This window comes from Myxine glutinosa, chromosome 5 (genome assembly GCF_964187855.1).
Source record: "Myxine glutinosa chromosome 5, kmMyxGlut1.1, whole genome shotgun sequence".
In the NCBI taxonomy this organism is placed as follows: domain Eukaryota; kingdom Metazoa; phylum Chordata; class Myxini; order Myxiniformes; family Myxinidae; genus Myxine; species Myxine glutinosa.
This window is the reverse complement of record NC_136265.1, coordinates 96,678,049-96,750,137: the sequence shown is the minus strand read 5'-3', so window position 1 is coordinate 96,750,137 and position 72,089 is coordinate 96,678,049. Positions and strand designations below refer to the sequence as shown.

The following is a 72,089-nucleotide window of genomic DNA, read 5'->3' as shown; positions in this document are numbered from 1 at the left end:
TACGAGATAAAAATAGGTCCAAACCCAAAATTCTCTAAAACTCTAAAAAGGTACATGTGGTCAATACAGTCAAAGGCTTTTCCTTGGTCAATAAAAAACAGACCAACATTCATATTAAAATTGTTACAAAACCGAATGGTATCACGGATAAGAAAGATATTATTAAAAATAGTACGTCCAGGAATACAAAAGGATTGATGTTCTCCTATTAGTACATTCATAAAAGGTTTCATTCGATTAGACAAGGCTTTGGCTAAAATTTTATAATCCGTACATAAAACAGAAATAGGACGCCAGTTCTCTATAAGTTGAGTGTCCGCTTTCTTAGGAATTAAGGTGGTGACTGCTCTCCGGCAACTCCACGGCAGTTGTCCATCCTCTAAACACTCATTCAATACCCGCAGTAGGTGAGGTCCAATGGTGTCCCAAAAAAACTGGAAAAATTCACTTGTCAGCCCATCCAGTCCAGGGGCTTTATCAGGTTCCAAGGCCTTCAAGGCAGCGGTGAGCTCAGGTAACCTAAGAGGATCCTCCAACTGCTGCTTCTGATCCTCCGCCAATGTTGGAAGGTTAGAAACAAGTTCCGATATCGCATCCTGGTTAATGTCATGCCGCATAAACCGTTGTTTAAAATGTTTCCGGGCACATTCCCTGATTCTGCCATCTTCATAAAGGAGTTCCCCATCATGGAGCAAGCGTGTAATCATTGACGAAGAGGCCCCCCTTTTAAGGCTGAAGAAGATTTTTGGTTGGGGCATCAAGGTCGTGTATGTACCTCATCTTCAGGCGCAATAAAGCATTTTGTGCTCGCCTTTCGGATATGGAATTCAGTAAGGCCGTTTTTCCATGGATTTGTTGCCTCATTCCCTGGTAGCTCACACTTGCGGTTCCCTGAAGCTGTTCCTGTAATTCCAGGATTTCATCTTCAAGTAAGGTTGTGGTTTTTCTTTCCTCTTGAACACCATACGCACGATATTGTTGGCAGAACAGTCTGATGTGCGTTTTGGCATTATCCCACCATTGTCTGAGGTTTGAGAAATTCCCTTGGGAGGCAACCAGAATATTCCAAATTTCCGGAAAAATGTCCTTAAAGGTACTATCATCAAGTAAGTTGTTATTAAATTTCCAAAAAGCACTCTTGTGTTTCGGGCAGGGGGCAGAAATTTTGAGAAATGTTGCGCTGTGGTCCGAGAATCCTGATGGGCAAATTTTGGATGACAGAACGAGGCGTTCAAGTGGAGGATTAATATAAAACTTGTCCAAGCGAGCAAGTACAATATTACCCTGAATACATCGACACCATGTGTATTGCCTGATTGATGGGTACTGTACCCGCCATATATCTGTCAAATTCATTTGTTTTAAAAATTTGGTGAGAGGGATTGTGGAGGCAGGATGGGGCTCTGCACTGTTCCTGTCGAGTTGGGGTTGGAGGGTGCAGTTAAAATCTCCACCAATACAAACATGATTGTCTTGGTTTTTTAGGGCGTTTTGACTGTCGAGGGACGTTAGGTGTGTCCCAAGGTCGTTAAAAAAAACTCGCCGAGCTACAGGCGTACTTGGGGCATAGATATTAAAAATAGTATAGAATTTTCCATAGTAGTGGAATTCTAGGGATGCTAGGGATCCCTTGTGTATTTCGTCGAATTTAAGCGATGAAGGCGAAAAGGAGGGGCTAAGAATTATTGCGACACCGCCTTTGCGGGAGTCACCGTTACTAAAGAAGGACAGGCCGGGGAAGAGCCTACACCACTCTGCGACACAGCAGTCGTTGGCATGGGTCTCTTGTAAGAGGGCAATGTCAACTTTCTTCTGCAATAAAAAATCCCTTACTTGAACTTTACGGACAGAGCTACATCCTCCGTTAATATTCAGGCTACAAATGGAAAAACTCATTACAGCTATAAGGAGGAGTGACCACCACTCAATTTTTTGATAGCAGTTCATTCTTAGCTTTTTGCAACCACTTCTTCAAACGGTGACGTTGGGAGGAATTGAAATTAAAAACGTGGGGCCGTTTTACCATCAGTTTAGCGGAATGTATAAAATCAGGTAGCTCCGGAAAAAAGGTTTCTATTACAACATTCCTTTTTCGGAATGTGTCCTTAAGAAACCTTTTTATCTCGGAGGGAGGGATTGGAGGGATTTCTTCTTCCTTAAGGCTACCACATTCACCAACAGAGTCATCTATATCAGATGGCTCAGATGGTGTGTCACACTGGTTTTCATCATTTATCTCCTCACCGTCATCACATCCCTCCACGTTATCGGATGGGGCATAGTCCATAGAGGGGGGGGACGGGGAGGGAGAGAAATGAGCCATCTTCAGGGGAGGGGGGGGAGGGGGGGTACTAATTTTTGTGGTTCAACCATATCAGTTTCTAGGTCAGTAGACAAGGGCGAGGATTCATCCACATCTATGTCCTCCAATACCGAGAAACGATTTTCTGTGACGAGGGACAAATCTAGGCCAGAGAGGGCCTGTCGGTTTTCAGTTGTAGGTTTTTTAAAGAGGTGACCGTTTTCATCTGTTGTTTGCAGATGTCTTTTTCCTTTTGGGCAGATTAATTGAAACTCGTCCTGGTTAGTGGGAAGAGATTGCAAGGGTTTGGGGGGAGGACGTGATCATCGGGAGGGGGGTCCCATCGGCTACCACGGCGGGAGAGGTAGGATCAGTTATAGCAGGCAACAAGCTGTGATTGGACGATGTCGCCTGGGGGGTGAGATCTATAGTTAACAGGAGATGGCTGCAATTAGATCCTTCAGTAGAGGGAGGGGCCCCTGTTTCAAGGGGAGGGGAGGGGGGTACGGCGGGGGGGTTTGGATTGGTGGTAAGAGGGCTTGGGTCGGTGGTGGACAGATTGGGATCAGTGGTGGTAAGGCTTGGGTCGATGGTGGGAAGGTTCGGGTCGGTGGTGGGAGGGCTTGGTTCGGCGGCGGGAGGGCTTGGTTCGGTGGTGGGAAGGTTTGGTTCGGTGGTGGGAAGGCTTGGGTCGGTGGTGGGAGGGCTTGGGTCAGTGGTGGGAGGGTTTGGACCGGTGGTGGGAAGGTGGGGGGGTTGCTTATTCCCGGTTCGGAGGGGAGGTTGCACTTGTGGAGAATTCTCTTTTCGGGGGCAGTCATGCTTAACATGCCCAAATTGTCCACAGCCAAAACATTTTAGAACGTTGGTGGACACGTACACTGTATATTCGTTCTGTTGATGTTTTAATTTTATTATAAGGTTTAAATCCTTCTGGGAATTTTTTAAAATCATAAACACTTGCCGCCGGAATGAAACCACGTGCCTTAAATCGTTGTTTCGTGACCCGAAGGGAATCATGGAGATACGAGACACGATGGTACCGTATCGGGACAACTCTTTAATTAGTACATCGTCGGATACAAATGGGGGGCAATTTGATATCACGACTTTTATCGCTGGGCTATCTAGTGGGGAAATCATTACAAATAAATCTGGATCGATTGTCAAGCCCTGTTCGACAATTTGTGGGACACAATCCACGTCGGACAAAAAAATAACGATCCGCTTGTTCATCCGCGAAGCGGCAACAACCTTGTCGATCCCGACAACACGACCGGTTGCGAGGACAACGTCCTCGACACTAACCTCACGTTCCGGAGGTACACAAAAGAACCCGTGCTTACGGGTCAGGCTCTGAAAGGCCGTAAATCGAGATAGTGCAGCTGCCATGCTGGAACAGCTGCACTTACAACCCCTCCCCAACTCGGGGAGGGTGAATATATAATACAATCTTCCCTACCCGAACTCCGGGAATGGGAAGCAATCAGACCTCTCCGATTTCCCTAACTTCGGAAAAGGGAGGCAACAAAACAAACTGAAGGAAAGATAAACGAAAGGAAAAAAAGGAAATAGAGGTTTAAGATGAAGGAGCAAACACCGATCGGGCGACGCCCAAAAACGGCGAACCCTTACCAGCGATCACCCTGTGCTCTCCGGCTCTCTCTCCCGTCTCAACGTATATGGGAATCACCAGGAAGACTCCACGAACAGGTACAAGGACACAGAGGGGGGAAAACGGGGGGGGGGGGGGGGATGGAGCAACAACACAGAGCACTCACAGGCCTCCACAAGCAGACGCCATGACAGTACAACCAGCATGCAAACGACCAGCAGGGGGCGCGAGAGAGAGAGAGAGAGAATTTGAATTTGCAACACCATTTATTTCACAAAAAAACACACCAGGTCAAGTTACATTTTTACAGGAGAGAAAAAAATAGAAAAAAACAACAGTTCTTAATGTTAAAAAGAAAAGTACAAATTCGATTCATTCACAAAACATAAGGCTTCATTAATACACCATTTGCATTCAAAGAGTTTGACATTTTCATTCGCCACATAATAATCAAACTCTAACCTTATTCTTGCAGACACCAGCCCTTTAAACATAGGTACAACATCGAACCCATGCCCATTATCAATTTTAATTTTCCTCGATTTATATATTGAGTATTTTGCTACAGCAGCTAAGAAGTTTAGGAGGACACCAGAGTCCTTGCAGGAGGGTCCGAAAGATACACCAAAAATAAAAGAATGTGAAGTAAAAGGAAAAGACAACTGATCAAACAGGTGTGTGAGAATCAAGAAAAGAGGTATTAGTCTTTCGCATTTCACATAGGCATGAAAGAGATCCTCCTTCTGTACACAGAAGGGGCATGCTACTGGCACTGAGCTGTCAAGGTGATGAACAAAGGTGTTCGTAGGGAGAGCCCAATGTGCTAGTCTCCACTGGATATCTGCAAGGAACCCGTAAATAGGTAATTTGTACATATTAGGCCACAGTGGCGTGGCAGGAGACCCTGGCCCTAACCTTTCGGACCACAAGGCCACTCTTGTTACTCCGGAGAAGGGTGATGCTTGGTTTTCTCGAAGGAGCTTGTGAATACCAGCCTTTGTTGCCAAATGAAAAGGAGAGACAAGTTCACCATTCGACTGGAGAGCTGGGAGCACCTTAATTTCAGGGAAAGACAGCCGAACATCCTCGACATTGTTTATACCTTCCCAGCCAATATTTAACTCCTTAAACTTCCTCTTGACGATGCGTATAATTTGGCTGACAATACGCACGGATCTTAAACCAAGAATGGCCGCCACCCTGCCAGCAGACATCCATTTTGTCCCAGATGTATCCCTCAGGTCACAAACTTTGCCAATTCCTCCTTGAGTAAATTTCCTAATCAAAGTCGGACTATGAGGAATGCATGGAAAAAACCCGTTATAGAAAATAGGCTCTTGGATAAACATCCAGCAATTATAAGCCTCAAGGCAACGATGAACCCCAAAACCTTTCCAAACTCTCAGCAAACCCTGATAAAAAGTTGGGATTGAAACTAAGCTGACACGGTCAAGGTTCACCAGGAACAAGTGCCTATCATAACACAGGCCTCCCGCTTGTTGCAACAAGAAAAACGCAAATGAGCGCCAGGGCAGCTCTTCAGCATACAACAGACGTTGCACAGACTGTAGGCGAAAAGCCATAAGCCGGGTGGACACCTCCACAATTCCATGTCCACCTTCCTTCCGAGGATGGTACAGTATTTGCGGCCGAAGCCAGTGGTATCCATTCCAAAAGAAATTAACCAAGACCCGCTGGATGGCTGGTATCAACTCCTTGGGTGGCTGCAAGGCAATTAGTTTATGCCATAATCTTGCTGCTATCAAGTTATTTATAACAAGAGAGCGGCCTTTATAAGAAAGAGATCGCAGCAGTCCTTCCCATCGTTTCAACCGGTGTGTAATTTGTTCACTCATTCCTTCCCAGTTCTTCGTTTCTACTTCCTGGTTGCCGAGATAGACACCAAGATATTTGACTCCATCTGTTTTCCACTCTAGATTATGTGGGAGTGACGGTGGCAGTGTTAAAGAAAGGTTATCTGAACCGCACCATAAGGCTACACTCTTGCCCCAATTTACTTCGGCGGAAGAGGCCGCAGAGTAGTCTTTAAAGCAACGCTGCACCGCAGCAACACTACTTGGGCCCTTAATCAGAACACATACATCATCAGCATAAGCTGTGACCACAAATCTTGAACCAAAAACGGCTCCCACATCCTGAGTTATTCGCTGCCTGATGGATGCTAAGAGTGGTTCAAGGGCAATTATATACAGAAGTCCAGAAAGGGGACACCCTTGACGGATACCCCGACGGAAAGGAAAAGGGGGACATAAACTGTTGTTTACTTTCATCATGCAGAAGGTGTTAGTGTATAACAGCTTGACATAGGAAATGAAAGTTTCGCCAAAACCCATCCGCTCCAGAACAGAAAACAAATATGTATGATCAACACGATCAAAAGCCTTTGTTTGGTCAAGAAACAACAACCCAAAACTGGCACGCAAGTACTTATTACAAGAAATAATATCCCTTATCAGAAAAATATTGTCATAAATTGACCTTCCTGGTACACAGTAGGTCTGGTCAGGGTGCACAATAGAGCTGATCACAGTTCCCAAACGGTTTGCTAAGGCCTTCGACAAAAGCTTGTAATCCGCACACAGCAATGAGACAGGCCGCCAGTTCTCGACTAGTTGAGTGTCCCCAGCCTTTGGCAACAGGCAAATGACTGCTCTTCTGCAGGACAGGGGAAGCTCTCCAACATGAAGGCATTCATCAAATACCTCAAGCAGGTCAGGTCCCACAAGTTTCCAAAAAGTCTTATAGAACTCTCCGGGCAAACCATCAATCCCAGAGGCTTTACCATCCTTCAAGCTCCGCATAGCAGTTTCAAGTTCAGCAGCCGAAACTGACATGTTCAATGTGCGTTGCTGGTCTTCCTCAAGTCTTGGAAGCCCGGTAGTCAGCTCCTGCAAGGTCTCATTACTTATGCTCTGGGGGGAGTACAAGTTTGTATAAAAAACCTTCAAAACAGACTTAATCTCCTGTTGGGAGGTCACTATTGGCCCATTAGCAGCACGTAGCCCATGAATCTGTTGTGATTTTTTAACAGAGTTCTCCAAACCAAACAAGGCCTTATTTGGCATATCCAACGTTAAATAACTCATTCTCATGCGTACCAGGGTGCCCATTGCTCGCTGCCGTACCAGTTCAGTCAACATTGCCTTTTTAGTCCATAGCAGCCGGTCACCTGTAGTGTCTTTCCCAGCCGTATTAATGTTTTCCTCCAGGGCTGCAATTTCAGCCTTTAATGAATCAATCGAGAGATTTTTCAATTTAGTGGCATAAAGACTATATTGTTGACAGAACGATTTGACCTGACCCTTTGCGAGGTCCCACCACAGTCGAAGGTTAGCATGTTCAAATTTGGAGGACCGAATTCTTTCCCACACGGCTCGAAAAGCCTCTTTGAATCTCATATCATTCAGCAGGTGGGTATTAAGTGACCAATACGCACTACCCCCTGAGGTCAGAGGCAAATTAAAACCCATTGAAACCAGGTAATGGTCTGTGAAACCAGTTGGGAGTATCTGGGTTGTGGCCATCACATTTAGCATTGGCTTATTCACGTAGAATCTGTCTAGCCTTGCCATTGATATCCTCCCATCATGGCATCTGCACCACGTATAGCACCGTGAAGTTGGGTGTTGCAACCTCCAAACATCTTTCAAATGCTGATTTTTGATGATGTTCTCCAAAATCCTCATAGAAGCTGGATGGGGTTCATGACCGGTCCTGTCTACGGAAGGATTGATAGTGCAATTGAAATCACCAGCAACACAGATGAAAGCGGTTGTATCCAGTCCTTTTACAAAGTCATGCAGAGTGGAAAAAAACACTCTTCTTTCCATGGGCTCACTCGGTGCATATACGTTCACAATGATGATCCTTTGCGTGTTGCAATAGAAATCCACCGCTATCAGATGTCCCTTATAAATTTCCTTAAAGACAATCTTCCGAGCAGGGATTCTATCACTCAAGGCGATGGCAACACCAGCTTTGGGTGTGGTAAACCCACTCAGCCACCACTGCCCTCGATAAAGTTTTCCCCATTCAGCAACCAGGGTGTTCGTAGCATGAGTCTCCTGTATCAGGATGATGTCGGCTTTCACCCTCTCCATCACCTGAATTGTCTGAATTTTTCGTAAGGGGGTACAACCCCCATTGATATTCAGGGATGCGATACATATCTTTCGCAAAGCCATTTACAAAGGTAACTCACCCTCCGCCTGCAATTCCTTATTCGCCTTTGTGACCGCTTTCCGAAGACGCTGAAATTGGGCCTCCGAGATTTCCATTGGGTCATTTCTTTGCAGGAGGGGTCTTGCAGCCCTGATGAAAGTTTTCACATCGGGAAAATGGTCTTTGATCACAACGTAGCGTTGCCTAAACGTCTCGTTTAGGAAACTGATGACGTTTTCCTTTGTTGCTTCCATCTGTTCTTCTCCCTGATGATCATTCACAGACACAAGGCTTTGAGCTTCCTCATCCAGCTCCCTAACCACATCAACGTTGAAACTCCTTTGTTGTGTGTCAGGAGCAGGCACACCTTCTGTGTCATCACCACTGCAGTCTTCTTGTTGCATCACAAGGGGCACATCTGTGCCACCACTGCTGCCTATTATAGGTCTGCTTGGACCATCATCCTTGGTCGTTTCAACCGGATGTGAGCAACAACCGTTGTCACTCAGGCCCTGGGACTGCTCGTTGTCACAAGGGACAATGGTGCCATCATCACAACCAATACTGCTGCATTGATTTTCTTCAACAAGAGCAAGGGGTGAAGTCCTACTCTCCTCTGTTTCGTCACCACCCTGCCCAGCTTGCTGAGAATCATCAGGATAGTCTGAGATACTGTTTGTTTGTACGAGTATCACTTTGCTACCTTTGTCTTCCACCTCGGCGCTCAAAAAGGTACGTTTTAGGTTCCTCTTAGCCTCGGTGCCTTTCATCAATACCTCCTCAAAGACCATATTCTCTTGAGGTTGCAACCTCTTGTCCTCATCGACTGGGTGCACCCCTGCTGCACTAACCTCAGCAACACCGCCACCACTTTCCACACCCTGGTCTTCTGGTGTGGGCGTCTGTACTCCACCAGGCTCATGAACGGGGGGCACTGCATCAGTTACAGGGGGGGCCGACCCAGCTGCTGTAGCGTACGTCTTCTTGGCGTCTGGGCAATACTGCTTAGTGTGTCCGTGTGCTCCACATCCGTAGCAGATCAAGGTCTCGGTCGCCATGAAGATTCTATATTCATGCTCGCCTACTTTAAAGGTGTGGGAGGTGTTCAACTGCTTCGCTGCGTCTTTTAGAACAACAAAACAAAAACGTCTAAACGATTGTACGTGCTTCAACCTGCCGTTTCTCGTACGTAGAGGAACCCTAATGATTCGAGAGACGACAGTGCCAAACTCACCTAGCTTGTGTAGGATTTCCTCGTTACCTAGGAAAGGCGGAACATTGCTCAGAATGACTTTAACTGCCGGCGTGTCCATCGACGACACAGGAACAAACAGATCGTTTCCCAAGGTCAAACCATTCTGCACAACAATATCGGCCAGACTTATTTGCGAAACAAAAACCACAATTTTGTGATTCATACGAGACGCGGCACGAATGTTACTCACGTCGATCAAATCCCCAATCGCAAGCAAAATGTCATCCATTTCAACTCCCTCCGGTGGGACAAGGCACAGCCCGTGCTTACGCGATAAACCCTCATCGGTAACACGATCGGCAGGCCTTTGGCTACTCCTATTAGCCATATCGTCAAAGGAGAAACGAAGTGAAAACAAATAGATTTGTATAATCCCAAAAAAAAAAAAGAATAGAAAAAAATATATATATATTAAGTAACTAGAAACGAAAGCACGGTTTAAACCACGTTAGGAAAAAACGTGGTTCAAACAAACCCTTACCGTGCTGGCTCTCCCTCTCTCTGTCTCGAAGGAGGAGAAAAAAACGAGGGACAGGTGGTAACGAAGCAGGAAGGGAGGAAAAAGGTCAACATACACGACAAGAGTACAAAAGGAAAAAAACAAAGGAAAGGGAAGGTAAAAAGGTTGGTGGGGAGAGGATGAAAAACAACACGAGCCAGGAGCTACAACACACAAGCACGAGCACGCGCCATCTTGCCACGCCCAACACACGAAACGGCCAGGAGAGAGAGAGAGAGAGAGACAGAGACAGAGACAGAGACAGAGACAGAGACAGAGACAGAGACAGAGACAGAGAGAGAGAGAGAGAGAGAGAGAGAGAGAGAGAGACTGACTGTTTGTTCCTTTTATTACAAGAGTACAAAAAATCAGTTATGTTCAGTCATAAAGAAACAAAACAATAAAAATGGTCTCAAGGAAAAGTTATTATCAAATCATCATCATCAAGTGTGCATATGACATCATTAAAAACCCACTTTTCTTTAAAACATGTTAAATTCTTGTTCATTTTTAAAAACCGGTATTCTAGCTTTAGTCTTGCATTTACAAGAGCCTTAAAGGTGAGCAGTACATCATATGACGAGTCAGAAGCGTTTCCCATTTTTTTTCTTCCTGGATTTATAAATTGCAAACTTGGCCTGGCCAATTAAAAAATTCATTAAAACCACATTTCTAAGGGAAGACGGTCCTAAAACACCATAAATAAAAACATTGTGATTGAAGAGGGAACCAAGCTTCACAAAGTGTTCCTGAAGGAATGTAAAAAGAGGTTGCAATCGTTCACACTCAAGGTATATATGCGGTAGGGTTTCAATGGATGCACAGAAAGGGCATAGATTAGAGTTAGCAGTAGAAAACCGGTTCAGTAAAACATTATAAGGTAAAATCCAGTGTACAAGTTTCCATTCAATATCTCCAACATACTGTTACAGACGCGGCTTTTAGATGTTATATTGACCGAGCGGTGGTGTATTTAACCGCGTCCGAACAGTTACTCCCCGATTAAAACCCGATTTCACCCGACGTTGACCAGATCGCCCCACGGATATTCAATCGGGAAATCTCTAAAGCGATCGCAAGAGAATGAAAAAGAAGAAGAAGAATACGGAGGAAGAACAGATTTATTATACGCACACAAGCAAAGGATGGAAGAAACAGTGACACAGCGAATCCTTAACTTACACTATTCATTTTTACTTAGCCCCAAGACAAACGAACAGGACAGGACGTTCACACTTACACAGGGGATAATTGCAGGCAGGTAAGCTTGAGATCGATCGCTTGGTCGGGAGCGCGCAGTTCGCAATCCCTCGCGGTTTTGGCGGGAAACCCTCGTCATGTATCCACCGCGGCAGACGTCCCGCGCTGGTTCGGCACACCTGCTCCCCTTCTTGGGGCGGGGCCGTCTCCCTCCTTTCAGCGCGTCTCTCCAAAGCTGGTCTTCCTTGTCGAGTACCTCTCCTCTTTGGCTTGGAGCGTTTCGCATCTCACCGCCTCTCTTTGGTGCAGCCTCGTTGCTCCTCTCCAGTCATCTCTCCAGTCATCTGGCAAAGCAGTCCCTTACAGTCGCTTTTATCACCTTGGCCGAAATCAAGCCGCCGGCTCCGAGGGCACGCCTACCGGGTCGATCACCGCGGTGTTGATTGGCTGTTAGGGCCGGTTCACTCCTTCCCTCTTCTGACGAGGTGGAGACATGCCTTTCTTCTCCAACCTTACCTCGTGGCCAATGGTGGTCGAAGAGAAAAACCGACCAAAATGCGGAAGGCAAATGGAAGGGAGGTTTTGGGGAAATTGGAAGGGCCTACGCTTATTTTGTTTGATACAATGCAAAGTCAATCTAGTGGGAAAACACATACTTAGCCTACATGGAATAAGGAAATACACTATTTAAAAGATATATCGTGACCTGCGTGTATATTCCATGCAATTAACTAGGACGCTGACTGCGACCATTATTTACATTAACAGGGTGGTACCGTACGTTTGTAACGTTCACATTGTAACGTTTTCACATTCGTTACACTTCCTCCAAAATTGTTACACTTCTCAAAAACCGTTACACTTCTCAAATTCGTTACACACTTCTCAAAATCGTTACACTGCACCCCCCTTTCTTCAGGTCCGTTCTCGGACCTATTAAACTTTAACTTAGTGTGACACGTAGGTGTAATTCCCTCTACAATTAACCTGACCCTGAGTGTGACAATTTTAAAACACAAATAAGTATGTCCCCCTATTGCATTGCATCCTGTCTAACAGACTCAAGCCCACAGCTAACCGAATTACGGAATTATTCTCAACCTATACATTTACGGTGGGGAGCATTATTTACAATGACGTGATTTCTTATTTACAACGCAACCCAGGACCTGTGTTTTTTTTTTTTGTTTTTTTTTCCTTTTTAGGGAACAAGAGAAAGAAATTCCTGTTGGGAGGGAGGAGACAGCACGCATTGCATCGATGCACCAGTACCAGTACCACCAAAGCACCAAACACCACAAAGCACCCAAAAGCACCAACCAGTGCGCAGTCACCATGGCTCATAATAAACACAACAAAAGAACTGGTGGTGGTCTTCTCTTTCTCTGCTGGGCCGATGTTCTTCCCGACGTCTTCAGGCTTCATGCGGCCTAGTTGGAAATAATAAAAAGCACAACTTGTGTCCATTTTTATTTAGGGCCTCAGGGGCCAACTAAGGGTGGTCCACCTGTTTGGCATAGGTGCCACCCTACCGAGGTCCGCAAGCAAGATTCCCTGGCCACTATGGCCGGTCTCCAACAGAGGTGCCCTGCCCCAGAACCTGGGGTCCATCAAGTGGTACTTGGCCGCAGAACAGCGGTCCATAAAGTGGTACATCAACGCAATGCATGCTGGTTCTGGGAATCTCGGGCGCACAATGGCCACCTCACGCACGCTCCCCTCGGCACCCAATGGCGCACAGGTCATGTGGGAGACAAAAGAAAGACAATTGAGCGAGGGGTAAGGTCACAAGGGTACACGTCAATAAGGCAATGCAAGGTGAAATGCGTACGGAGGGCGAAGTGAGAAAGCTCGTCCCTACCGTACGTCACCCCCCTGTTACCTAGCCCACCCTTGCCCTTACCCCATATGTACAAAACCTACACATTACCAATTCGTCACTACCGTCACGTCTTCCCCATATTTCCCCTATACCAAATTCGTCTCCACAATCCCTCTATCCAAAATTTGCCATCACCAAATTCATCATCAGTCCTCATAAGGAGGCAGAGATGGAACATCAAAGCACAATGTCACACCCACGTCATGATGCGTCTCACAATCCAAAACATTTGCATCAAAAATAATTAAACATGGCATGGTGCGGAGTACCTGTCACCTCAGGTGAGTGGATGCAGATGGTGCGAGGAGATCCTTCATCCTAACTATCCTCTAAATGACTTTAACACACTTTACACTACCCGGGGTCTTTCCCTGCCAATCCATTGGCCAACTTACACTATGGGTTCTAATAACCAATTCCCATTGGCCAAACTGTGGTGCTTCTCAATTTGGGGTCTCACTCCCCCGATTCATCTCCCGGTGCCCTCGCACAATTTCTGGGCCGCGACGTGTAGCTCTCCCAACAGGTCTACCCACCTGCACACCTCCACCACTGTAGTTGCCACCCGAGCTTACCTAGCTCCTCACCCTAACCTATCTAACTGGGGGCAGCCCCTCTCCTGGCTCTGTCACCCCATGGTGCCCTCTGGCACTGGGCTACCCGGGTCCGTCCTCCGGATCCTCGGGCCCCATCCACAACAACTACTACCGGCTCCCAGAGCCCACCTGCGGCCTCACCTGGCCGACATCCTCACAGTGGTGGAGTGCCCAAACCAACTACACACACTAACAGGCTACACGCCCAGCCATTTCCACAACACCAACGCACCCATCCACATACCATTCTGTCACCCGCACCACAGATGCCAATATCCAACCACAATTTACCTGTACCCTCTACCTAACACTTACACTACCCGCCCCGGGTATCCGTGATGGGGGTCCACTCTTCCCCCATTCACACCTTCGCACCATCCACTCCACTCCACAATTTCCACCATTCTCACTCCACGACCATCCATTCCACTACTCCAGATATTCCACACTACCATTTATTCCACACAGCCACATACACCTGTTCTTCATTCACCTGTCGTTGCACACCTGTGCAATCATACCTGGTGCCACCTGCACCCTCCTTTCTTCCTGGACCATTTGGTCAACACAACACGCAATCACCACTACTTCCTCATACACTGCTCCATTCACCTGTCAGTTGCACACCTGTGCAATCACACCTTTCCATTCTCACCTGTCCAATCCTCACACACACGGCATCATCTCAGCTAACTACTCCCCTCTGAAACTTGCGCTTCCCAGTCGTCCCTTTAAACTATTGCGCTCCCACGTCATTATAATCCACACTAATCTACCTGCGTCCCCACTACAGGTATCAGTCACTAACTAAACTTAACGTTACCTAATGTCAATCTCTTCTAGATCCCTATCATTATCCAAGCCCTCCCTGGCTCGGTTGTCATAGCCACCCCATAAACTATTGCGCATTTGCCCCCACTGTGAGGGATGGTGGATTTGCCATCCCACCACCTCGGGGGTCTCTCACTACCAATTTCGCTCGTCCAAATTCCAACCAATTCAAAAATTTTCCATTTACTGCCAATTCTATTCACTTTTCTAAATTTCGTTTCAAATCACTACCATCATCATCCGTCTACTTATTACATCCTCTCGGTGCGCCAATTCACATCTACAGCCCGGCTTCGTACAGCCGAGCAATGAACGCGGGTTCTTTTGTGCCAGCGGCTGGATACGTCCCGCATTCGGGGCAGGGACGGGGGCTTACCCGGGCCGAGATCCCACGCCCCACCTCGGCGTGGAGCCATCCAATGTCCCGATCTCGACCTGCCGGCACGTCTCAACAAAACGTGGTCGCCATAACGACCCTTCCTATCCAGCCGCCCGCTCCGCCTAGTGGAGCCCGGCCGCGGCCGTTCCAAGCGAGGCACAGCGTGGATCGCGTACGGCGGTTCTTTCGAAACCGCCGTGGTTCGGATCCCCGCTGATCCTCGCGGCACGCGAAGCTGCCCGACGCGCACCGAGGGCCCGAGTCGGCTATAAGTCGTTCTAACCTCTAGCCTGGTTACCGTCGACGCTTCACCTGGATTCTTACAAGCATACGCTACCCCTTTCTTGCTCATACATGCAGCTGTTTCCATGCTCCTCGTCGTACCGTTCCTTACACACCTCGGTACACTCATTCCTCTCCCAGCCTTGGTCACACACCCGACCACCGAACACTTTGGCACACATTCGTTGGTCGCACACCTCACCAATACACCTCTTCGCGCCCCCTCCTCGGTCACTTCCGCCGTGACTATCACAGGTGTGCTCTCATTCGCACACCCAACCACGTGCCTCACCACCAACTCAAATGTGCCTTCCCACACACGCTCTACCATACCAGGTGTGCATCCTTCCATTCCAGGTGTACATCCTCGCTCACCTGTCATAACCAACTCACGCTCCGTTTCACTCTCACTACTCTCACCTCCACTCTTGACAGCGCACTCACCCTTACTCTCGACGGCACACTCTTTCCTCATGCACCCGTCCGTTACACACCTTTCTCGCGCACACTCTCCCGTTACACCCTCTGTAACACTCACCACAGGCATGCACTTCCTCGTTACATCCTCTGTAACACTCACCACAGGTCTACACTCTCTCGTTACATCCTCTGTAACACTCACCACAGGTGTACACTCTCTCGTTACTTCCTCCGTAACACTCACCACAGGCGTACACATCCTCGTTACATCCTCTGTAACACTCACCACAGGTGTACACTCTCTCGTTACTTCCTCCGTAACACTCACCACAGGCGTACACATCCTCGTTACATCCTCTGTAACACTCACCACAGGTGTACACTCTCTCGTTACTTCCTCCGTAACACTCACCACAGGCGTACACATCCTCGTTACATCCTCTGTAACACTCACCACAGGTGTACACTCTCTCGTTACTTCCTCCGTAACACTCACCACACCGCGCTTCCCTGTACCCCCTCGCACACGCGCTTCGACCGGCTCACTCCTGACGGCACACTCACTCCTCGGCGTGCACTTTTTTCTCACACACCCCATGGTCGGACATTCTCGCACACCTCTTTTTTCGCACACCTGTCCTGTCACACACTTCACCAACGGCCTTTCACGAACACACGGATCCAAACCAATCCCCAAGCCGACTGAATCTCCCCTCACATCATGTACATTGCCACTCACCTCCGTACCTCGTCGCACCTCCTCTGCCACCTGCAAACTTTTTATTTGGTTAGTGAGCACTTCATCATGATTTGAACACAGACCTTGTACATATTCCATTTCTCCCTGCAATTCCCGGGCTACCTCCGTCATCTCTTCAAATTTAATTCCCAGCACTGCTTTTTCTTTATTCTCCTCGACGACCGCTGGCTTTAATAAAACACCCTCCTCTTCTTCCTCAGCGGTCGCCGGCTTTTCCAAACCCCGGGTCGCCATTTCTACCCCCGTCATTGTACCCGTGCTTTCCTCCGCTTCGTCCAACCGGCGCTTCTCGCCTCGCGTTACCTCCTTGTGCACCCCTGGGACCCTTTCGCCCAACTTGCGGTCTCTGTCCCTCTGCTCCCTTGCCTCTCTATCGGCCCTCATTCCGTTCGTTGTTGCTTCAATTTGGTTTACCCATTCGTTCGTTATTCGCTCATTATTAGCGTTTTCTTTCTGTATTTCCACCATGATTTGGACCATGAAGGCTTGCATTTGGAGCACCGTTGGTAGCACAAAGGGTGCGGCCGCAGCTGCCCCAACCTCGTGCGCAAGAGCGCCATTTTGTGCGTCTGAAACCTCCGCAACCACATTGCTATTTTTCTCCTCCTCCCTATCCTCCAAATACATTTCCCCGAGGTCCTGGGTCGATTCCACCCTGTCTATTTCTCCCACCGACATCCGATCGCCTTGATTGTCCATGGCGCGATCTCAAAATTCGGGTTTTGCTTTATAAAACAAAATAAATTTCGGCAGCTCGTAATTTTGACCAAAATTTTTTTTTTCTAGATGTTTTAAAAATTTGGTTCGGGACCCGAATTCCACTCCCAGACACCAATTGTTACTCTAATAGTACAATTGGTGTTCCAAAATTTGGGCCTAACAAATTTAGTCCCAGGTCCGAATCCAACTCCTCGACACCAATTGTTACAGACGCGGCTTTTAGATGTTATATTGACCGAGCGGTGGTGTATTTAACCGCGTCCGAACAGTTACTCCCCGATTAAAACCCGATTTCACCCGACGTTGACCAGATCGCCCCACGGATATTCAATCGGGAAATCTCTAAAGCGATCGCAAGAGAATGAAAAAGAAGAAGAAGAATACGGAGGAAGAACAGATTTATTATACGCACACAAGCAAAGGATGGAAGAAACAGTGACACAGCGAATCCTTAACTTACACTATTCATTTTTACTTAGCCCCAAGACAAACGAACAGGACAGGACGTTCACACTTACACAGGGGATAATTGCAGGCAGGTAAGCTTGAGATCGATCGCTTGGTCGGGAGCGCGCAGTTCGCAATCCCTCGCGGTTTTGGCGGGAAACCCTCGTCGTGTATCCACCGCGGCAGACGTCCCGCGCTGGTTCGGCACACCTGCTCCCCTTCTTGGGGCGGGGCCGTCTCCCTCCTTTCAGCGCGTCTCTCCAAAGCTGGTCTCCTTGTCGAGTACCTCTCCTCTTTGGCTTGGAGCGTTTCGCATCTCACCGCCTCTCTTTGGTGCAGCCTCGTTGCTCCTCTCCAGCTCATCTCCAGTCATCTCTCCAGTCATCTGGCAAAGCAGTCCCTTACAGTCGCTTTTATCACCTTGGCCGAAATCAAGCCGCCGGCTCCGAGGGCACGCCTACCGGGTCGATCACCGCGGTGTTGATTGGCTGTTAGGGCCGGTTCACTCCTTCCCTCTTCTGACGAGGTGGAGACACGCCTTTCTTCTCCAACCTTACCTCGTGGCCAATGGTGGTCGAAGAGAAAAACCGACCAAAATGCGGAAGGCAAATGGAAGGGAGGTTTTGGGGAAATTGGAAGGGCCTACGCTTATTTTGTTTGATACAATGCAAAGTCAATCTAGTGGGAAAACACATACTTAGCCTACATGGAATAAGGAAATACACTATTTAAAAGATATATCGTGACCTGCGTGTATATTCCATGCAATTAACTAGGACGCTGACTGCGACCATTATTTACATTAACAGGGTGGTACCGTACGTTTGTAACGTTCACATTGTAACGTTTTCACATTCGTTACACTTCCTCCAAAATTGTTACACTTCTCAAAAACCGTTACACTTCTCAAATTCGTTACACACTTCTCAAAATCGTTACAATACTTTTGAGTAGGCAAGAGATAAAAACTTCGCCAATTGGGGCAATTGGGTGGTATTGGGGTAAAACATCCCGCCATCGAAGCCTCGGGTGCTCAGAAAATGTTTTTGCGTATAAAATTTTAACGTACTCGTTGTACAAAGTTTTCTTTGGAAAGGCGGGAAGGGATAATGCAGTATCATCAGGGCTGTTCAGGCCAGGGGACAGATTAAGTGGCGGGCTGAAGACCCTGAGTTTGGGGAAGTCACCCGCTGTTTCCTCGGGGGAAGGGCCAAGTTCCTCGCAGGTATTACGATACGTTGTGGATATCCCTTGAAGGAACCGAGAGATGATCCTGACAGATTTTATTCTGGTTTTTTGTGCCACAGCGGCAGCACTCAGCCGGCATCTCCCAGACTCTGTCATGAGGTCTTTCACTCGCAGCAGCTTGGCATCAACAAAACGTTGAACGAGTCCCCTATTATTCAAGCTGTTTTCCAGGAAGGGGTTGTAGCATAGGGGCTCATTCAACAACATTTCCATGTTGTATGTTGCCATTTCACGGGAAAAGGACAGGGCTTGCCAGGCGTTCATCACCCCTTGGTAAAAGGTGGGCAGCAAGGATGAATCGATTTGATGAGGGTTCATCAAGAAAGGTTCTCGGTCGTAACCCAGCTTGCATGTAAGCTGCAATATGCAGTTAGCCAGAGGCCTCCAGAGTAGGGCTTCATCTCCATATACAAGTTGGCGCACGATATGAAGCCGGAAGACCATAATCCGGCTGCGGATATCAATAAGACCTTGGCCACCTTCAGAGAGTGGTAAGTATGCCACGGGGGGATGGAGCCAGTGTTTCCCGCTCCAGAAAAAGTCGACAATGCTCTTTTGCAGTGTAATAAGAAGGCTCCCGGGCGGTTGTAGGCATATCATCTTATGCCATAGCATAGAGGCGACAAGATTGTTAATGACGAGAGTTCTTCCGCGGTACGAAAGTTGAAAAAGAAGTCCTTTCCAGCGGGCCAGTTTTGCCATTACCTTGTCCGGTAATCCCACCCAGTTCTGCTGCTCAAAGGTGTCGTCTCCGAGGAAAATACCGAGGTATTTAATGCCACTTTTCTGCCAGTTAACTCCTCCTGGTAGGACAATTGGCGGGCAATCTCCAGGTCCTATCCAAAGGGCTTCACTCTTCTTCCAGTTTACCTGGCCTGAACAAGCCTGACAATATGTTTTTAGTGCCTGAGCCACCGCAGTGACGTCAGCACTATTTTTTATATAAATACAGACATCATCTGCATAGGCAGAGACTTTTAGCGGTGTGGTAAGAATTGATCCAGTGAAGCCAGAAATGTGCGTACGTAATTGGAGCAGAAGAGGTTCGATGGCAAGAGAGTATAAAAGTCCAGATAGCGGGCAACCTTGCCGTACTCCCCGTTGTACAGCAATGGGGCTACACAATACTTGATTAATTTTAAGAACACTGGATATATTACAATACAAAAGTTTAACGTACGAGATAAAAATAGGTCCAAACCCAAAATTATCTAAAACTCTAAAAAGGTACATGTGGTCAATACAGTCAAAGGCTTGTCCTTGGTCAATAAAAAACAGACCAACATTCATATTAAAATTGTTACAAAACCGAATGGTATCACGGATAAGAAAGATATTATTAAAAATAGTACGTCCAGGAATACAAAAGGATTGATGTTCTCCTATTAGTACATTCATAAAAGGTTTCATTCGATTAGACAAGGCTTTGGCTAAAATTTTATAATCCGTACATAAAACAGAAATAGGACGCCAGTTCTCTATAAGTTGAGTGTCCGCTTTCTTAGGAATTAAGGTGGTGACTGCTCTCCGGCAACTCCACGGCAGTTGTCCATCCTCTAAACATTCATTCAATACCCGCAGTAGGTGAGGTCCAATGGTGTCCCAAAAAAACTGGAAAAATTCACTTGTCAGCCCATCCAGTCCAGGGGCTTTATCAGGTTCCAAGGCCTTCAAGGCAGCGGTGAGCTCAGGTAACCTAAGAGGATCCTCCAACTGCTGCTTCTGATCCTCCGTCAATGTTGGAAGGTTAGAAACAAGTTCCGATATTGCATCCTGGTTAATGTCATGCCGCATAAACCGTTGTTTAAAATGTTTCCGGGCACATTCCCTGATTCTGCCATCTTCATAAAGGAGTTCCCCATCATGGAGCAAGCGTGTAATCATTGACGAAGAGGCCCCCCTTTTAAGGCTGAAGAAGAATTTGGTTGGAGCATCAAGGTCGTGTATGTACCTCATCTTCAGGCGCAATAAAGCATTTTGTGCTCGCCTTTCGGATATGGAATTCAGTAAGGCCGTTTTTCCATGGATTTGTTGCCTCATTCCCTGGTAGCTCACACTTGCGGTTCCCTGAAGCTGTTCCTGTAATTCCAGGATTTCATCTTCAAGTAAGGTTGTGGTTTTTCTTTCCTCTTGAACACCATACGCACGATATTGTTGGCAGAACAGTCTGATGTGCGTTTTGGCATTATCCCACCATTGTCTGAGGTTTGAGAAATTCCCTTGGGAGGCAACCAGAATATTCCAAATTTCCGGAAAAATGTCCTTAAAGGTACTATCATCAAGTAAGTTGTTATTAAATTTCCAAAAAGCACTCTTGTGTTTCGGGCAGGGGGCAGAAATTTTGAGAAATGTTGCGCTGTGGTCCGAGAATCCTGATGGGCAAATTTTGGATGACAGAACGAGGCGTTCAAGTGGAGGATTAATATAAAACTTGTCCAAGCGAGCAAGTACAATATTACCCTGAATGCATCGACACCATGTGTATTGCCTGATTGATGGGTGCTGTACCCGCCATATATCTGTCAAATTCATTTGTTTTAAAAATTTGGTGAGAGGGATTGTGGAGGCAGGATGGGGCTCTGCACTGTTCCTGTCGAGTTGAGGTTGGAGGGTGCAGTTAAAATCGCCACCAATACAAACATGATTGTCTTGGTTTTTTAGGGCGTTTTGACTGTCGAGGGACGTTAGGTGTGTCCCAAGGTCATTAAAAAAAACTCGCCGAGCTACAGGCGTACTTGGGGCATAGATATTAAAAATAGTATAGAATTTTCCATAGTAGTGGAATTCTAGGGATGCTCGGGATCCCTTGTGTATTTCGTCGAATTTAAGCGATGAAGGCGAAAAGGAGGGGCTAATAATTATTGCGACACCGCCTTTGCGGGAGTCACCGTTACTAAAGAAGGACAGGCCGGGGAAGAGCCTACACCACTCTGCGACACAGCAGTCGTTGGCATGGGTCTCTTGTAAGAGGGCAATGTCAACTTTCTTCTGTAATAAAAAATCCCTTACTTGAACTTTACGGACAGAGCTACATCCTCCGTTAATATTCAAGCTACAAATGGAAAAACTCATTACAGCTATAAGGAGGAGTGACCACCACTCAATTTTTTGATAGCAGTTCATTCTTAGCTTTTTGCAACCACTTCTTTAAACGGTGACGTTGGGAGGAATTGAAATTAAAAACGTGGGGCCGTTTTACCATCAGTTTAGCGGAATGTATAAAATCAGGTAGCTCCGGAAAAAAGGTTTCTATTACAACATTCCTTTTTCGGAATGTGTCCTTAAGAAACCTTTTTATCTCGGAGGGAGGGATTGGAGGGATTTCTTCTTCCTTAAGGCTACCACATTCACTAACAGAGTCATCTATATCAGATGGCTCAGATGGTGTGTCACACTGGTTTTCATCATTTATCTCCTCACCGTCATCACATCCCTCCACGTTATCGGATGGGGCATAGTCCATAGAGGGGGGGGACGGGGAGGGAGAGAAATGAGCCATCTTCAGGGGAGGGGGGGGGAGGGGGGGGGTACTAATTTTTGTGGTTCAACCATATCAGTTTCTAGGTCAGTAGACAAGGGCGAGGATTCATCCACATCTATGTCCTCCAATACCGAGAAACGATTTTCTGTGACGAGGGACAAATCTAGGCCAGAGAGGAGGGGCTGTCGGTTTTCAGTTGTAGGTTTTTTAAAGAGGTGACCGTTTTCATCTGTTGTTTGCAGATGTCTTTTTCCTTTTGGGCAGACTAATTGAAACTCGTCCTGGTTAGTGGGAAGAGATTGCAAGGGTTTGGGGGGTGGGGGGGGGAGGGAGGACGTGATCATCGGGAGGGGGATCCCATCGGCTACCACGGCGGGAGAGGTAGGATCAGTTATAGCAGGCAACAAGCTGTGATTGGACGATGTCGCCTGGGGGGTGAGATCTATAGTTAACAGGAGATGGCTGCAATTAGATCCTTCAGTAGAGGGAGGGGCCCCTGTTTCAAGGGGAGGGGAGGGGGGTACGGCGGGGGGGTTTGGATTGGTGGTAAGAGGGCTTGGGTCGGTGGTGGACAGATTGGGATCAGTGGTGGTAAGGCTTGGGTCGATGGTGGGAAGGTTCGGGTCGGTGGTGGGAGGGCTTGGTTCGGCGGCGGGAGGGCTGGTTCGGTGGTGGGAAGGTTTGGTTCGGTGGTGGGAAGGCTTGGGTCAGTGGTGGGAGGGCTTGGGTCAGTGGTGGGAGGGTTTGGACCGGTGGTGGGAAGGTGGGGGGGGGGTTGCTTATTCCCGGTTCGGAGGGGAGGTTGCACTTGTGGAGAATTCTCTTTTCGGGGCAGTCATGCTTAACATGCCCAAATTGTCCGCAGCCAAAACATTTTAGAACGTTGGTGGACACGTACACTGTATATTCGTTCTGTTGATGTTTTAATTTTATTATAAGGTTTAAATCCTTCTGGGAATTTTTTAAAATCATAAACACTTGCCGCCGGAATGAAACCACGTGCCTTAAATCGTTGTTTCGTGTCCCGAAGGGAATCATGGAGATACGAGACACGATGGTACCGTATCGGGACAACTCTTTAATTAGTACATCGTCGGATACAAATGGGGGGCAATTTGATATCACGACTTTTATCGCTGGGCTATCTAGTGGGGAAATCATTACAAATAAATCTGGATCGATTGTCAAACCCTGTTCGACAATTTGTGGGACACAATCCACGTCGGACAAAAAAATAACGATCCGCTTGTTCATCCGCGAAGCGGCAACAACCTTGTCGATCCCGACAACACGACCGGTTGCGAGGACAACGTCCTCGACACTAACCTCACGTTCCGGAGGTACACAAAAGAACCCGTGCTTACGGGTCAGGCTCTGAAAGGCCGTAAATCGAGATAGTGCAGCTGCCATGCTGGAACAGCTGCACTTACAACCCCTCCCCAACTCGGGGAGGGTGAATATATAATACAATCTTCCCTACCCGAACTCCGGGAATGGGAAGCAATCAGACCTCTCCGATTTCCCTAACTTCGGAAAAGGGAGGCAACAAAACAAACTGAAGGAAGGATAAACGAAAGGAAAAAAAGGAAATAGAGGTTTAAGATGAAGGAGCAAACACCGATCGGGCGACGCCCAAAAACGGCGAACCCTTACCAGCGATCACCCTGTGCTCTCCGGCTCTCTCTCCCGTCTCAACGTATATGGGAATCACCAGGAAGACTCCACGAACAGGTACAAGGACACAGAGGGGGGAAAACGGGGGGGGGGGGGGGGATGGAGCAACAACACAGAGCACTCACAGGCCTCCACAAGCAGACGCCATGACAGTACAACCAGCATGCAAACGACCAGCAGGGGGCGAGAGGGAGAGAGGGAGAGAGGGAGAGAGGGAGAGAGGGAGAGAGGGAGAGAGGGAGAGAGGGAGAGAGGGAGAGAGGGAGAGAGGGAGAGAGAGAGACTTTTACATCCTTTTATTACAAAAATATCAAAAAGTATATTTTGTAAAACGTATAAATACAACCATTTCACAAATCAGAGGTAGAAAAACAAGCAAAACCATTTTAAAGGGAACATGTACATCAAGAAAGGGAACAGGAAAAAAATAATAATAAAGTGTTTTGCTCCTCACAAAGAAATCATATCATGCTCAAGGAGTGATCAATCTGTGATCAGCACACCATTTTGCACAGAGCAAAGCGCATTATTCAATGCCCATATACTTTTGAAGATCAATACTTTATCCATATATGTATAGAAACAAAATTCTGTTTTGATCCGGGCAAAAACAAGTCCTTTAAAACAGGCCGGGAGGTTATCTGTACATCTTGTAGGATTTTCAATTTGCATTTTCCTCGTGCGATATATTGCTTTCTTTGCCATAGCAACGAGAAAGTTCGCTAGGGCCACTTATATTTGGTGTGTGTTTGAGGCAAAGCAAAAAATGAAAGAATTCAAAGTAAAGTTTAAAGAAAGCTTCATGCACATTTCATGCAGCAAACCAAATAAAGGAATCAAGCGCGCACATTCAACATAAGCATGTGACATGGTCTCAAGAGCACCACAGAAGGGACAATGGTCAGATATTTCAGAAGAAAAAACATGCAAGAGCTTTTTGGTGGGTAATACCCAATGTGCCAACCTCCACGACAGGTCGGCAGTTTTCTTTGGAATAAGTATGTGATAATAGGCTTTCCAGTTAGGTTGGAAGGGGTATTCTGTAGGCAAGCAATTGTGCCACTTCCTTGACTGCCAAGTTCCTAAGGAGGGCCGGATTGCTTTGACACAGGCCTGGTATATTGCACGATTTTCCAGACCTGCAGATCCAAAACGTATTTTTGGTAAATATTTTATTATTGTACCAGAATTCATTACAGTGGGGGTGACTTCTAAATTTGGGAAACAGAGGCTTGGCTCACAAACAATTGGGCCATCACCAGTGCGAGATATTGCTCCCAGTGCACCTTAACTTTGCGGTATACGCGAAGTATTTCGCATAGCACAGCAGCGGTTAGACCGCATGCCAACTTTATTTGCAAGTGCTGCAGCACTTAACCATGTCCTAGTCTCAATCATTAGATCAGCAACGTGATGGACACCATTCTGAACAAAATAATCAATAAAAGAGCGTTCCATTCTTATTCTTTTGAAGAGAGAGTTGTAGAAAAGAGGCTCTCTGAAAAACATCTCTTGGGTGTAGGAAACATAATCACGGTCGACCATGAAAACACGCCAAGCATTCAAAATTATATTGTAAAATGGTGGAAGCAAGGACAGATCAATACATTTCATGTTCATTAGGAATAGACCAAATGAATAGTCTAGCATGCCGGCTTGACGGAGGAGGAGGAGAGCAGTGGACCTCCAGGCTAGGTCTGATGGACCATAGAGAAGCCGCCAGATTGAGGCGATGCCAAATGCCATAGCCCTGCATACGATGTCCACAAGACCATGCCCGCCTTCCTCTAAGGGAAGATTCAAGATCTCTGGACGAAGCCAATGTTTTCCACTCCAGAAGAAGTTTATTATTGTCTTCTGTATATTCAGCAGAAAGCGTTCAGGAGGTGGAATGGCTTTGATTCTGTGCCACAGTATAGATGCTGCTAGGTTGTTTATGACCAGGACTCGTCCCCGGTATGAAAGCAAAGCCAGCAAACCTTTCCATTTCCGCAGCTTTTGTTCGAGAGAGTCAGCGAGACCCTCCCAATTTTTCGCTTGTGTTGCTTCATCACCGATGTAAACACCAAGGTACTTCATTCCGTTGAGGGACCAGGTGAGGTGTTTCGGGAGGGCAGGCATAGGGCGCTGGCATGGGCCCATCCACATCGCCTGGCACTTGTTCCAGTTTACCAAAGCTGAAGAAGCTGAACCATAATAGTGCAAGCAATCCACCAGTTTCTTTATCTCATCACTATTATGTACGATGACGCAAATATCGTCAGCATATGCAGAGACTTTCACAGGCCTTGTGAGCAAATTTTTGCATCCGGTTAAGATGCTGCGGACTTTGATTAAAAGAGGCTCAATGGTTAAAGAGTACAGAATACCAGATAAAGGACATCCCTGACGGATACCCCTTCCAACCTTTACAGGTGAAGTTAGCTCAGAGTTTACTCTGAGTATTGAGGAAATGCCATTATAGAGCAGTTTTACCATGGAAAGAAAAACAGGACCAAGTCCAAAACACTCTAGCACCTTGAAAAGATATACATGACTTACACGGTCAAAAGCCTTCTCTTGGTCAAGCACAATCAAACCAAGATTGTCATTTTTTATTTTACACACATCCCAAAGATCTCTTAATAAAAAAATGTTATCGTGTATCTGTCGGTTAGGGATACAGAAAGACTGATCACTTTGAATCAACGACTCTAGGAGTGGGGCGATGCGTCGAGCTAGAACTTTAGAAAATATTTTATAATCTGAAGTTAGAAGAGAGATTGGACGCCAATTATCAATGAGCTGAGGGTCTCCTTTCTTGGGTAATAGACTAATGACTGCTCTACGGAAGCTCATCGGCAAGTCACCACAACGTAATGAACTATTAAAGACCTCCAATAGTTCTGGGCCTAATAAGGGCCAAAAGGATTTATAAAACTCTATTGGGAGGCCGTCCAATCCAGGAGATTTACCCGTAGGTAAAGAAGCAAGGGAAAGTGTAAGCTCTTCCAAGGAAAGTAAGGAGCCAAGCTGATCCCTTTGAGCAGCACTTAGCATGGGTAAGTCAGATGTGAAGTAACTTATTGAGCCATCGTCAACATCATTTGCCATAAACAGGTCTGAAAAGAAGTTATAGACCTCCCTCTTTATATTATCTTGTGACGTCACAGTGTTACCAGTTGAGAGCTTTAAGGTTTCAATTTGCCTTTGATTGGTAGTCTTTTTTATCAAAATGGAAAAAAAATTTGGTCGGTGCATCTAAATTATATAGCTGATCCATCCGTAGACGGACCATTGCACCTTTTGCTTGGTATTCGACTAGGCTGTTTAGTAGAGTCTTCTTTTCCATAAGCAAATGATTATTTGTTCTATTGGGGCTATTTGCCACATCAGTTTGCAACTTCATTATTTCCTTTTCTAGTGTGAACCTCTCCCTTTTTACACTGAAAGAAGAGAAGTAATTAAACTGTTGGCAAAAGACAGCGATCTGTGCCTTTGCGTAGTCCCACTTTCCATATCCCATATCGTCCCATATCGGGTTATCAAAATTATTCTTTCTTTCTTTGAGGCTAATCCAAAACACTTTGAAAGCTTCACAAAAAGCAGCATTTTCCAGCAACATGACATTGAACTTCCAAGGAAAGAGATAGAGATAGAGATAGAGATAGAATAGAGATAGAGATAGAGATAGAGATAGAGATAGAGATAGAGATAGAGATAGAGATAGAGATAGAGAGAGAGAGAGAGAGAGAGAGAGAGAGAGAGAGAGAGAGAGACAGACAGACGGATTCAGTTGGGGTCGGGAGGAGGAGAGAGGGGGGGGGGGGACAGGAGAAGGAACAGGGAGACAGAAGGGAGGGAGAAAGGAGGAGGGGGAGAGCAAAGCCCCACCAAATGTCACTATACTGTATACTCAGGGAGAGAGTGATGTTGCGAGGAGGGGAGTGTGAGGGATGGAAAAAGAGAGGGATGGGAGGGAGAGGAGGGTTAGGGGAGAGAGAAGAGGGAGGAGGGGAGCGAGGATAAGGAAGGTAAAGGGAATGGACGTGAGGAGGGTGATGAGAGGGAGTGAAGAGTGAGGGCAGAAAAGTGAGGATGGGGAGGGGAGAGTGAGGTTGGGAGAGAGGAGGCATTAAAAATCCAGCAAATATGATTCCCAGTTTAATGAGGAACGGCACACACATTGATGAATCACCCTGCCTGTGAAACATCGGGATGACACTTTATCGCTGCATCAGGATTCAAAGCCATGCAAGATGGCTCAGAGCGAGTGTGCATACCTCTTGGACATCGTACTTATCCTGTTGCTTTATACTAATCCTCTATTTATTTTGCCTGGCGAACTCCTGGGATGTTCCCACGTAGTGCCGAACCGTCATATCACCTTGTGGTTTAAGCACACAAGCAAGCACTCCAATGAAACAGTTGAAGAATAACATGTTTATTTCATCACCTTAACATTGTCCACATTGTTTCACCTTAACATTGTCCTTAACATTTGTAATTTATTTTTCAAAAACAACATCCACTGTGATGAAATGTCCATGATACCGCTTGCGACTGTATCGCCATGGATTACAAACATCAATTGATAAGGAACGGCTTGCTTTTATTTTAATCTTTTAATTTTAATCCGTAATATTACATGGATCTCCCGATCTCTTTTAAGGGTGAAGGGGATCTAAAGGTGTCAAAAGCGTCCTAAAGGCAAAAGGGGTCATAAGGGTCGAGATCTTGAAGGGTTGAAAATGTCTTTGGGATGTGGGGGTCAGGCAGCGCTGCCGCCGGCCCACAGGCAAAAGACAACCACCATAGGACCAATAAATTCTTAGTTTTTTAAATGTCCGGTAGGTCCCAAAACCACCGCTGGGAAAAGCTCACCCAGCCAGACAGCGCCAGGTATCCCCCTCACATAGTGCCAGACATCTCCTGCTTGTTACCTTGGCCATGAAGGTGGATTGAGGTTATGTTTTCACTCCGGTTTGGTTGTCTGTTGTCTGTCTGTGAGCAGGATATCTTAAAAAGGTAAGGACCGATTCACATGACCGATTGGTGGACAGGTTGAGTGTGTGTCTTTTGAGGTTGCACAAGTGAGTGATGGATTCTCTTCCAACTGTGCATTTGCATGGGTGTTCTCCATTGTGAATTCTCATGTGCCTTTTGAGGTTGGCCAACCGACTAAAAGATTTTCCACAAATTGAGCATTTGTACGAGTGATCACCATTGTGAATTATCATGTGTTTTAAGGTGATTTGACTGATTAAAATATTTTATACAAACTGTGCATTTGTAAGGGCGTTCATCATTGTGAATTCTCCTGTGCGTTTTAAATTCTAATTTCCTAACAAACGATTTTCCACAATTTGCGCATTTGTATGGGCGTTCTCCATTGTAAATTATCATGTGCCTTTTGAGGTTGGCCAACCGACTAAAAGATTTTCCACAAATTGAGCATTTGTACGGGTGATTACCATTGTGAATTATCATGTGTTTTAAGGTGGTTTGACTGATTAAAAGATTTTCCGCACTCTGTGCATTTGACGGGCGTCCACCATTGTGAATTCTCAGATGCGTTTTAAAATTGGATGAATAAATGAAGGATTTTCCACACTTTGTGCATTTGTATGGGTGATAACTATTGCGAATTATCATGTTGTAGCGGTTACCGCTGGATGCACACAATCGCCTTGCACCGGCCAGAACACGGCCAGACGCGCCTCTCCCGGGCATGCCCGGACTCACTGTTCCCGGGCACGCCCGAACCTCCCGGGCACGCCCGGTCTCGTCTTTCCCGGGCAGGCCCGCTCTCGCCTTTCCAGGGCTCGCCCAGAGCGTCCGGGCATGCCCGCTATCGCCTTTTCAGGGCTCGCCCAGAGCGTCCGGGCATGCCCGCTATCGCCTTTCCAGGGCTCGCCCAGAGCGTCCGGGCATGCCCGCTATCGCCTTTCCAGGGCTCGCCCAGAGCGCCCGGGCACGCCCAGCCTCGACTTGCCAGGCCGCAGCCAAACACGCCCGGGCAGGTCCAGACTCGCCTTTCCAAGGCTCGCCCTTGACACCCGGGCATGCCCGTTATAGCTTTTGCCGGGCAAACTTCCCGACATAAATGTGTATATATATTGCTGCCCGATAAACGGGCTTGTCAGAATACCTGAGCTGTTTTGTTTCAATAAAGCAACTCGGACGAATTCCGTCTTTGGTCGCGTCAATTCTTTCGACTCGCGTTGGAGCGCAGTTCCTTCATTGGTGACCTACCGACATGGATACGGCAGTGACGCTTTAACTGCCTACCTTCTGGGAGGCTCACGCGGCTGTTTGGTTCGCTCAGGCGGACTCTCAGTTCGCCCTGCGAGGCATCACCGCGGACGACACCCGCTTCCACCATGTTGTGGCGGCGCTCGTTTCCGCCACCGCGGCCCGCGCCTTGAGCCTCCTCGAGCACCCGCCGGCTGCTGACAAATACGACGCGCTGAAGACACTCCTCCTCGACGCTTTCGCCCTCTCACCGGCAGCACGCGCACGGCGCCTGCTCGCTCTGCCCGAGCTCGGTGACACGCGCCCGTCAGAGCGCATGGACTATATGCTCTCGTTGCTCGGTGAGCACTCTCCGGATTTTCTGTTCCGCGTGCTGTTCCTTCGCCAGCTGCCTCACCCGGTACGCCTCGCCCTGGCTGGCACGTTGATCACGGATTCCCGCGCCCTCGCCAGGGAAGCCGATAAGATCTCCTCTGCGGGCCAGCACATCGGCGCGGTTACCTGGAGCCCGCCGCCGTCCGAGGCGACGCCCACGATGCCCGAGCGCCCTGCGCGGTTGGAGGCCGAACTGCCGGTGCAACTGGCGGCCGCCACGCCGCACCGCCTGCTTCCGACACGACGGCCGGGGCCTCCACCTGACCGGGCGTGGTGTTATTACCACGCCAGGTTCGGACACAAGGCTCGGACGTGCCGGCCCCCGTGCACTTTTGGCAGGTCGGGAAACGGCTGGGCCGGCGTTCATTCCCAGCCATGAGCGCCGGCCACTCGGGCAACTTGCTGTTTATTCGGGACAAAGCATCTGGGCGGCGTTTCCTGTGTGACACCGGCGCCCAACTGAGCGTCATACCCGCCTCCGAGCAGGACAGGCGGGACGCCGTTTGCGGCCCCTCTTTGGTCGCTGCTAATGGCTCGGCCATACGCACTTTCGGCCCACGCGTCGTCACCCTCTGCTTCGGCAGCCAGCGTTTTCAATGGACTTTTGTGACCGCCTGCGTCCCCATGGCTTTGCTGGGTGCCGACTTCCTCTGCGCGCACGGGCTGCTGGTCGACGTCAAACGTCGTCGCCTTGTCAACGCCGAGACCTTCAGCTCCCTGGCGTGCACGATGAGCAGCTCCGCGCCGACCGAACTGGCATGCGCCCTCCCGGCAGCGAACGAGTTCGCTCGCCTGCTCGCGGAATTCCCGGCCCTCACGCGGCCGACGTTTTCGGCCGTCGCGGTGCGGCACGGGATTGAGCACCACATACCCACTACAGGCCCGCCGGTCTATGCCAGGGCCCGCCGCCTCGACCCGGCCAAGCTCGCCGTGGCGAAGGCCGAGTTCGACGCGTTGGAGCACCTCGGCATCGTGCGGCGCTCCGATAGCGCGTGGGCCTCGCCACTGCACATCGTGCCAAAGCCGGGGGGTGGATGGCGCGCGTGTGGCGACTACCGCCGTCTCAACGACGCTACCACCCCCGACAGGTACCCGATCCCGCATATTCAGGACTTTTCCGCCCGTTTGGCGGGACGGGTCATCTTTTCGAAAATTGACCTGATACGGGGCTACCACCAGGTACCTGTCCGGGCGGCCGACGTCCCGAAGACGGCCGTCATCACGCCGTTCGGCCTGTTCGAATTTTTGCGGATGCCGTTTGGCCTCAAGAACGCGGCCCAGGCGTTCCAGCGCTTGATGGACGGCGTGCTGCACGACCTGCCGTTTCTTTTCGTCTATCTGGACGATATCCTCGTCGCCAGCACGTCCCGCGCCGAGCACCTCCTCCACCTCCGAACACTGTTCGGTCGCCTCAGCGAGCACGGCTTAATTGTCAACCCGGTCAAATGCCACTTCGGCGCGATGACCGTTGACTTTTTGGGCCACCGCATCACCAAGACCGGGGCCGTGCCGCTGCCGACCAAGGTCGAGGCCATCACCACGTTCCCGCGTCCCCGTTCCATCAAGGCCCTCCAAGAGTTCCTCGGCATGGTGAATTTTTATCACCGATTCGTGCCCCGCGCTGCTCAGCTCATGCGGCCCCTTTACGAGGCCCTCCGGGGCAAGCCAGCCAAGCATGACATTGTTTGGTCCACGGCCATGGACGCGGCCTTCGCCAGTGCCAAACGGGCCCTCGCCGATGCAACGCTGCTGGCTCACCCGGTGCTCAACGCGCCCATTGCCCTCACTACAGACGCCTCCAACTACGCGGTGGGCGCCGTCCATGAGCAATGGGTGGACGGGGTTTGGCAGCCACTCGCTTTTTTCAGCCGGCAACTCCGGCCGAACGAGTTAAACTACAGCACGTTCGACCGCGAGCTGCTCGGGCTATTCCTGGCCGTTCGGCATTTCCGACACCTCCTGGAGGGCCGCCCGTTCACGGCTTTCGTCGACCACAAGCCATTGGTCTACGCAATGGCTAAGGTCACGGAGCCGTGGTCGGCCCGCCAGCAGCGCCACCTCTCCGCCGTGTCGGAGTTCACCACGGACATCCGGCACGTCGCCGGCAAAGACAACGCCGTGGCCGACTGTCTTTCTCGGGCCAGCGCGAACGCGGTCCACCTCGGCGTGGACTTCGCGCTCATGGCGGCCGACCAGACCACCGACGCCTCGGTGCAGGCACTCCGTGCGGCGGACACGGGCCTCCGCCTGGCCGACATTCCCTTCGCGGGCACCGTCCTGCTCTGCGACGTCTCCCAGGGCCAGCCTCGCCCCATCGTGCCCGTTTCCTGGCAGCGCCGCATCTTCGCCTCCATCCACGGCCTTTCTCACCCGGGCCGGAAAGCTTCTCAGAAGCTGGTGCCGGCGCGTTTCGTCTGGCACGGCCTTCGACGAAACATCCGCGACTGGGCCAACGCCTGCACGGCCTGCCAGCGGGTCAAGGTCCACCGCCACACCCAGGCCCCGCTGGCACCTTTCGCCGTTCCTGAACGGCGTTTCGACCACGTCCACGTGGACCTGGTGGGTCCCCTGCCCCCCTCGCGGGGGTTCACCCACCTGCTCACCATGGTGGACAGGACCACCAGGTGGCCGATGGCCGTGCCCCTCGCCTCCACCACCACCGCCGACGTGGCGCAGGCGTTCATCGCCACCTGGGTCGCGCGCTTCGGCGCACCAGCGGACATCTCGTCCGACCACGGCCCACAGTTCACGTCTGAGCTTTGGGGCGCGGTCGCCCGTTCGTTGGGGGTCACGCTGCACCGCACCACGGCCTACCACCCCCAAGCCAACGGGGTGTGCGAGCGGTTTCACCGCTCCATGAAGGCCGCACTCATGGCCGGCCTTCAGGACGACGGTTGGGCCGACCAGCTGCCGTGGGTCCTTTTGGGCCTTCGCACGGCCCCCAAGGAAGACCTCCAGGCGTCCGCCGCCGAGCTCGTCTACGGCCAGCCGCTCCGCGTCCCGGGCGAATTCGTGCCCGACGCTACCAGTCCCTGGTCCGCCGCTCGCCAGCGCTCGGACCTCCAGGAGGCCGCCCGACGATTTGCCCCAGTGCCGACGTCCCGCCACGGTGGCCCCCAGTCCTACGTCCCCCCGGCGCTTCGCACAGAGGAGTACGTCTTTGTGCGTCATGACGCGCACCGGGGGCCACTCCGGCCGCCGTACGACGGGCCCTTCCGGGTCCTGCGACGGGGCGACAAGTCTTTCATCGTCGACTTCGGCGGCCGGCCGGACCGGATTTCTGTGGACCGCCTCAAACCGGCGCACATGGACGTCGACCGACCACCAAGGTTGGCCCTTCCTCCGCGGCGAGGCCGCCCCCCATCCACAGTTCCCCCCGCTCGACCACCCACCACCACGTCGGACCCCTCCCCACGACCCTCCAGGGGTCGCTTCGGCCGGGTCATCTGGACCCCCCTTAAATTGACCCTGCCGGTGCAGGTCGATTCTGGAGGGGCGTGTGTAGCGGTTACCGCTGGATGCACACAATCGCCTTGCACCGGCCAGAACACGGCCAGACGCGCCTCTCCCGGGCATGCCCGGACTCACTGTTCCCGGGCACGCCCGAACCTCCCGGGCACGCCCGGTCTCGTCTTTCCTGGGCATGCCCGCTCTCGCCTTTCCAGGGCTCGCCCAGAGCATCCGGGCATGCCCGCTATCGCCTTTTCAGGGCTCGCCCAGAGCGTCCGGGCATGCCCGCTATCGCCTTTCCAGGGCTCGCCCAGAGCGTCCGGGCATGCCCGCTATCGCCTTTCCAGGGCTCGCCCAGAGCGCCCGGGCACGCCCAGCCTCGACTTGCCAGGCCGCAGCCAAACACGCCCGGGCAGGTCCAGACTCGCCTTTCCAAGGCTCGCCCCTGACACCCGGGCATGCCCGTTATAGCTTTTGCCGGGCAAACTTCCCGACATAAATGTGTATATATATTGCTGCCCGATAAACGGGCTTGTCAGAATACCTGAGCTGTTTTGTTTCAATAAAGCAACTCGGACGAATTCCGTCTTTGGTCGCGTCAATTCTTTCGACTCGCGTTGGAGCGCAGTTCCTTCAATGTGTGTTTTAAGGTGATTTGATTGATTAAAAGATTTTCTGCAAACTGTGCATTTGATGGCCGTTCACCATTGTGAATTCTCATGTGTGTTTTCAGGATGGATGACTGATTAAACGATTTTCCACAAACTGAGCATTTGTAAGGGCGTTCACCAATGTGAATTCTCATGTGTGTTTTAAGGCTATGTGACCGATTGAAAGATTTTCCACAATTCGTGCATTCATATGGGCGTTCTCCATTGTGAATTCCCATGTGTGTTTTTAATTGGAATGGCTAAATGAATGTTTCTCCACAAACTGTGCATTTGTATGGATGTTCACCTTTCTTTCCTTTGCGAGTCTTGTAAAAATTATTCTGTGCAAACATTACATTATTCGGTTTGTCTTCTTTGTAAAAAGTCCTTCTGTTTCTTTCAGTTTGCGAGTCCTGCGGGCATGTGTTTGCACCATTCATAAGAGTCGGTGCAGTCTCCCTGGTGGATCCAGTTGATTTACCTGTAAATACAACATCACATGACCTATGAAAAGCCTTCATTTTCTCAATACATGTAGTATCATTTTGACAAATGTATGCAAGGCAAACATTGCATATGTATTACAATCATCCTCAATGAAAACAAGCCTGTGTCTCTGCAGCGACATGTGGTGAGGACGCGAGCCGATCCATGCAAGCAGACATGTAATCACACAACTTGATGGACAGCTTCAAGGACTGTGTTTTTCATTTTTATATTCATATATATATATACTCAAAGGCAAAATTTATTGTGACACACAAACAACAAACAGAATCAGTGTTAAACTTTTACTGCCGCGAATGAAATGTTATTACATGGAAAGACAAATGTTTCAAGGTATGGTAACGATCAACAGTCCAGAAGAACAGTGCACCTGGCATATGCAAATGAGCCACAACACAAGAGGGGGTTCACAAGCAAGTTCACACAGTCAGTAGCGAGTGTGTCCACCTTGTGCATTGATGCAGGCCTGGCACCTTCGCCTCATTGAGGCCACTAAACGTCGATGAAAGTCCTTGGGAAGATCATTCCATATCCGAGGAAGGATTTGGTCGAGTTCCTGCAGCGTTTTTGGAGGATTCGGATGACGTCGTAAACGTCGCTCCATTTCATCCCAGACGTGTTCAATGGGTGACAAATCAGGGGATCTTGCAGGCCAGGGTAACACATTAACATTGTTCTGATTACAATACTGCTGTACAACTCGAGCAACGTGTGGTCTGGCATTATCGTGTTGAAACGTCACTCTAGGGCCGTTCTGTTGCAAAAACGGTAAAGCGGCCATTTGCAAAATCTCGTCTCGGTACCTCACAGCATTCAAGTTCCCCTCAATCACAATCATTGGCGTTCTTGCTGCAGCTGTTATCCCACCCCAGATCATAACGCCCCCACCTCCAAAACGATCCCCTTCCAGAACACATGGCCTGATGTAACGTTCACCTGTGCACCTGTAGACACGTGTCCTACCGTCAGCTCGGTGAAGCTGTGCCAAATGGTGTTTCTATGGACGTTGAATCGACGAGCAACATCACGCTGCGAGGTACCAGACTGAAGCATACCTATAGCTCTCCATCTGTCATTTTCCCCGAGGCGTGGCATGTCGAACTTATTCCAAAACGATGAATAGAGGTGTTTTTCTGACTTCTGCACTTCTTAAGACTGCATTGAGTGGAAATGATAAGCGTCTGGTTGTCTGGCCTTTTAAAGTGAACATTGCTGGCCATTTTTCTCGAATATGTCATGCTTCTTGCAAATTTCATGCAATTTGAACAACAACTGCTTGGTTGCGTTTCTTCGACCATTTTAACACACTCTTTCTCTGGTTCAAATCTAAAAATTCATTCACAAGATTACCAATGAAAAAATTCCATGTCACAATAACTTTTGCCTCTGAGTATATGTCATGTGAATCAGTTGAAAATTGATGATTTATGTGAGCTTGGCCTTTAACCGATTCACCTATCGACTTACTGCACAATAGGCAGGCTTCCACATTTTCACCCCCTCTTCCAGGTGATGAAGTTTCAGGAAAATTGGAATAAGAATGTGACCTGCAGGCGATTGACATACAAACAAGAAAGACATCATGCAGGGCATGATGCATGCAAAATCCACCCTTCAAAATATTTTTTCGATGAAAATTGATGATTTTCAAAGCTCGACCATGAGTTGACCTTGACCTTTTGACCTCAAAAATACTTGGTGGTTTAATTCCGTGTCCAGATATGCAAATCCTCTTAAAATTTCAAGTCAATCGGATGAAAATTGAGTATTTTAGAAATCTGGCCTATGTTGACCTTTTGACCTCAAAAATATTGTCGCGCAACTCCGATTAACACCAGAGTCGCAGATGGCCGAAACAGTCTTATTCGGAGGCAACCACCCAAACACGGATTGTACTATGGCCGTGCGGGAGGAAGAAGGAAAATGGAGGCTGCGGAAGCGCTTAACTGCAGCGCGCCGGCGTAGCTCCGGTCCTGTAAGGGTCAATCAACTCAAGCGGGCACAGGTTTAACAGGGGATGCAAAATAATACCAGGGTTTATTCAAGGAAAAAGGCAAGGACAGGAAAAAGCACGCGCCGGTAACAAATATCCTAATCTGGACGTCCCCACACAACAGATTTCGGATACAAGACGAGGGAGATTAATTAATAAAGAAAAACGTTCGTTATGTTTGGGGGAATGGGTAATGGCCTTACCTGTCTTGTCGTCCTCCGTGTAACACGGCTCCGCTCGGCCGCCACCAGGCCTCGCTCCAAGCACCACAGCAATGCTAAGGCCTGAGCCAACGCCCACTCCGTTCGCACACGACGAGGCCCCTCGCTCCACACTCCAAAGCACCGAGCACCGCCACAGACTGCCAGAGCACGAGCTTAGATGTCCAAAACCAAGAGAGCAACTCAACTACTCGTCAACTCAGGCCGTGAACTGCGAACCAACTGCCGCACAACTGCTCTGAACCAACAACTCTCTCAGATGAACTCAACTCTACTGCTCAAACGAACTGCACATGCAGCGCAACTCAACTCTGCGCAACTCAACTCTGTCTCTTGTGCGAACCCAACTCCTCAAACGAACTGCTAACTCAACTCACTCCATCTCTCTCCCGAAAGCCCAACTCTCTCATATGGCGTTCGGCGCTCGCTAATATCACCTTCTTCGTGACGTCAGCCTTGGCGCGCTGCCAACCAATCAGTCTCCTCCACCGACTCGCCGGCTCGCCCAGGTGCACGCCCACTGCGTCACTCCCACTCCCTGCTCCTGGTCATAGCGCAGGTCATAGCGCGTTAACTCTGCAAAATTGACGAAATGTCTTTAAACTCGAACTTGGTCTGCAACTTATCATAATAAAGCCACGTACCAACTACCAAGTTTCAGTTGAATATGTTAATGGGTTTGGGGAAAAAGTCTGAAAATCAACAGGTGGGATGGACAAACGGACAGACAGATTGAGAGTAAACCTATAGACCCCTCCGGTGAAACCGGTAGGATACTAACAACAGACCAGGCCAAGCAATATACATGCGAATCTTTGATTTTGCAAGTAACAAGAAAGATGTCATGCACAGCACAATATTTGCAAAATCCAAATAAACAATAGTTGCCATGGAAACAGCAATTTGGTAATTTGGAAAGTTTGACCTATCAAGTGTTTTTACATGGTGGAATGTTGAGCAAAACAAATTTGGTGATGCTGTCACGGTAATAGAAAAAGAGCCAGGATGACTCACGACATCCTCAGTTAGATATCTAATTAGTCTCACTCCGAAGGGGATGTGAGGCAATTGCAATGCCCGTGTGTGTGAGTGTGAGTGTGAGTGTGAGTGTGTGTGTGTGTGTGTGTGTGTGTGTGTGTGTGTGTGTGTGTGTCCGAGTCAAAATATTTTTTCTGTAAAAATGGTTTTCTCTGCAACCGCTTGGCTAATCAATAAAAAAAAAACACCTTTAGAGGCCATTTTTCCCCGCAAAGCGGGGGTTGGCCTTTTTCGGGAACCGTGGTTGTTGTTGTTTTTTGGTCCCCTTTTTGAAGTGATGTTTTACGGCCGGATGCCCTTCCTGACGCCAACCATTTTTGCCGCCTTTAACGACAAACAGGGAATTACCAGTGAACTGGTACTCAATTAGCCGACCTCGGAAGGATGACAGGCTGAGTCAACCCCCCTGGCGTTAATTCAGCGATCGACCCGTGATTCGAACCCAGGATCCTAGGATCCTAAGCCGGCACCCTAGCCGCTAGCCCAACACCAGGCTTGGCGAATCAATGTGAAACTTTAAACATGGGAGGGACTCCACATGGAGAATATCCGGCGATTGAGATCACTGGTGACAGATAACCGAAACGGTCTTTAATTCCGAGGCGATCAGCTGAAATTGGCAGTTGGTTTGTCACGCGCGAGATGGAAAGATGCGAAGCGCTTACCTGAACAGAGCACATAGGTTTAATCCGAAACCACCACAAACAGACATGACAAAGAAATTCAACACTCATGATTTCATGAAAATTAATGTAATAGGAAAAATGTAATAGGAATGAAAATAAATGTAACACCAAGGGGACAAATAAAAGAAAATAAAACCCCTTTAGCTGGCCGGCACTCAGCTCTCTTGCCAAATGGCTTTCTTTCACGCTGGTGGTCGTTGAAGCTCGATGCCATCACGCGGGAAGCGCACAAGATGGCCGCGGAGTCGCTCTCCACGGAGTAATGAACTCCGTGGAGTCATGAACATGAGAAGAGTTGTGAGGGTGGTCCTGTTTCGTGTCCCTCTGCTGTCCGGGGAAGCACAACGCGGACCCCAGTCCACCACGAGCCCAGCGGTGTCTGAAACCGCCTCAAAATCCTGCCGACTCGGCAAAAGCATTCCTCACAGGCCCCAGAAAATAAAAACCAGCTCCTTCACCAACGTCCGTTTTTCTCTTGCACCTTCTCTTACACCGACGATACTGCCGTGCATCACATAGAGACGGTATTGGGAGGGAGAGGTGTATAATAATTCATTGATTAATTGCGTAATTAAAATCGACAAATAACTAGAACTGCCACTTTATAACTGCTGGCAGTGATGACTGGTTTCCTCCACCTTCCCGCTTTCATACAACCCCGTTTTCATTGGACACGCGCTGATACAACCCTGCTTTCATTGGACATGCTTTGACACAACCCCGCTTTGACACAACCCTGCTTTGACACAACCCCACTTTGACACAACCCCGCTTTGACACAACCCCGCTTTGATACAACCCCGCTTTGAAACAACCCCGCTTTGAAACAACCCCTCTTTGAAACAACCCGGCTTTGATACAACCCCACTTTCATACAACCCCACTTTCATACAACCCCGCTTTGATACATCCCCTCTTTGATACAACCCCGCTTTGATGCAACCCCGCTTTGATGCAACCTTGCTTTCATACAACTCTACTTTCATGATTAATTAAACTGACACCGAAAAGTCACACGGCTGAAGAAGATAAAATGTAGAGTTTCTTCTTCTTCACACAATAACAACAGCTACCTTCCAGACCGTACAACCAATCATGTTGAAATTTTACGCAATTATTCCACTTGAATCCTTGCACATCACTTTAAAGTTTCACGTCGATCAATGAAGCGGTTCAATAGAAAGAAAGTTTAAAATATTTCCGTTGAATAATTATCTATCGCTGCCAAACCATGTGTGAAGTTTTCACTCGATATGATCAAACTTAAGAGAGGAGATGGGTTTTAAAGGTTTATGCTTCAAAGCATCATAGCTCCCAAACCATTCGACCGAGAACATCACAGCCCCCAAATTTTTGTTTGTTATGGGTACACGGTCATGCATGCAAAAGATGGGCTCGATCTGCTCAGCCGTTACGGAGAAAGGTTATTTTTTGTGATTTTTAACGTTTTTCACTTGAAAGAATATGGCGGCTGAACCACGTGACCTATGACGTCATTAGTTTTCTTTTCTGCATCAATTTATACCTAAGTTATGCTCAAGAAATTTCATCATGATTGAACAAAGTTTTTTTTTTCACATGTTATTCTCCATGGAGTTCTTTACAATGAGCCACACATCAATGTTTTTGACGCAGCACTTTTGGAGATATAGAGGTGGAATTTTTTTTTTTACAAGATGGCGCCCGTACCACGTGACATATGACGTCATAATTACCATTACAAGTTTCGACAGGGTGTCAGTACTATGTTGAAAATTTCCTGTCAATCGATCCAACTATTGCAGAGAAACTGATTTTTAAAGGAAATTAATCCGAAAAATGGCAGTGGCACAATCAGTTAGATGGCCTGGGACGAAAATGTGTTGCGTTTCTTCTTCTTTCAACAATAACGACTTCTGGCTTCCAGACCGTACAACCAACCAATGATGTTGAAATTTTGAACACTTATTCCGCTTGATGACAGTTACATTACATTAAAGTTTCAAGTCGGTCAATGCAGCGGTTCAAGATATAGAAGCTTTTAAGACTTTTTAACAATTATTTATTGGAGCCAAACCATGTGACTTATCGGAACTTCCCAAGTAACGTTTTAACTTCCCCACATGGGGAACATATGTGTAAAGTTTCCACTCGATATCTTCAAAAATGAGGGAGAAGATTGGTTTTAAAGTTTATGCTTAAAAACGTCATAATTCTGAAACCATGTGACCTATGATGTCATGATCGCTTAACCCTTTGTTCATCATGGGTATGCAATAATGCATGCAAAGTTTGGGTTCGATCTGTTCAGCCGTTGGAGAATTTTTTTGGCCCTACATTGTCTTTCACTTAGGTCAAGAACAAAAAAATATCATATTCGTGGCATCAAGGATTCTGTTTATTGAATTCCTACCTCATAACGTTCGCACTTTTAATATCCTAAATAAACATATTTTTGGTTCCAATACAGAGTTCTTTAGAATAAGCCATGGCAAAAAATTTTCCATTGAGCCGTTTCGGAGATATAGAGGGGCAAAGTTGAAGGGTTTTTTTTCCAAGATGGCGCCCATACCACGTGACCTATGACATCATAATTAACAGTAAAAAAATTCTACAGGTTTAGCCAATCACTTGGTGAAAATTTTGTGCTAATCGGACCAACGTTTACAGAGAACATTGATTTTAAAGTTTTCTTGCGTGAAAAAAGTGGCGGAAACCAAAGTAGGGGGGAAGAAAAATTAAAGGGAAAAACAATAGATTTTCCTCTACATTGTATGTAGAGGAAACCTAAAAATCATAAAATAATTTCTTAGTCAATTGACTAATAGCATACCTCACCCACCAGTGTTTCATCCAAAGCTGTAACTTTTTCAACATTCAATGTCATTAATTGAAAAAAAAAATTAATTGATTAATCAATAAATCGAAAATGTCGTTTATAGCCACCTCACTTGGTCACTGTCGTGCCCAAATATCAGCTTCTTAGCTCAAAAGGTGCCTGAGATATTGCCCAGATGAGAAAAAAAAGAAATAAGTACTTAAGTAATCGATAATAATTAAGTAATCAATTAATTATTCAAAAAACAAAATATACAATTTTTGCCAAATAACTTGCTCACTATTGTGCCAAAATTTCAGCTTCCTCGCTCAAATGATGGCTGAGATATTGCTCGGACAAACAAGAAAGCAAGAAAACAAGTCCAGATACATTCAAAGGACCGCCCCCATGCCAAATAATTAAATATCCTCGCGCCCGGCAATACCGCCGTGCACCTCAGAGACTGTATTGGGAGGGAGAGGTGTACAATAATTGATTGATTAATTGCACAATTAAAATCAATAAACAGTAATCATGAAATATTTTCTTAATCAATTGGCTAATAGCATACCTAAACTACCAGTGCTTCATTTGAAGCTATAACTTTTATAAAATTCATTAAATAAGTCATTAATCAAAAAATTAAATAATTAATTTTTTAATCAATAAATAATTAATCACTTAATTGATTCATTCATAAATCAAAAATATCCTTTAGAGCCACATTACTTGGTCCCTATCGTGTCCAAATATTATTTTCGTAGCTCAAAAGGTGCCTGAGATATTGCCCAGATGAGAAAGAAAATAAATAAATGATTAATAATGAAAATAATAATAATAATCAAAAATAATTAAATAATTTATCAATTGGTGAATAGAATAGCTAAACCACCACCATTTCATCCAAATCTGTAACCTTAAAAAATATATAATTAATGTAGTCATTTTTCGAATAATTAAACAATTAATTGATTTTTCAATAAATCAAAATTAGCCTTTACAGCCAAATCACTTGGTCATTGTCATGTCCAAGTATCAGCTTCCTCGCTAAAAACGTGCCTGAGATATTGCCCAGAAGAGAAAGGTAATACATAAGTTCTTAATTAATTATAATTAAGTAATTGATCAATTAATGACTTAATAAAAAACAACAAACACCGTTTTTGGCAAAGCACTTGCTCACTGTTGTGCCGAAATTTCAGCTGCTTAGCTCAAAAGATGGCTGAGATATTGCCTGGACAAACAAGAAAACAAGCAAACAAACAAGAAAGAAAACAAGAAAACAAACAACCGGAGTGAAAACTGAGTACTCCCTTTCAGCGCGCGTCATTGCCGAGCCCCCTTCAGCGCCCCGCGATAACGTCATGCAACGCCTTGAGAAGGTGTATGAAAGAAGCGGTGTACAACAAGAAAACAAGAAATAGCCAGGGAATATTGCAAAAATCTGGGAACAAATTCCTTACCAAGAAATTTCTTCACCAATGTGTTTGTAAGGGTGTCCACTAACACATTTCAAAAAGTTTAAATTCAAGTCTCCTAGGGGAACCCGTGACAGGGGTCAACAGGGGTCAATTACCTTTTTTAAGATCAAATTTTTCTTATATTTACATTCTGGGTCACAGTATCCGACAGGAAGCATCAGAATTATTCAAAGTAGGCTCATTTTTAAGCTAAGAACATATCTGACATGGTGATACCTAAAACAAATCAATATGTTAAAAAGTTTACACAATTTTGAGCAAAAAATAATAATTTTTTGTCATTTTTTGGGTAAAAATTAACTTTTCTGGTCTACAATTCGTCTTCTGGGTAGATACCCCTTCGTTTCATTTTTCTGGAAGTTTCCAGCAAACTGCCCAAGATATGCAGCCTTAATGTATTATAAGTAAAACATTCTGGTATTTATAAAATTGAAACTATGAAAGGTCACTGACCTTTATTGTTTTCCCTTATTGTAACATAAATTGTAATAACCGTTACAGGTATTTTTCTTTTGTTACCCTAATTTTTTAACCCTAGCTTTTTCCTTTGTAGGGCAGTACAGGCTAGCAGTATGGACGTAGACATTATTCCTGCACCTCCGCTTAATTGCTTCATCTGTGAAGGCCCGGAGACGCCAGCTCAGAAGCTCTCACAGGCAACTCCTAAAGGCTACCCTACTCTGTTGGCGTATGCAGAAGCGGTTGGAAATGCTACAATTTTGGAGCGCATGAAGGAGGCATGGAATGTCGGAAGACTGAGATACCACTTCGAGTGTAAACGTGATTTGTACAACATGTCTGTCAAGGTCACCATGAAGTCAACTCGTAAGTGCGACCCTTGCAGACCACGACGGGCACCTGTCCTGCATTGTTACCAGGATGCTGGACACCTTTTCAGCTGCGGGGCATCATCAATATGCCAAGGGCGCACGGCTGTATTGTCAGCTGATGAAGCAACTCAAAACTTCGCCTAGATACAAGGAGACCTTCGAAAGTTTCACTGCTCACGGGAATCACGTTGTCCGTTACTCTTGCCATGATTGGTCTGGCACCTGGTGTGACATCTGTATCGAGCAGAAACTGATGAAGGGGGCCAAGTCAGAAGGTGGTTTGAGCAGAGGGAGGATGAGGAATAGTGATTCTGGCCACAAGTGCTGGGTACAAACCCTCAACCACTTCTCCGATGTCAACCAGCGCATGGAGGAAGGTGCCAAGAAACATGGTCCACTCCACAAAGACCTTGCCAAAACTCGGATGAAGCGAGACGCTGAAGCGATTGGACTTGCCCTGAAGTGGTTGGAGGAGAACAATCCCTTCGACCACGATCGAGACAAGCATTTGCTTGTATCCTTCTCAACAGGATTCACGAGCACTGCAGATGACACAGTCAATGCTGAGAGAGCGGCCGAAGTAGGGAGGGAGATGCAGATAAAGCTGGACGGAAAGTCAGTGACATCGACCATGCAGGTGAAGTTCAAGGTACAGGCCCTGTCATTGCTCAGAAAGATTCCCAAGGTCAATGAGAAGAAGATTCACCTAAACTCACTCAAGTTGTTCAACCGACTGATAATTTTCGCCCAACGGCATATGACAGTCGAGACAAGCTTAAAGTATGAGCTGACTCCCTTCCCCTTGTCCTTGTTCAGCAACAAAGATCAGAAAATGAACAAGGCGAACAAGGCAGGCTTTTCCAAGACTAGCCTGAAGGAGTTGACCGATCCGCTTGACCTCACTGACCAAGCCTGCTCCAGTCTGGAGGTTGATGGCGGATGGCTTCTCTACATGGTGAAGTGGGAACAAGGTCAGACTTGGCAGGAGATTGCCGACAGTTACCTGAGCTACGTGCAGTGTCTCGGCCGTCGGTCTCAGAAGATCACTGTTGTCTTCGATGGCTATAACAGCTCGCCAAAAGATCACGACCACATCCGGCGTACCAAGAACTCCTGCTGTGATCTACAGATTCGACCGGATATGATACATTTGACACCAAAGGCAAAGTTCATGGACAACACTCATAACAAGAGTGAGCTCATCCATCTCCTCTCTTCAACATTCCGGAAATGTCAGATCACCGTGGAGCAGTGTGACAATGATGCTGACACTTCGATTGTGAGAGCGGCACTGGCTGCTGCTACAGATGACTCTGTTGAGGTCAGTAAAATTTTGTGTAGGTATTTTACTTACATCAACTACGATTACTTTTGATTTGTTTCTGTGTTGATAAAACAAAACAAAAAAACCTTGACATTGGCACATATAAAACTAATTAACTGAGTTGAATAAAAAAAGAAGAGGCAATGTTTTTTTTTTTTTAATTTGGCAAATGCAAATGTTGTGCTGCACTGGGCATCAGTAAACACATGATCGTCATTTTTGTAACGTCAATTGTATTTTGATGTGCCACATTGTTATGAAAGTGCATTTATCCTCAGAAAAGAAGAGTAGCATAGTTAAATAACTTTTCAATTGCTAAGTTCACCGTGTTTGCAAAATTCAAGACGCTTTGCTCATATCTTATTCTATTTTCAGGTGCGGGCGGAAGACGCGGACGTGCTGATAATGCTGGTACACCATAGCTCAAGCACCAACCATCCACTCTTCTTAACCACATCGAAGGGCTCTTACGATGTCAGGAGGATCCGAGAAGCTCTCTCTGAAAGACAGAGGCGGTACCTGCTCTTTACTCACGCCTTCACCGGTTGTGATACGGTTTCTGCAATCGGGGGCCACGGGAAAACGCCTCTATTTGACAGGTTTTGTGCAGGGGACATTGATGAACATATGGACATCTTCCTTGACGTACGGGCTACTAAGGACGTGGTGATCGGGGCTGGTATTGCGATTTTCCAGCACATTTACCATGAACCAGGTACTACTTTGGGTGCAATTCGATACAACATGTTCTCGCGGAAGGCGGCGGCCGGGCTGATCAAACCAGAGACTCTACCTCCAACAGAGGGTACAGCTGCACAGCATTCTCTCCGTGCCTATCTCCAAACCCGGGACTGGATGCTGCTGCAGAGCATGTCTTTGGACCCCAGTGACTATGGATGGACGGTAGGGGTTCGTGGTTATGAGCCAGTTCCAACAGTAGACCCCATGACTCCTGAGGAGCTGCTCCGGTTCACGACCTGCAATTGTGCTGGAGATTGCAGCAACCGGCGGTGCAACTGCAAGAAGAATGGTGTCAAGTGTATCTCAGCATGCGGAAGTTGTACAGGCATTACATGTATGAACTGTATCCCTGATGATGTAGAGTCTGGAGAAGACTCAGACCTCGTCTCCTGAGGTATTTGACATTGTGGAGCAGTATCGATTTAAACCCTTACACGAAAGCGGACGAACCGATGGTAAACCGATTCCGGATTCCCAGTAACGGTTATTACAATTTATGTTACAATAAGGGAAAACAATAAAGGTCAGTGACCTTTCATAGTTTCAATTTTATAAATACCAGAATGTTTTACTTATAATACATTAAGGCTGCATATCTTGGGCAGTTTGCTGGAAACTTTCAGAAAAATGAAATGAAGGGGTATCTACCTAGAAGACGAATTGTAGACCAGAAAAGTTAATTTTTACCCCAAAAATGACCAAAAAATAATTTCTTTTGCTCAAAATTGTGTAAACTTTTTAACATATTGATTTGTTTTAGGTATCACCATGTCAGTTATGTTCTTAGCTTTAAAATGAGCCTACTTTGAATAATTTTGATGCTTCCTGTCGGATACTGTGACCCAGAATGTAAATATAAGAAAAATTTGATCTTAAAAAAGGTAATTGACCCCTGTTGACCCCTGTCACGGGTTCCCCTAGGGGACTTGAATTTAAACTTTTTGAAATGTGTTCCTGGACACCCTTACAAACACATTGGTGAAGAAATTTCTTGGTAAGGAATTTGTTCCCAGATTTCCCAGATTTCTGATAATATTCCCTGACTAAAAGAAAGAAAGACACCGGAGTGAAAACTGAGGGCTCCCTTTCAGCGCGCGTCCTGCAGCGCTTGGGGATGGAAAAGGAAAGGAGCGGTGTACAATAACAAAATATAAACACAAGAAGACACGAATAAAAATCGGTAAAACACTGCAGGTAGCAATTGATAACAGTGGATGAGCAAATACGGAATGGTTGCCTTAGCTTTGGAAGTCATTCTTTTGGAGCAAAAAGGACTCAAAATGGACTCAATCCTTTCAAAGAGGCAAGGTGACAATTTCTTGGAATGAAAGATTTTCTTGGCTCCGGGGAACTCACAATTCCAATGGGATTGGAGATGGAAGAATACTCATCACCATGCAGCATTCTCTACACAGTGATGATGACAACACAGTTTCTTGGCCAGTATTACAATCCTGGGCGGGTCGCCACTCCACGGCAGGTCACTCAACTGAGTGAGCAGGTATTTGGAATTTGTTCAATGTGCCCATGATAACTCAACCAATCTTCGAAAAAGACACCATGGAATCTTTTACGTCTACCAGACATGACATCCAGCTTTACCTCCATCCAAAAGATGGCGCACATATTGATGTATCCCCTGCATGTGAAAAACCAGTTTGTAGCTGGGCTGAGATTCAAACAAAGGCCAGACATCTCAAACCCCAGTGTGCATATCTCTATAGGCTATCCGAGGAGTCATAAAGGATGGTGCTTCGAGCAAAATGCTGATTGCATGCATGAATATCATATGCCAGAAAATAATGTGGCCTCATGTCCAGACACAGACCTTGACAAGTAGAGCAGAGTGACACCAGGTGTCCAGAGAAACACCTTGGAGAAACCTTTGCAATTGCATGTTCCTCCAAATGTAAATTTCCTCACAATTATTGGGATCATTGCTCTCTCCAACTATGCAATGTTACCAGACTACCAACACATGAAAGGCCAAGTTTTAAGAAAGGTATCATGGAATATTCAACGAAAATAAATTCAAATGCGACAGCATGCTCCTTCGTGCTGAGAGCACATCAGAGTGACAGCTGTTATCAGATTTGTTCCTTCAGTAACATGTTATTTTACTCTTAAATAAATCGGTGTGGCCATTGCTGTAAGAAGTTACTTTATTCAAACAAGCATTTTCATGACAATTCAATATCTTGTTGAAAATATTTTCCAATTGGAGGGATCTGTGTTCCTTTTCATTTTTCTTGCTAAGTCTGAATTCAAAAGTGTGTCCTCCATTAAAGAGGGTTCACCATTTTTGGGAGATCTTTGGTTGCAGCCAATCACGTGGCTTTCCCCACAGGATGCTAACTTCTTGATAGGGGACACTGATGGCACTCAGCGGAGTTGTGCCAAACATCATCATCATACTATCATGGAATTGTAGCATACGTGTATGTGTGTATGTATGTATGTATATGTGTATCTAAACCTCCAGGGATTGCCTTTCAAATAAATTAAAATGAGAACAGTACATGACTTCTTTGGAGAAACGTAACTGAGAATTAAATTGTGAAGATATATGTGCACAATTTTTTTTTTCCAAAAAATAATTAAATAATGCAACTACGACAGAACATGGATGTATGATCCCATTGAGAAGAACAGTAATTAAGTGCTTTTACTTCCAGTCGTAGACGGGCCCTTCAACTCGTAAAGTAAATCCCCACAGGGCTGCACATCCAAAAGGTCTCTACTCAGTGTGATCAAAAGCTATACTGATTTTTCATGTGCATTTTAAGATTGCCTGATGGACTAAAATATTTTCACAAACTGCACATTTGCATCGGCATTCACCATTGTGAATTCCCCTGTTTCAAGGTGGGTTTATTGCATGAAAGATTTTGCACAAATTGTGCAATTGTGCGAGCTTAACTTACTTACTTATCGTCGTCCCAATGGGACATAAGGCTGCTACAAGCTTTTGCTATTTATCTCTATCCTGAGTTACATTCTGTGCCTCACGCCATGATAAACCCATCTCCTCCAGATCAGCAACCATAGTCCTTCGCCAAGTTGTTTTTGGCCTGCCTGGTTTCCTCCTTCCTGGCGTTGTCCGTCCCAAAGCAACATTGGGGATTCGGTCAGGGGACATTTTAAGCATGTGGCCAAGCCGTTGGAGGCGGCAACATTTAATTTCAAGGGCAATGCTGTGGGAACCTGTTTTTCATCCAAGTCTTTGTTGGATATCTTATTAGGCCAGAGGATGTGGCAGGTACATCCTTAAGGTTCTCTGCTCAGGGTGATCAAAAGCCATACTAATTTCTCATGTGCATTTTAAGATTGCCTGATGGAATAAAATATTTTCACAAACTCTACATTTGTATCAGCATTCACCATTGTGAATTTTCCTGCGTTTCAAGGTGGGCTGATTGCATGAAGGATTTTCCATAAATTGTACAATTGCACGAGAGCTCATCATTATTACTTCTCATGCGTTTTAAGTTGGGATGATTAAGTGAAAGATTTTCCGCAAATTATGCATCATTGTGCATATTCGCTCATGTGACTTTGTGTGTCATGAGCTCGCATAAAATTATGAAGGATTTTCAACAAATTTTCGCATACATTTGGACATTCTCCTTGTTTGCAATATTCTTTTCCCAATTGTGAGTTATTATCTTTTCAAGTTAGATGACCGAATAAAAAGCTTTTCACACAATTTACATTTCTATGGGCACTCGTCATTGTGAATTATGACGTGTGTGTTTTAGGGTGGAGGAATGAATGAAGGATTTTGCAGAATTTGTGCATTTGAACGGGTGTTCTCCATCAGGAATTCTCATGTGTGCTTTAAGGGAGGATGACCACTTAAAATATCTTTCACAACTTGAGCATTTGTTTGATAATCTCCATTGTGGAATATCATGTGCGATTTAAGGTGATATGACCGATTCAAAGATCATCCACAATTGGTGCATTTCTATGAGCGTTCTCTATTGTGAATTTTAATGTGTGTTTTATGGTGAGCTGAATGACTAAAATATTTTCCACAAGTTGAGCATTTGTATGGACATTGGACATTCTGCATTATGAGTTCTCATGTGAGTTCTCTCCGAAATGACCGACTGGAAAACCCTCTCATCTACTTTCTCAACAATCCTCTCCAAGAAGTTCTGTCGCTCAAGCTTTTGGGTCTCACTATCTGCCATGATCTTTCTTGGGAAAACCACATTTCCAAGCTGGCCTCCAAAGCCAGTCGCCGACTGGGCATCCTCCATCGTGCGAAGTCCTTCCTTGGCACACCTGAGCTCCTCACCACATACAAGGCTTTCATCCACAGCTCAATGGAATACTGTTTTCCCCCTCTGGGCCGGTGCTCCTGCCTCACACCTCGCTCGGCTTAACGCTGTTGAATCCAAAGCTTTCAGAATCATTGGAATCTCCTGCGATGAAGCTAACACCGAGGGCCTTTCACTCACTCACTGCAGGCAGGTTGGTGGTCTTTCTGTCTTCTACCGACTCCTCTCCGGCCTTGCTCCCCCAGCTCTCTCTGTGCTCTGTCCCCCAAATATTCCGACAGGTCGCACAAGATCTGCCAGCAACCCTCTTATGGTTAAACTGCCAAAATCAAGACTCTCTGCTCACCTTTGCTCTTTCATTCCCCTTTTCTCCCACCTCTGGAACAAACTCCCCCACTCCCTTCAATCCCACTCCTCCCTCTGGGTCTTTAAAACAGCTGTTCACCACCATCTCTTATCTTCCCCCATCCAAAACCTTGATCTTTTCTACCCCCGCTAATTAACCCCAGATCCACTTTTTGGAAATTCCAACTTCTTTCCTGGAAGTCCTTGCAGTGTCCATATGCTTTATACCTCTCCCAACTCCCCCCAAGCCCTCTCCCTCCCACAGTTATCTCGATGTCCCTGCTCTCAAATGTTGTGCTTGCGTCCATCCCCCTCTCTCCCCATCTTGTCTACCGCTCCCTTTATTTTGTGTTTTATGTGTCGGTTTGACTTTTTGTGTGATTAATGTTAGCTCTTTCATGAGCCTCGATGTTGTGTACAAAAAACAAAAAAAACAAAAAAAAAAGTATGTTTTAAGGTTAGACGACTGGTTAAAAGATGTTGCACAAATTGAACATTAGTTTGAGCGTTCACCATTACGAGTTCTCATGTGCATTTAAAGGAGAGTTGCCCGACTAAAAGATTTTCCATAAGTTGAGCATTTGTATGGACGTTCTCAATTATGAGTTCAAATGAGTGTTTTAAGGGTGCATGACTGATCACAAGATTGTCCACACATCGAGCATTTGTAAGGACATTCTTCATTGTGAATTCTCATGTGTATTTTAAGGGTGGATGGCCAATTAAAACATTTTCCACAACTTGAGCATTTGTATGAGCGTTCTCCATTGTGAATGGTCATGTGTCTCTTAAGGTTGGATGAGTGACTAAAAGATTTTCCACAAACTGAGCATTTGTGCGGGTGTTCACCATTGTGAATTCTCATGTGTGTTTTAAGAGTGGATGACTGATTACAAGATTTTCCACAAACTGAGCATTTGTATGGGAGTTCTCCATTGTGAATTATCACGTGTGTTTTAAGTATGGCTGACGGCTTAAAATATTTTCCACAACTTGTGCATTTGAATGGGCATTCTGTATCGTGAATTGTCATGTGCGTTTTAAGGCGAGTTGATTGATTAAAAGATTTTTCACAAATTGAACATTAGTTTGAGTGTTCGCCATTATGAGTTCTCATGTGCATGTTAAGGAGAGTTGATCGACTAAAAGATTTTCCACAAGTTGAGCATTTGTATGGACGTTCTTAATTATGAGTTCAAATGAGTGTTTTCAGGGTGTATGGCTGATCACAAGATTTTACACACATAGAGCATTTGTTGGGACGTTCTTCGTTGTGAATTCCCATGTGTATTTTAAGGGTGGATGGCCAATTAAAATATTTTTCACAACTTGAGCATTTGTATGAGCGTTCTCCATTGTGAATAATCATGTGTCTTTTGAGGTTGGATGAGTGACTAAAAGATGCTCCACAAACTGAGCATTTGTATGAGCGTTCTCCATTGTGAATTGTCATGTGTCTTTTAAGGTTGGATGAGCGACTAAAAGATTTTCCACAAACTGAGCATTTGTATGGGCGTTCACCATTGTGAATTCTCATGTGTGTTTTAAGAGTGGATGAATGATTACAAGATTTTCCACAAACTGAGCATTTGTATGGGAGTTCTCCATTGCAAATTGTCATGTGTGTTTTAAGAGTGGATGATTGATTGCAAGATTTTCCACAAACTGAGCATTTGTATGGGAGTTCTCCATGGTGAATTCTCATGTGTGTTTTAAGTATGGCTGACCGCTTAAAAGATTTTTCACAACTTTTGCATTTGAATGGGCATTCTGTATCATGAAGTGTCATGTGCGTTTTAAGGTGATTTGATTGATTAAAAGATTTTCCACAAGTTGAGCATTTGTATGGACGTTCTCCATTATGAGTTCTCATGTGAGTTTTAAGGTTGGATGACTGGTTAAAAGATTTTCCACAACATGAGCATTTGTAGGGGCATTCTCCATTGTGAATTCTCATGTGTGTTTTGAGTGTGTTAGACCGATGAAAAGATTTTCCACAACATGAGCATTTGTATGGACGTTCTCCATTGTGAATTCTCATGTGTGTTTTAAGGGTGTATGACTGATTACAAGACTTTCCACAAACTGAGCATTTGTATGGGCGTTCTGTATTGTGAATTCTCATGTGCTTTTTAAGGGTGGATGACTGATTACAAGATTTACCACAAACTGGGCACTTGTATGGGCGCTCACCATTGTGAATTCTCACGTGTGATTTAAGGTTGCAAGACCGATTGAATGATTTTCCACAACTGGTGCATTTGTATCGGCGTTCTTCATCATGAATTTTCATGTGTGTTTTAAGGTGAGTCGATTGATTAAAAGATTTTCCACAAATTGAGCATTTGTATGGACGTTCTCCATTATGAGTTCTCATGTGCGTTTTAAGGTTGGATGACTGGTTAAAAGATTTTGCACAAATTGAGCATTTATATGGGGACTTCCCACTGTGGATCATCAGGTGTTGGCGAAGGCTCGACCACCTTGTAAAATATTTTCCACAATTTGTGCATTTGTATGGGTGTTCTCCGTTGTGAATTCCCATGTGTGTTTTTAATTGGAATGGCCAAATGAATGTTTTTCCACAAACTGTGCATTTGTATGGATGTTCACATTTCTTTCCTTTGCGGGTCTTGTGAAAATTATTCTGTGCAAGCATTACATTATTGGGTTTGTCTTCTTTGTAAAAAGTCCTTCTGTTTATTTCAGTTTGCGAGTCCTGCGGGCGTGTGTCTGCGCCATTCATAAGAGTTGGTGCAGTCTCCCTTGTAGATCCAGTTGATTTACCTGTAAATACAACATCACACGACCTGTGATAAGTCTTAATTTGTTCAATACACGTAGTATCATTTTGACAAATGTACGCAAGGCAAACATTACATATGTATTACAGTCATCCTCAATGAAAACAAGCCTGTGTCTCTGAAGCGAAATATGGTGAGGAAGCGAGCCGATCCATGCAAGCAGACATGTAATCACACAAGTTTATGGACAGCTTCAAGGACTGTGTTTTTCATTTTTATATTTACATATATATCTATATATATATATATATATATATATATATATATATATAGCTCCTCCCAACATACATTGGTAGAGTTCATGGTCCGACAAATTCCTATATATTTTTGAGGTCAAAAGGTCAAAAGGTCAACATAGGCCAAAGGTCAACCACTTATTTTTCAAATTTCTAAAATCCTCAATTTTCATCCGATTGATTTGAAATTTGAGTAGGATTTACATATCGGCTAACTGAATTCAACCACTAACTATTTTTGAGATCGGCATCGGCCAAAAGGTCAACATAGGCCAAAGGTCAACCACAATCTATCTTATATATATATATGCATGTCATGTGAATCAGTTGAAAATTGATGATTTATGCGAGATTGGCCTTTAACCGATTCACCTATCGACTTCCCACACAATAGGCAGAATTCCAGCTTGTCACTCCCTCTACCAGGTGATGAAGTTTCATGAAGATTGGAATAAGAATGTGACCTGCAGGTGATTGACATACAAACAAGAAAGACATCATGCAGGGCATGATGCGTGCAAAATCCACCTTTCCCTCTCCAACCCCGCCCCCCCCCCCCCACCCCCCTTCAAAAAAAAGTTTCCAAGGAGATATCAAATTATCCATTTCATCGAGATTAAAATTGACGGTCTTAATCATAGCTCGGGTAAACAACTGACTATTTTTTTCGATGTAAATTGATGATTTTAGAAATTTGACCTTGAGTTGACGTTTGACCTTTTGACCTCAAAAATATTTGGTGGTTGAATTCAGTGTCCAGATATGTAAATCCTATTCAAATTCCAAATCAATCGGATGAAAATTGAGGATTTTAGAAATTCAAAACAAAGTGGTTGACCTTTGGCCTATGTTGACCTTTTGGCCGATGCCGATCTCAAAAATAGTTAGTGGTTGAATTCAGTTAGCCGATATGTAAATCCTACTCAAATTTCAAATCAATCGGATGAAAATTGAGGATTTTAGAAATTTGAAAAAAAAGTGGTTTACCTTTGGCCTATGTTGACCTTTTGACCTTTTGACCTCAAAAATATATAGGAATTTGTCGGACCATGAACTCTACCATTTGGTGAAGTTTCATGAAGTTCCGTTTAAAATTGTGTGTGACCTGTAGGCAAGTATAAGTGAGCGTACAGACAAACAAACACACAAACAAATACACACACACACAAACACACACACAAACCGGAGTGATCAACATTATTTGTCAAATAATTTTTTTTTTGCGAAGTAACCGCACAATACCGACCAATATACTTAAACATCAAGTCACAAAGACAAACAGACAGAACAAGCTTAAGAATTGCTTTGCAATACATGTCCCCTACCGATGTGATATTTTCGAAGTCCAAAAAGGGCATAACTCTGCAAAATTTACGAAACGTCTTCAAACTCCAACTTGGTCTGCAACTTATCATAATAAAGCCACGTACCAACTACCAAGTTTCAGTTGAATATGTTCAAGGGTATGGGGAAAAAGTCTGAAAATCCACAAGTGGGATGGACGGATGGACAAACGGACAGACAGATTGAGAGTAAACTTATGGACCCCTCCGGTGAAACCGGTAGGAGACTAATAACAGAACAGACCAAGCAATATACTTGAGAATCTTTGATTTTGCAAGTAACAAGAAAGATGTCATGCACAGCACAATATTTGCAAAATCCAAATAAACAATAGTTGCCATGGAAACAGCAATTTGGTAATTCGGAAAGTTTGACCTATAAAGTGTTTTCACATGGTGGAATGTTGAGCATAACAAATTTGGTGATGCTGTCGTGGTAATGGAAAAAGAGCCAGGATGACTCACTCAACACATAAGACAGCCTCAGTTAGATATCTAATTAGTCTCGCTCCGAAGGGGATGTGACTATTGCAATGCCTGTGTGTGGTGTGTGTGTGGTGTGTGTGGTGTGTGGTGTGTGTGTGTGTGTGTGAATGAATGAATGAATGAATATGAATGATCGTTTTAAGGCCATTTTCCCCGCTAGAGCGGGGGTTAGCCTTGCGGGCCCCATGACAATCATGGTTCCCTGTTTGAGGCAATGTGTGTGTGTCCGAGTCAAAATATTTTTTCTGTAAAAATGGTTTTCTTTGCAAACGCTTGACGAATCAATGTCAAACGATAAACATGGGAGGGACTCCCCATGGAGAATATTGTCGTGGTGCCAGCGATCGAGATCACCGATGACAGATAACCAATACAGCCTTTAATTCCGAGGCGAGCAGCCGAAATTGGCAGTTGGTTTGTCACGCGCGAGATGGAAAGATGCGAAGCGCTTACCTGAACAGAGCACACGGGTTTAATCCGAAACCACCACAAATAGGCATGACAAAGAAATTCAACACTTATGATTTCATGAAAATAAATGTAATAGGAAAGTGTCAAAATAAAAGTTGAAGTTAAAACTAAAATTCTTACTGGGGTACCTCACCGCAGACTCAAATACATACACCAAGGGAACAAATGAAATAAAATAAAATCCCTTTAGCTGTCCCGCACTCAGCTCTGGTCCCAAATGGCTTTCTTTCACGCTGGTGGTCGTTGAACCTCGATGCCATCACGCGGGAAGCGCAAAAGATGGCCGCAAAGTCGTGCTCCACCGCGCCATAAACGTGAGGTGAGTTGTGAGGGTGGTCCTCTTTCGTGTCCCTCTGCTGTCCGGGGAAGCACAACGTGGACCCCAGTCCACCACGAGCCCAGCGGTATCCGAAACCCCCTCAAAATCCTGCCGACTCGGCAAAAGCGTTCCTCGCAGACCCCCAGAAAAGAAAAACCAGCTCCTTCACCAACGTCAGTTTCTCTCTCGCACCTTCTCTTGCTGACATCACACCCACCAATGGCTGAGCTCCATCGAACCACCCCATATCTCCATGACCAATCATGAACTTTGGGGGCATGGCCTGCCGGCTCTGCTCTTTTGGAGGCGGAGCTTAGTCCGATCGGCAATGTTCGGGCTCTGTCGGCATTCAGTGGATGGATGGTTGTTGTGGTTTAATGGAAGCTTTGCATGGCTGGCCTTGTGGTTGAGGTGAAAACATAGGGAAAGGCCACAGAGGGCATATCACATACTGGGGAAAACTAACTTTAATCCCTACCTAGTTAAAACAGCTTCACCCCTCGTGTGAAGACATAAATAATCTTAAGCTACAGTTTCCCTCCTTAAATACATTGAGGAAATGCGTCCACGGTCCATGCTATAACTATGCAATCCTATCTTTACTATGGGATTCCTCCATCTACCCCGACAAATTTTCTCTGAAACCACCGAGGGTCATCTGGAGCACTTTTGTGCGTCTCAGCTGGAAACATTTCCTGTACTAGCTAGGAAGGCTCTCGCTGTGCTCGTGCCTTTTGCGACCACGTATCTGTGTGAAACTGGATTTTCTTGTGATGTGATGTGAAGTGATGGACTTGTAACAGAGCCAGAATCTGAATCATATTCAAGGTTTTTGAGTTTTGTTCACAAACGTGGGCAGTATGGAGATGGAGAATTCCCTGAGATTAGCCGCAGACTGGAAAATGTTATAGAAACAGACTTGGAAGCCAACAAAGCACAATGTTATATCCTCAACAAGGTAATGCAGAATTGTGGCCAAAATATGCTCTTTGAACTTTGACCTTAGTTCAAGGTCACAAGAGTCACAAGAATATTGACAACATCAGTCAGCTAATAAGACCCAGGATACATTTGTGATTAATTACTAACAATTAACATTTTCTGGAGACGGGATGTACTCGCCATTATATGTATAACCGGGATATATGTTTTTATAGGGTTTGCTAATTATGCATATTTTTGTCTCGAATTAGCTCATTTGCATATTGCAAAAAAACGAAAGGTCAAATGACGAAACAAATGTCATAACCAATGTTCCTTGTGAAATTTGCCACATTTTGGTACCCAGGTTGATATGCTTTGGATGAAGTATGGTCACTGTAATGACGTTTGAACTTTGACCTTGAGTCAAGGTCACTAAAGGTCAACAGTAAAAAATGGTGAAATCATTTCTCCGATTAGTAGGACCCAGTAGAATACATTTAATTGCCCAAAATTAACATGAACTGCACACGAACTTGAAATTGAGTACATAGGCCCCCCCACTAACTTGAGGATAAGAGAATATAACAAGGTTACATTATTGTTGGTTCAAATCTTTCACTTAGTTATGAAGGGGAGAATTTATGTTGGAGAAATTAATCTACTGTCATGGTTACTTCTTAAAGCAAGGAAATCAAAACATAGGGTTTTGTTCCTCAACACCAGAGTTCATCACTAATCTGTCCCAAGCAAAATGTATAGACATTGACAGAAACCTTCATGGAGATGATTCTCAAAGAAGGAATCTTCAGAGCCATTTGGTTCTGGTGGATCCAGGTGAACATCAATGCCGTGCTCAGTTTTCACTTCCACTTTCACAAATAAATCTGAAAAAAATAACGACCTTTAATAAATACAGGCAGTAACGTGTCACATGCACAGCTGTTTTCATACTCTAACAAGTACAAAAAGTTTTAATTAGAGCAAAAGCCACGTCGATGTTACACAATGCCTAGATGCAGCTGTGCCTATAACGTCGATGTTATAGGCACAGGACATTCCTATTGATTCGATTACTTGATGTTATTTTTGTGCAAAGTGAAAATATATCTCGGCAATTTCCCGTGTGTGGCGACGAATTTTTAATATACCTCGGCATTTTCCCGTCTGTTATTTCAGGCGGTGTATGACTGACCATGCCGCGATTGAAAAAAAATATATCTCGGCAATTTCCCGTGTGTGGCGACACGTGAACGAAGCTATGCTCCTCTCTCCACATTATTGTGACGACGTATAAATTAAATATTTCATCGTGACGATTGTCATCAAATGGACGAATTTTTAAAATATCTCGGCATTTTCCTGTCTGTTATTTCGGGCGGTGTATGACTGACCATGCCGAAATTTAAAAAAAAAAATCTCAATGGACTTGAAGTTACAGGCCTTTGAGAATTCATTTCGTTCTATAAAGGGCAACTTTCATCGGATTTTCTTCCCGTTTTTTTTCAACCGAGCCTAAAACTATGTTAGCGACTGTGAAAAATGAAATGATATATCGAATTTGATTTGAAAGAAAACTGTGTGAGAGAGCAAGACACCACGGGCCTACAAAACAGGCCTCAAAGCTATGCGAGTTAATAAAATGGTGGATATTTGTTTATATGAAGCCTCTCCCACAATGGGTGGAGCTATGGTTCCCAGAATGGGTGGAGCTTTGAGGTTTTGTCTTCTCTGCAAGAACAACAAGAACAAGAAGAAGAACAAGAAGAACAAGAACAACAACAGAGGGCACTCTATGACCAGCGTCTGCGACGCGGCTAAAAATAGCTGAATAAATATAAATATTGAATTAAAATCATCGATTTGAGGTTTTCCTTGATTAGAGAAAATAAAACATTTCCCCACGGGAATAGCGTTGTGTCAAAACATTGCGATATCAAAGCATTAAGCTCTGTATAAACTACCTCAATGTTACAATATGCTTCCTATCCGACCACAACTTCAGTGGGAATTTCACCACCACCCAAAATCACAACCAACAAAATAGAGAAGGCAGAATTCTTTTTTCTCCCAGCCTGCATTGTCAAATTACACACAATTCTGATCCAATGTGTGACTAGTTCTTTTTTTTGTCTCAAAAGTCAGCCCTCATTGAAAACTAAACGGCAGAGTGTGGCAGGTTAACAGATGGACAAATGCAGAGAATGGAAAGCTAAGACATGTGAAGATGATAAGGGGAGTGGAAAAGCTCAAAAGAGTCAGAAAGTGGAGAAAAGCTTCGGAGTGGGCTTGGAAAAATCATGTGTTGATGGACAATAATTGTATTGAAGGACTGGACTTGCAAGATACCTTCGAGTTATGCACACACGTCTTTGAGCTACCGAGCCGGAGTTCAAATCTCGACAATGCTGCAAACCAAGAGCCATGGGTTGCACAACAAACGAAGATTGAAGGACCTGGGTGCCTCCACAGAACATTGTTCCGTCTAACTCTAAGCTGTCGCTGACAATAAACCATTAAGTTATGAAACCAGCACAGCATCTGATGTGGACTGGTAGCATTGGGGTTTTCAACACGGCTGTTCACCACATCTCAGATTGTCCCCCATCCAAAACCATGATATTTTCCACCCCAAATGACCCCATTCTAAAGCATTCCCTTTTTCCAGGTCATTGTGATATTTCCCCATTTCCCTCACCTCTTTACTTAGTTGTAGGTTGGTTTATTAATTAATTAATTTTTTGTTTGGTTTATTAATTTTTTCTTTCATTTTCCCTTTTTCCTTCCTCTTGTGTTTCATTCTATTTCAATCCCCTCCCATTCATATCACTTTCACTTCTACTCTGCTGTTGTTGTTGTTTCCCCCCATTCCATTGTATTCCCTTCCACTCTGCTCTGTCGTCCACGAGCCTCTATAATGTAAATAGTTGGGCCTATGTACTCAATTTCAAGTTCGTGTGCAGTTCATGTTAATTTTGGGCAACCACTATAAATGTATTCTACTGGGAAATCGGAAAAATGATGTCGCCATTTTTTCTGTTGACCTTTAGTGACCTTGACTCAAGGTCAAAGTTCAAACGTCATTACAGTGACCATACTTCATTCAAAGTATATCGACCTTGGTACCAAAATGTGGCAAATTTCACAAGGAACATTGATTATGACATTTGTTTTGTCATTTGCCCTCAAAAAATGTTTGCAATATGCAAATTAATAAGCAAATGACCTAATTAGAGAAAAAATATGCATAATTAACATATAGTCTTCACCATACACGTAAATCCCCTCACTTCGCATTATTATTGAATGCCAATCATTGGTTACCATCTCAAATGTGTTGTGCTGGATCCTAAACTGGAAAAATATGTTGCTTATTGTTTTCTGTTGACATGTTCTTGATATTAACTGACCTTTGACATTTGCTTGACTTTACTTACCTTGACCCAAGGTGAAATGTCAAATGTCATTTTAACCATGTGATGCGATCAAGCAAAATAAGTCGGATGTCTAGAATATTGATTTTTTGATTCAAGTTCCCAATGCTTTTCCTTATACTGTTGATTCATCGTGCCCATTTGCTCATGTTGGTTGGGTTTTTAGCCATTGTTGGTATTTTTTAACATTTAATTTTTTGCCTAAAAACACAAAATTGATTCTGGCAGATGTCCAAATCACTTTGCTTGTAAAATCAATTTTACAATGTGTGTCAACAATAACCATTAGATGCACATAGGAACACAATCATGGTGATGCAGCATTGAGGCCAAAATATGCTCTTTGAACTTTGACCTTAGTTCAAGGTTTTTTTTTTTTTTTTTTTTTTTTTGGGTTTTTTTTGTATACTGAATCGAGGCTCCTGAAAGAGCTAACATTTATTTCACAAACAAATCAACCAGGCAAACAAAATATATAAAAAGAGGGAGCGGAAGACAAGATGGGGAAAGAAGGGGAAGCACACAAACACAACATTTGAGAGCAGGGAGAAGTGTGGGAGGGAGAGGGCTTGGGGGGAGGTGGCGTGGGAAGGGGGGGGGGGGCGAAAGGTATAAAACACAAGGGGACCAAGGACTTCCAGGACAGCAGTTGGTATATCAAAAAAAAAAAAAAAGTGTAGGATTTTGGGTGAAATTAGCGGGGGTAGAAAAGATAAACGTTTTGGATGGGGGAAGATAAGAGATGGTGGTGAACAGCTGTTTTAAAGACCTGGAGGGTGGAGTGGGATTGAATAGAGTGAGGGAGTTTGTTCCAGAGGCGGGAGAAAAGAGGCATGAAGGAGTGAAGGTGAGCAGAGAGTTTTGATTTTGGCAGTTTAACCATGAGGGTTGCAGGCAGATCTTGTGCGACCTGTAGGAATATTTGGGGGACAGCGCCCAGAGAGAGCTGGGGGGGGGGGGCAAGGCCAGAGAGGAGTCGGTAGAAGATGGAAAGACCACCAACCTGCCTGCGGTGAGTGAGTGAACGGCCCTTGGAGTTAGCTTCATCGCGCGGGAGATTCCAATGATTCTGAACGCCTTGGTTTCAACAGCGTGAAGACGAGCTAAGTGTGAGGCAGGAGCACCAGACCAGAGGGGAGAGCAGTATTCCATAGAGCTGCGGATGAAAGCCTTGTAAGTGGTGAGGAGCTCAGGTGTACCAAGGAAGGACTTCGCACGACGGAGGATGCCCAGTCGGCGACTGGCTTTGGAGGCCAGATTTGAAATGTGGTTTTCCCAGGAAAGATCATGGCAGATAGTGAGACCCAAAAGCTTGAGTGACAGAACTTCTTGGAGAGGATTATTCAGAAAGTGGATGGGAGGGTTGTCCAGTCGGTCTTTTCGGAGAGACATAGTAAGAGTGTGAGATTTGTCAGGATTGAAAGACATGTTCCACTTGTTTGCCCAGTCTGTGATTTTGTCCAGGTCTGCAGAGAGTGAGGAGGCTGCAGACTGCCGATCTGAGGGATGAGGAATGGAGCGACAGAGAGTAGAGTCGTCAGCAAAGAGATAGAGAGGATTTTCAAGAGAGTCAGAGAGATCATTGATGAAGACCAGAAAAAGCACAGGGCCCAGAACACTGCCTTAGGGAACTCCAGCCTGAACAGGAAGAGGAGATGAGAGAACCCCATTCAGGGCCACACGTTGACTATGACTCGAGAGGAAGTCCGCCAGCCATGCGTGGAGATTTCCATGGATACCAAAGGAGGAGAGTTTGGTGAGCAGAGCGGGGTGCCAGACCATATCGAAGGCACGTGAAATGTCAAGGGAGACAGCTCTAATTTCCTGTTTGGCGTTGAGGACCTCCATCCATTGTTGAGAAAGCAGAAGCAGCATGTCCGGAGTAGAGTGACCTGGTCTGAAACCAAATTGATGGTCAGACATCAAGCCATTGGAGAAGAGGAAAGATTTCATATCTGAAGCAATGATGGATTCCATGACTTTGCTGATAATTGGGAGAAGGCTGATTGGTCTGCAGTTGCTCGGAAGAGTCACAAGAATATTGACAACATCAGTCATCTAATCGGACCCAGGATACATTTGTGATTAATTACTAACAATTAACATTTTCTGGAGACGGGATGTACTCGCCATTATATGTATAACCGGGATATATGTTTAATAGGGTATGCTAATTATGCATATTTTTGTCTCGAATTAGCTCATTTGCATATTGCAAAAAAACGAAAGGTCAAATGACGAAACAAATGTCATAACCAATGTTTCTTGTGAAATTTGCCACATTTTGGTACCCAGGTTGATATACTTTGGATGAAGTATGGTCACTGTAATGACGTTTGAACTTTGACCTTGAGCCAAGGTCACTAAAGGTCAACAAAAAAAATGGCGACATCATTTTTCCGATTAGTATGACCCAGTAGAATACATTTCTAGTGGTTGCCCAAAATTAACATGAACTGCACACGAACTTGAAATTGAGTACATAGGCCCCCCCTCCCCCCCCCCCCCCCACTAAAACACAAAATAAAAAACCGTGCACTAAACAAACACAGATCCCATCATCAGAAGTGATGTCCATCACACATCTCACCATTCGTCTGGTCGCTTTGCACCTCGTCCAGACCAAAGGAGTTCACATCCTCTATTTTTATCTGCAGAATCTCAGGAGATCCTTCCAGCTCCTCAACCTTCTGTCCACAAACGAGCACAGTCGGCTGTTCCGATTCCAGCTGCACATGACAGGGATCCTTCCCACAGCCATCTTGAGTGTACATGGTGGGTGAACCTTTGGAGAAGCAAAAAACATACCACTCTTCCTGATGTTTGCTCCCACTCTGAGTACCTTGATCTTACAAAGTACCTATATGTGAAGTACCTCTGTACTTGAGGCCTTATCCTCTGCCAAAATCAGTTGCAGTACATTGAAGTTTCACCATACACGTACGCACACCATACGCCCCCTCTGCAAAAACCTGCGACCGTTACAATGTATCAATGCATACAAACATATACAAAAAATACAGTGCATTCAGAAAGTATTCAGACCCCTTCACTTTTTTCACATTTTGTTATGTTGCAGCCTGATGCTGAAATCGTTTAAATTCATGTTTTTCCCTCATCAATCTACACTCAATACCCCATAATTTCCCATAATGACAAAGAGAAAACAGGATTTTAGAAAGTTTTGCAAATTTATGAAAAAGTAAAAACTGAAATATCACATTGACATAAGTATTCAGATCCTTTGCGATGACACTTGAAATTTAGTTCAGGTGCCTCCCATTTCTCTTGATCATCTTTGAGATGTTTCCACACCCTGATTGGAGTCCACCTGTGGTAAATTCAATTGATTGGACATGATTTGGAGAGGCACACAACTGTCTATATAAGGTCTCACAAGTGACAATGCATATCAGAGCAAAAACCAAGCCATGAGGTCGAAGGAACTGCCTGCAGAGCTCAGAGACAGGATTGTGTCGAGGCACAGATCTGGGGAAGCCTACAAAAAAATTCTGCTGCATTGAAGGTTCCCAAGAGCACAGTGGCCTCCATAATTCTTAAATGGAAGAAGTTTGGAACAACCTGGACTCTTCCTCGAGCTGGCCGCCCGGCCAAACTGAGCAATCGAGGGAGAAGAGTCTTGGTAAGAGAGGTGACCAAGAACCCGATGGTCACACTGACTGAGCTCCAGAGATCCTGTGTGGAGATGGGAGAAACTTCCAGAAGGACAACCATCACTGCAACACTCCACTGATCTGGGCTTTATGGCAGAGTGGCCGGACCGAAGCCTCTCCTCAGTGAAAGACACATGAAAGCCCGCTTGGAGTTTGCAAAAAAGCACCTAAAGGGCTCTCAGATTGTGAGAAACAAGATTCTGTGGTCTGAGGAAACCAAGATTGAACTGTTTGGCTTCCGTCTGGCCATCAGCGGCGGATTCAGGGGGGGAGGGGGGGGAGGGGGTGCACACGACAAGTCCACCTACGATCCAGGAGGAGGGTGCAGGGGTGCGCACCCCCCCCCCCCATCCCCACCCCCCTCTGCAACACAACGGTGTGGATGTGCTGGAGGCAAACTCTATGATTGACGACAAGAAGGACGTGCTCACTCAACTCTGGTCAAATGCTGAAACTGAATTCTCTCTGTGGTTCGATCACGCTGAGGCCATGATAGAATCTGTCGGAGGTGACGTCACAATGCCGAGAGTTGTAAAACGACAAATCCATCGTCCAAACACTGCCGCCATTACTCCCTTGCTCTTCGACCTCAGAAACATGTCCATTCCATTTCTCGACCACCTCAGCCAGGAAATGGACACCCGGTTCTGTGCTGAAAATCGGGAAGGTAGCGATCTGTTTGTGCTGATGCCATCTGCAATAATCGCCGACACCTGCGACATTCCAGCAATACATCAGAAGATATTGCGTTGGAAAAACGACATGGAACTGATAACATGGAGCAGGACTGATAAATGAGCTTCCAGACTGCAGATGTTTTGGAGGAGGCCGCCCAACAACTCGCTTCCAAGCACATTCATGGATTGTTTCTGCGCAGTAGATGTAGACGAATTTCCACCCATCAAAGACCTACTCCATATTGGGTGCACCCTCCCTGTAGGCTCCTGTGAGGCCGAACGCTCATTTTCTTGCCTGCGTCGTCTGAAGACCTTCCTAAGATATTCCATGGGAGAAAGTCGGATGGCATCTCTGGCCCTCATGAACATACACCATGATGTCACCATATTATATCCCCACATGATGTCTGTGACATTTTCATTCAGAAACACAAGCGCCGTCTATTCTAAAATAGCAAAATTTACCATTAATAAAATAATTCACATTCCGCTGTCCGATCTGATCTCATTGTGGGGAGAACCCCCTGCCTGGAGCTTCACAACCTGGGCGCATGGCGGTGCCGGGCTTTGTGGGGAGAACCCCCTACCTTGAGCTTCACAACCTGGGCGCATGGCGGTGCCGGGCTTTGTGGGGAGAACCCCCTACCTTGAGCTTCACAACCTGGGCGCATGGCGGTGCCGGGCTTTGTGTGGAGAACCCCCTACCTTGAGCTTCACAACCTGGGCGCATGGCGATGCCGGGCTTTGTGGGGGGAAACCCCTACCTTGAGCTTCACAACCTCGGCGCATGGTGGTGCCGGGCTTTGTGGGGAGAACCCCCTGCCTTGAGCTTCACAACCTCAGCGCATGGCGGTGCCGGGCTTTGTGGGGAGAACCCCCTGCCTTGAGCTTCATAACCTCGGCGCATGGTGGTGCCGGGCTTTGTGGGGAGAAACCCCCTGCCTTGAGCTTCACAACCTCGGCGCATGGTGGTGCCGTGATTTGTGGGGAGAAACCCCCTGCCTTGAGCTTCACAACCTCGGCGCATGGTGGTGCCGTGATTTGTGGGGAGAAACCCCCTGCCTTGAGCTTCACAACCTCGGCGCATGGTGGTGCCGTGATTTGTGGGGAGAAACCCCCTGCCTTGAGCTTCACAACCTCGGCGCATGGTGGTGCCGTGATTTGTGGGGAGAAACCCCCTGCCTTGAGCTTCACAACCTCGGCGCATGGTGGTGCCGTGATTTGTGGGGAGAAACCCCCTGCCTTGAGCTTCACAACCTCGGCGCATGGTGGTGCCGTGATTTGTGGGGAGAACCCCCTACCTTGAGCTTCACAACCTCGGCGCATGGTGGTGCCGGGCTTTGTGGGGAGAACCCCCTACCTTGAGCTTCACAACCTCGGCGCATGGTGGTGCCGGGCTTTGACCAGCCCCTATTATTATTAAGCTGCTCTATACACCTTGGCTTAACATGGCGTGCGTTTAGAAACATGGAAATTCTTCTGGATTCTTTGTAGTTAATTAGCCTAATTAACTCAGGAGATCATAACAATCATTTCGCGAGAACTACACAAATCAGAAATTCCATATCAGAAAGCTCCAGTAGAACTACACAAAAACACGCCGCACGCATGCACACCACACACACACACACATACACACATACACACACACACACACGACACACACACACACACACACACACACACACACACACACACACACACACACACACACACACACACACACCTACAAAATTCATCAATGGATAGCAGAAGGAACAGCTGGGCAAGTCGTTTCACCAGTTCCTCTATCTGACCATCAGTCATCGCCAATCTGCTGAACTGTGTTTGACCAGAGAAGAACGTAAGGAACTGCAGAAACTTCCAAGAACGCACGAAATGCCGTTTCTGACGATCAATTAAAAAAAATGGATAGCAGAAGGAACAGCTGGGCAAGTCGTTTCACCAGTTCCTCTATCTGACCATCAGTCATCGCCAATCTGCTGAACTGTGTTTGACCAGAGAAGAACGTAAGGAACTGCAGAAACTTCCAAGAACGCACGAAATGCCGTTTCTGACGATCAATTAAAAAAATTCCTGGGGGGCGACCCCCAGCCCCCCCCCCCACCCCCACCACCCCAGCGCTATAGTTTCATGCCTGAGCTTGGTCTCCCATAAAGTTTCCAAACTGTATTTACTTCTTCACCATTTTGTTGTTTTTCAGTTTACATGTTCCACGCATCTTTATCTCACCTCATCTCCCTTGGTTTACCTCAGATTACCCGTTTTACATTTACTCCCCTTCAAAAGATCAAATATCAGATTCCACATTCAGGGGTTTCATTGATGACGTCATCACGTAACAGCGTCATTCAGCGTCCCCGTGTCTCGTACAATTGAACTTCGGTCCAAAGAGTAGAGAATGTAAATATATTTAACAAACATGTCATCATCTGTACCACCACATTTAGTTCTCTTCAGGAATATGTTTTAAAACCCGAAATCTCCACAACACTTACCACATTCAGTGATTCACAAATCGCTTTGTGAAATGTTTCTTTCGCTATTTCTGGCCCGAGACCCGGACCCACGAACGAATGGAACGATTCTTCTTCTTCTTCTATCAAATATATTACGTTCTCTCACCCCACGAGAGTACATTACCAAAGCATTGTTTCCGGCTTAAAACTTTGTTGAAAAGCGTTTTATACAAAATAATCCTTCGCTGAGAAAACGAGGAAAAAGACGATTCGACAAGCCAAGCTAGAACATACACCCCCGTATGTATTTTGCGAGTTCATCGTCACAGAAAGGTTGTTGTTGTTTATCGGTGCTGTACGATGGTCACACGACCAGATACCTTTCTCTGGACTCCGGTTTGTGTGTTTCTCAGTCAGCAATACTTGCCTACAGGTCACAATTTTAAACCGATCTTCATGAAACTTCACCAAATGATAGAGTTCGTGGGCCGACAAATTCCTATATATTTTTGAGGTCAAAAGGTCAATATAGGTCAAAGGTCAACAATTTCAAATTTCTAAAATCCTCAATTTTCATCCAATTGACTTGAAATTTGAATAGGATTTTCATATAAGCTAACTGAATTCAACCACAAACTATTTTTGAGATCAGCATAGGCCAAAAGGTCAACATAGGCCGAAGGTCAACCACTTTTTTTCGAATTTCTTAAATCCTAAATTTTCATCCGATTGACTTGAAATTTGAATAGGATTTACATATCAGTTAACTGAATTAAACCAACAACTATTTTTGAAATCAGCGTAGGCCGAAAGGTCAACATAGGCCAAAGGTCAACCACTTTTTTTCAAATTCTAAAATCCTCAAATTTCATCCGATTGATTTGAAATTTCAATCGGATTTACATATCGGCTAACTGAATTCAACCACCAACTATTTTTATGATCAGCATCGGCCAAAAGGTCAACATAGGCCAAAGGTCAACAACAATTTCAAATTTGAAAAATCCTCAATTTTCATTTGATTGACTTGAAATTTGAATGGGATTTTCATATCAGTGAACTGAATTGAAGCACGAACTATTTTTGAGATAAACATTGGCCAAATGGTCAACATAGGCCAAAGGTTAACCACTTTTTTTTCAAATGTCTAAAATCCTCAATTTTCATCCGATTGACTTGAAATTTGAATAGGATTTTCATATCAGCTAACTGAATTCAACCAACAACTAATTTTGAAATCAGAATAGGCCAAAAGATCAACAAAGACCAAAGGTCAACCACTTTTTCCAAATTTCAAAATCCTCAATTTTCATCCGATCGACTTGAAATTTGAATAGGATTTTCCTATCAGCTAACTGAATTCAACCACCAATTATTTGTGAGGTCAAAAGGATGATCTACTGAGTGCCATTTTGCTTTGTTCTCTTTTGCCAAGTGTCGCTCTATGAGTGATTTTTCATTTGTTTGTTTATGTGCTACCTAAACGTCTTCTTCTTCAAATAAAACTAGAACGGGCACTCGGTAGAGCGCATACCTTCGCCGCAGCTACTGTTCTGTACTTGGTAAAAATACGATTTTGACCTTTTCGTGACCTTGACCTTGACCTTTGACCCGATTGCTCCCAAAATCTAATCAAATGTGTCCCGTATAATAACCAATCATCCCACCAAATTTCATGCAATTCGGTTGAATACTTTTTGAGTTATGCGAATAACATACACACACACACACAGACATACAAATAAATACACAGCGATCAAAACATAACCTTCCGCTTTTGCGAAGGTAATGAACACCCAAAACACAGTCCGTGAACTTTTAATTATGTTTAGACTGCTGAGACTCCTCAGACCTTTGACGACCCTTTAAATCCCCCAAGACCCTTAAGACCAACAAGACCCCCGCAGACCCAAAATACCCTTGAAGACCCAAAAGACCCCGATGACCCAAAATACCCTGAGGATCCAAAAGACCCTGAAGACCTAAAACACCCTGACGAACCAAAACACCCTGAAGAACCAAAAGACCCTGAAGACCCAAAGCACCCGAAGACCCCAAAAAACATCCGCAAGACCCAAAAACCTAAAACATCCCGAAGACCCAAAATATCTTAAAGACTCGGAGGAACCAAAAGACCCTTAAGACCCAAAAATCCCAACAACCCAAAAGACCCCGAAGACCCAAAATATCTGCAAGACACAATAGACCCCAAAGACCCAGAGGAAAGAAAAAACCCTAAAGACCCAAAAGCCCCTGAAGACCCCAAAACACCCCAAAGACGACCCAAATTACCCTTTTTTTTTCTTTTTTTTTGTATACTGAATCGAGGCTCGTGAAAGAGCTAACATTTATTTCACAAACAAATCAACCAGACAAACAAAACACACAAAAAGAGGGAGCGGAAGACAAGATGGGGAGAGAAGGGGAAGCACAACCACAACATTTGAGAGCAGGGAGAAGTGTGGGAGGGAGAGGGCTTGGGGGCAGGAGGCATGGGAGGGGGATGGCGGGGGGCAGAGGTATAAAACACAAGGGGACCGAAATTAGCGGGGGTAGAAAAGATCAAGGTTTTGGATGGGGGAGGATAAGAGATGGTGGTGAACAGCTGTTTTAAAGACCTGGAGGGTGCAGTGGGATTGAAGAGTGAGGGAGTTTGTTCCAGAGGCGGGAGAAAAGAGGAATGAAGGAGTGAAGGTGAGCAGAAAGTCTTGATTTTGGCAGTTTAACCATAAGAGGGTTGCAGGCAGATCTTGTGCGACCTGTAGGAATATTTGAGGGACAGAGCCCAGAGAGGGCTGGGGGGGCAAGGCCAGAGAGGAGTCGGTAGAAGACGGAAAGACCACCAACCTGCCTGCGGTGAGTGAGTGAAAGGCCCTTGGAGTTAGCTTCATCGCGGGAGATTCCAATGATTCTGAACGCTTTGGTTTCAACAGCGTGAAGACGGGCTAGGTGTGAGGCAGGAGCACCAGACCAGAGGGGAGAGCAGTATTCCATAGAGCTGCGGATGAAAGCCTTGTATGTGGTGAGGAACTCAGGTGTGCCAAGGAAGGACTTCGCACGACGGAGGATGCCCAGTCGGCGACTGGCTTTGGAGGCCAGATTTGAAATGTGGTTTTCCCAGGAAAGATCATGGCAAATAGTGAGACCCAAAAAGATCCAAAAGACCCTGAAGACCCAAATGCCCAGAGGATCCAAAAGACCCTGAAGACTCAAATGGCCCTGAAGACCCAAAACAAGATGAAGACCCAAAAGACACCCAAATGGTCAAAGATGCCTATCGCTCTGAAACGACGTGCGATGAGGCGCGCGGAGCGCGCCGAGTCACACTAGTCTAGGTAAAAAAATATTTCGTGGGTGCATAAGAGGCAAATGGTAGTGCAACCACTGTGGGTATATTCCATTACCAACTGGTATAGCACTCGGTAGCGCATACCTCCACCAGGTTGAACAGTTTACGTTTTGTAACACTGATCAGTGATAGGCCAGATCTGGAATCGGACATGAACCCAAGTCTAATCGGCTTGTTTATTGTCACCTCAAAATCACATTTAGCCAAAGCAACCAATTTGCGATCCTGGTGGGAGATCTAAACAAAGTCGAAGAAAAATCCGAAATCTTTTACAGAAATCCTATATCGGGCTAGTGTAACAAAAGCAAGTAGGAATAGATCAATATGAGATTATTTTTTTTAAACCTGGTGTTTCATGCACCATAATAATCGGTCCACAACTTTTTAGATATCATGCTATATATCGGTTTTAGCCCTTTTTACCTAATGGTGAAGAATCACTTAAAAAAATTATCTGATCCAAATCTGGATCTTCACCAAATCGAATCATTTCGTCCTTGTCACATCCTCAACCTCCACCAAATTTCGTCCAAATCTGTCCACAACTTTTTGAGATATCCTCTTCAGACAAACAAATAGATACACAAACAAGAAAGACAATACTTGCAAAATGCACCCCCACCCCCACCACCAATAAAAGTTGCCATGGATACATCAAATTATTCATTTCATTAATATAAAAATTGACGATCTTAATCAAAGCTCAGCTCAATCGGATAAAAATTGATTCTTTTTCAAATGAAAATCGATGATTTTAGAAGGTTGACCCTGAGTTGACCTTTAACCTCAAAAAGTTGGTTTCCCAATTCAGTGATGCAATATGCAAATACTGTTTAATTTTCAGGTTAATAGGATGAAAAATTACGATTTCAGAAATTCCATCTCAAGATGACCTTTGACCTCATAGTCAATAGGTTTCTCAGTTGTGACTGCCCCTACGACTTGGTAAAGTTTCATTACAATCGGTTTGCAAATGTGACCTGTGGGCGACTGACAGACAAACATCCAAACAAACACAAGAAATATGTCGTAGATAGCACGATACTTGCGAAATCCCAAAAATAAGTTGTTGACCTTTGACATTTGTTGACCTCAAAATTAATTAGTAGTTGAATTCAGTGACCTGACATGCAAATCCTCTTGAAATCACAAGTCGATCGGATGAGAATTGACAATTTTTGAAAT

At 45.7% G+C, this 72,089-nt stretch overlaps 1 protein-coding gene across 5 annotated transcripts; it reads right to left on the bottom strand.

Annotated features, from left to right (window-relative positions):
- Positions 1–48,248: 48,248 nt before the first annotated feature.
- LOC137412153 (uncharacterized) lies at positions 48,249–67,802 on the bottom strand. Of its 5 annotated transcripts, none has more exons than XM_068097428.2 (5): positions 67,595–67,711; positions 63,621–63,717; positions 63,336–63,530; positions 58,088–58,198; positions 48,249–53,518 (listed from the first exon to the last, which is right to left on the bottom strand). In XM_068097428.2, the coding sequence occupies exons 3-5, from the start codon at positions 63,517–63,519 to the stop codon at positions 51,927–51,929; spliced, it is 1,887 nt and encodes a 628-aa protein (XP_067953529.2). In that variant the 5' UTR covers positions 63,520–63,530; positions 63,621–63,717; positions 67,595–67,711; the 3' UTR covers positions 48,249–51,926. The 5 variants fall into 5 exon arrangements, with proteins under 5 accessions (XP_067953529.2, XP_067953530.2, XP_067953531.2 ...); XM_068097429.2 differs by having other exon boundaries at positions 63,621–63,707; positions 67,595–67,706; XM_068097430.2 differs by lacking the exon at positions 63,621–63,717 and having other exon boundaries at positions 67,595–67,802.
- Between the last annotated feature and the right edge of the window lie 4,287 nt (positions 67,803–72,089).

Coding starts and splice junctions, on each gene's coding strand:
- LOC137412153 (XM_068097430.2), bottom strand. CDS start 63,519: ATGTACACTCAAGATGGCTGTGGGAAGGATCCCTGTCATGTGCAGCTG. Junction 58,199..63,335: donor GCAAAGCGACCAGACGAATG/GTGAGATGTGTG, acceptor TATTTTTTTCAG/ATTTATTTGTGAAAGTGGAA. Junction 53,519..58,087: donor TGAGAATCATCTCCATGAAG/GTTTCTGTCAAT, acceptor TTGTATTTACAG/GTAAATCAACTGGATCTACA.